Below are 60948 nucleotides of genomic sequence, written 5' to 3' on the forward strand. Positions count from 1 at the left end.
TACTCGCAAACACCGGACCCATTGCTGAAATAAGCGATGGGATGCCGCTCTTGGCTTAGTACCGCACCCACGCCCAAATCGCTGACTCGATTGTAAACGAAAGTTGAAAATTAGGCATCTGCAAAACCGGGGCGGTAGTCACTGCCTCTTTGAGTTGTTGGAATGCTTGCTCGGCCTGAACGCTCCATGCAAATTGGCCCTTCTTGGTTAGTGCCGTGAGGGGTGCTGCGATAAGGCCGTAGTTTTTAACAAACTTACGGTAGTAGCCCGTGAGTCCGAGAAACGCGTGCAACTCGCACACGGTTCTAGGTGTACCCCAACCTTGCACCGCTTGAATTTTTTCTTGTTTCATGCTCACCTTTCCGCAGCTGATCACATGTCCTAGATAGGAGATCTTGGACGTGCCAAAAACACATTTGGAGAGTTTGGTGTGTAGCTTATGCTGCTTCAAGGCTATTAGCAACGTTCGTAAATGGTGGAGATGTTCTCGCTCTCCCTTGCTGTAAATCAAAATGTCATACAAAAAAACCAATACGAACCTTCGTAAGAAGGGACGAAACACATCGTTTATCAGCGATTGAAAAGTAGAAGGCGCGTTCATCAGCCCGAAAGGCATGACCGTGAACTCGTAGTGCCCATCGTGCGTGTGGAAGGCAATCTTAGGAAAGTCATCCTTAACCACATGGATTTGATGATACCCAGAGCATAGATCTAATTTGGAGAAGACACACGCCTTATTCAGCTCATCCAGTAAGTCTTCTACAATGGGAATCGGGTATCTTTCCTTGATGGTGATGGCGTTCAATGCACGATAATCCACACAGAAACACCAACTTTCGTCTTTCTTTTTTACAAGCAAAGCAGGCGAAGCAAATGGGCTACAGCTAGGCTGAATTACACCAACTTTCAACTTCTCTTGCACAAGCTCTTTGAGGGTTTCTCATTGTATCCGGCTGTAGCGGTAGGGTCTAGATTTGACAGGTTTGGCTCCCGGTTGTAATTCAATAAAGTTGTATTGTAGAATGCTCCAGAGAATAACAAGCTCACATCTCCCGATATACAAAAAGATATTACAAGAACATGTGCAATTGAAACTACAAATGTTATTATGAAGGTGCTTAGAGGTACTTTTTCTTCTCTATTACTTGATGATTCTCGAGATATGTCGACTAAAGAACAAATGACTATTGTATTACGATTTGTTAATGAAAATGGTCAAGTAGTTGAACGATTTCTTACCCTTATACATGTTCTTGAGACAAGTGTCATATCATTAAAAGCAGCGGTAGAAGAAACATTTTGCAAGCATGGATTGAGCATACGGTGTTCATATCCTCTTTCTAGTGGTAGTGCCTTAGGCGTGCTAAAAACTGACCAAAACTCTTGTAGCATTTCCTGCAGTGTGCCCTTAAACACCTCAGAGCCGTATCGGACCTCATTTTCTTCCTTCTGTGCCTGCACGTGAGTGGTTAGTAGGAGAAAAGAAGTGGATGGTCCCTTCATCAGGCAGACAGCTGGTTCTTCCGAGCACGGTCGTCTAGGGCTCGCCTCCAATGTAATTCTTTCGTTCGTGGACCATGAAATCCCATACCACTTCTCCCAACTCGCATAGCCACTAGATGCCTAAGACTAGGTCGGCTGCTGCCATGGCTAACATGTATAACTATACAGGGAAGTGAAAACCTTGGATCTTTAACCTTTCCATTTGGCACTTACCCCTGCACCTCAGGGTACTCCCGTCTCCTACTACCACATCAAAGGAGGGTTGCACCTCCATATGGTAGCCCAAGGCTCGGGCAGATTTCTCACAAATGAAATTGTGAGTAGAGCCCATGTCGATCAGCACGCTGACCTGCCGGCCTCGTAACTTGCCTTCCACACGCATGAGGTGGGGAACCTCATTTCTAACCAACGCGTGCAACAAAATTTCGGGTACCGTCTGGGTTTCTGCCTCTTCAGGTTCCATAGGCATGGGCGGAATCACCTCAGCCTCGAGTGGCTCGTCGCTCTCCTCGACTAGATACATGTGAAGGTGTCTGCAGTTATGCCCTGGAACATACGGTTGATCGCAGTGAAAACATTGGTTCAGCCGTCTCTTCTCCTTGATTTGTTTGGGTGTTAATCGTCTCACCACTTGGCGCGGCTCGACTCCCTTCTGATTTTTCCCTGGGGCCGGTGGAAAAACGTTAGACTTCAACTTCTCTCACGGGCTGGTTCGTGTGTCCGGCCACGCCTTGGGGAAGGTCTCTCGTGGGCTGGTCCTCACGTCTTGCCACGTCCTGCTGAAAGTACCCCGAGCCGTTTGTTTTTCTCTTCCACCGTGCGGGCTAAATCGAAGCAGTCCCTCAACGTTTGTGGCTTCATGGCTTGAACTTCAATGTGTATTTCATCCTTTGAACCTGCTAGGAACGCGCCTATGAGGGCTGGAAGGGGCCATCCACGCACCATATTCATCAATGCCTCAAAATGTTCCTGGTACTCCAACACCATCCCCGATTGTTTAATGCTCAACAACTCTACATTGTAGTCGAGATACGCCGACGGCCCAAAGCACGCCGTGAGTTCTTTCACCAATGTCGTCTACTCTGGTCTCCCTTGCTGCGACACCAATGAATGGAACCAACGCACCGCCGCCCCTTCAAAATACACCGTCACGTGATGCACTTTTTCATCATCCTCGATTCCCTGGCAATCGAAATATTGTTCAGCTCGGAACACCCAACTAATCTGGTCGTCTCCCGAAAACCGCGGAAAATCCATCCTCGCTGGTCGCCAGACTGCGCCCCCATTCCTTGGCAAACCTTGTCCCCTGTGCTTGTCCGACTGGATCTGATCTGACTCAAGCGATTGCTGCCAGGAACCTTGTCGCAGGCTTTCTCGCAAGAGTGCTGACATCGCCTGCTGCTCCACCAACATGGCCTCCAATCTTGCGTCCACAGTGCTCAGGCGTTGATCCATCCCATGCATCCTCCCTTCCAGGCCACCGATCACCGTATCCACTTGATTTCAGTGTTGTTCCACCGCTGCCATGGCATCGCACGTGGTGACTCTCTCCGCCATGATCACTACAACTGCTCGTTGTAGCACTCACACACACAGCCGCAAGAAGCCCAGCTCCTCTTCACGTCAATAATAACTTCATTAGGGTTTGCTTACCTTATAAGAGGGTTTAAGTACATGACGTGCTGGGTTGGGTTGCACATTCTAACCAGACCCGACCCGGAACAAAAGAAATTATTAAAGCAAAAGAAACACCCACAACTGTTAACGACAATTAAAAGAAACTGAAATAAAGCTGAAATAACTTGTGCCTAACACTACTCAACTGTTACTTCATGTGTCTCCGTGAGTAGTTGGACTACTTTATGATATTATAACTAGTTTCCAGCAAATTCTATCATAGAGATAAAGAGAGAGCCAGCGGGAAGGTGACCAAATGTGCAAGGATTTCAAAACACATAAGCACATAGCATCTAACCATCCTGCCGTTCGAATTTACTCTATAAATACGAAGCTCCAACTGCAAGTCCTACTCATAGACACCACTTCTTGTATAGGATCATACATACAGAGCTCAGAGTTGTCTTTTGCACTGCCATGGCTTCTTCTGTTCATGGCTGCTCTGCCTTCTTAGCTCTCCTTCTGATCACTCTATCAGTTCTAAGCATGAGTAATGTATGTATGGGTGGGCGCTATCTGTGTTGGAAGCTGCTGATGAGACTGGGACTACACCAGAGGAGCTCAACCTACATGTCATCCCACTTTCCCAACAATACCAAACTTGCCCAAGCCTGAATTCCCAACTCTGCCTGAGCCTAAATTCCCGGAGATTGCCATGCTGCCGGAGCCCAAATTTCAAGAGATCCCAAAGCTAACTGAAGGTCATGATCTCCCTGAGATGAAGTTCCCAAAAGGCCCCAACCCATTTGATCATCATCTTCCAGAGCTACCCAAATTCCAAGAGATCCCCAAGCCAACTCTCCCTCATGAACTTCCGGATGTTCATGATCTGCCTAAGCCTACTCTTCCTGGGTTGCCTCATGAGTTCCCAGCTTTTGCCAGGCCAACTCTACCTGAATTTCCAGCAGTTCCTTACAAGCCCAGTTCACCATGATCATCACATCACATACGGAACGGACCATGCTTAGCTTGGTCCTTTGAAACCCACCATTAGAGACTCGCAGTTTGTGTTATATATGTGAGGTTGGCTAAAGTACTAGCTTATATATACTACTCTATCCGACCCCTTCTTTCACTAGGTTGTCCAGTTGTTTGTCGTTTGTAAGTAATATCTATGATAGGTAGCAGCTGCCTTGCTTGCTTTCAATATTATGAAATAATGCCCGATTTTTTAATTTATCCCAAGATTTAATAGGCTTTGTCTGAAATTGCTTAATATTCCTTGCCAGTAAGATGGATGTACTGATCGATAAGCGTATGGTACCCGCATCAGTTGAAACGTTTGCACAGTCTCTCACTTAGCCAGCTGACCTGATCGGCGTGCATGTTTTTCTTTAATTTGCTGCCCACTACCACAACAAACAAATTTGATTACTTGATAAATGACTTCCAGTTGCAGCAGTTCATGGATCTTTCGTCATTTGAGTATTATGAGTGCATGCACACCCAGTTAGTTAGGCCATAATTCAAACCGAACACGATAGATATGCATGATTCACCAGCATGAGAAAGGATTTTGCAATTGAACTCTCACTCTCTTTACGGTTATGAGTAGGATTGATTAAGAGAGAGAGAGAGCACCGATCCAACTTAAGACGTACGCAAAAGTTTATATATGAAGAGAGTGTAATAATTAACTATGTAGGTTTATATATAAACATATATATATATATATATATATATGTTTATATATATATATATATAAACATATATATATATTATATATATATATATATATAAACATATATATATATATATATATGTTTATATATATATATATAAACATATATATATATATATATATATGTATATATATATAAACATATATATGTATAGAGAGAGAGAGAGAGAAAGAGAGAAGGTGCCTGTTAACACCAACTTGTTAATGTTGACCCAAAGTTTAAAGTCACGACCACTCTCTTGCTCTTCTAGCTGCTGACTTGTCTTGTTAAACAATTTAGTTAGATTCAAATGTTCCATGTGTCAGGCATTTAATGGAAAATATCGTTTAAAGCTTTTAAACATCATTTTTTTTCTCAGATAAGACAACAAAGTTCCTTTTAGAAAATCTCAGCAAAATTTTAAAAAGTTTGAAAAAAAATTCTGGAAGCAAAATGCAAAAATAAAAAAACAATAATATAGGTGAAAAGGGTCAAAAAATGGAGTTCAGGACATCTGTTGCCATAAAAGGTACACTAATGAACTAATCAAATGGAAAATGTATCCAATGGTATGAATAATTCAAAATTCAAACACTATTATTCATTCTTCAACGCTTCATGAAATAAATAAAATATAATCTAAAGAATGGAAAATATTAACTTTTGAAGTTGTTGACAATTTAACATACTTAGCAAAAGTTTCTTACTCTTTTGAATACCCATCTCCATACAACAGGCATTCTGTCTTCCATATGATACCATTTAGTAATGTATCTTACTCATCCAAAATAGATTCAATAAGACAGGAAATGCACTTGAATAATCCAACTTTAATTTCATAATTAGACTTAATATCAGGATCACTAAAAAGAATGCTGGGTCTAAATATAACTCCACTGCATTGCGGAATTTGATATAATTGAGTATCCCATTTTTTGTCAATGATTCCCACATATGCCAAATGTTGCTTCAGTTTTCGAAATTATCTTATTTATTAGAAAATTGAAGAAAGCATTAAAAATGAGATTGAATAATAACTTCGTAGATAAAATGAAAGCCAAGATGTCTAACATTTAATTAGAATATGGAAGTTCTTCAACGTACCTTTATTTTCTTCTTCACATGGTCCATTGCCTCATATATCTAACCTATTGATGGTTTTTCATTGCCATCAACCATGCAAAGTATTTGTAATGTACTTGTATATGTAACATTATTCAAGATGTAGATTATGCAATGGAACTCTACTCCAATAATCAAAGTGCTATGGACTTGTGAAAAATCATGTCTTCCATACTCAAAGAAACATATAGAGGTGCAACATCACTTTATCAAAGAGAAGGTACTTAGAGGAGAGATAGAATTGCAGCCAATTATATCAGAAGACCAAGTTGCTGACATTTTTTTAATGTTTTTCTAAATTAGTTCAATAAACAAAAAGAGTTCAGGTTGTTGGAATGTCCAATAATTAGACAATTTATCCATTGGAGAATTCGACAACTATTAGTACGTTATATTTTGCAGCAAACAGAAAAATATGAAAAATAAAATACAAAAGAATACAAAAATACAGAGGATGCTAAGGAGAAATACAATACAATAACCTACCTATACCTAGTAGAATAAAAAAAAATAATCCTTAACTGATATAGTAAGTTTACTAAAAGTTTGTTAAGAAGATATATGAATATAGGTTCTACGAGTCCTTTGGAGAAGAAGTTCACTAGTTGAAACTCTAAGAGGTCGTTTGATTGCTGTCCATTGGGACAGGACAGACAGGACGTCCTGTCCATCAGACTATTGTCCTGTTCTTATGGACAATGATGTTCATTGTCCACCGTTTGATGATCTTAAGAACATAACATTATGTTCCTCTTGTCCAGCGTTTGTTTTGCACATGTCTGTTCTGTCTGTCCTGTCTGGCGTTTGTTTTTGTTTTGTCCGATCATCCGTTCTGTCTGTTTTAACTTTTACCTATATGAATAAGAATTATAAGCCCTTTTAAATTGACGTGCAATAATGAGATAAGATGCAAGCTATGCACGAACTTAAGATATCGAAAACAAGGAACGATGAATAACCTCCACAATTTCAGAGTACATCAATAGCTTGTGCTTTCTATCAGTTTAGAAGTACAACAATAGATAAGAAAATTTTAAGTACTCCAACTTGGTCGAATCATACCATCTCATAAATTGAGAAGTTGAGATATGCCCTCATCATGAAGAGGGAAAAAAAAAAAAAAACAAAATCAAAGCAGACATATCCAAAAAAGAAGACTTTTTATTCATTCTATATGAACATATCTTAATCTTCCTTTTTACATGATTCTTGTACATGTCTTCAAATTGCCATTACAAAATTAAAACTGAAGAGAGAGAGAGGGGGAGAGAGAGCTCGATGGAGAGCTATGCCAGGAGTCAACAGTTGCCGACTAAGAGTCTAGTCTGGCCATGGAGGCTGCGATGAAGAGGGTGATGCAGGGGGAATGACATCAAGGTCATTGCATGGCAGTAAAGATGAGGACGATGGTGATGGCGATAACGGGGAGGAGGGCAGCTTCCTTTTGCACGATTGAGCTTGAATCCCCTCTCCTACTTGCTCCACCACCTTCTTCCCAACAAGATAATCCTTCAACCTCTTCAAATCAGAGGGCTTCACCGGCTTCACTATGAACTCCTCTGCCCCTTCCTCCAAGCACCTACTTACACATTCACCATATGCTTAGAAGCAGACTCAATAAATACAAACTAGAAACTGATAATCGAAAAAGAAATATTGAGGGGCTGGTGTCATCATGTATTCTTTCAAAAAGTCAAAAGTTGTATCTGCACACCAAATTACCAAATGCATGCCTACACTTGCATGCACTAAGGACATTTGGTGTATGAAACATAAAACTGCATATAGGTATCCTGAACGTAACTTTTATATAGCAAGGACTTGGTATGCTCCAGGTTTTGGAGAGCTGCTTTTTACCAAAAGTGGTTATACATATCCTCAAGAGGATCCTAGGTTCACATATTTCAATCGTTTTATGAACTTTCCAAAAGGAAATTGAAATAATGTTGTACATGAAAAGGCAACCACACATAAAAGGTATGGCGGTATGGTTATGCATATCAAGAATCACAATAGAAGGATCTCAAGGATGTATAGTTAAAAGGATGTATAGTTAATGGTAGTCATTCAAACCAAATGATCTATCTTTGCATAAACCACACTTGAGCCTCAAGCACCATGATTCCATGAATTAGTACTTAATGCATCATCAAACATTTTGTAAGCATGATCAAATCAAGAAGAAGACATAACGTACTGAAAATTTTGAACCACCCATGAATCTGCTTCCCTTTCTTTTCATTCATGACCTTTTATATTTATAATTACTAAGTCGGAAAATGTAAAGAAAAAGTTCAGGCAGAAAAATCTACCACGGCGAAGTGGCTCTATGCAGAGAGAGAATGAGAGAGAAGGAGAGAAAGGGGGATGAAGATTACCATGATTATGGCTTTGATGTTATCTCTTGTGAGCTTTGTAGAGAGGGCAGCTTCATCTGGCGCATCCCCTGTTCCTGCAGAGGTAACATCTCCGAGAAAGGCTAGAAGCTCGTCCACCTTGTCGGGGTGTTGGTCAGCTTTTCTCCCCATCCTCGCCATGTGGTCATCAATGATCCGGTCGACCAAATTAGATAATGTAGATCGAACTCCCCAACAGATTATACAGGAAAGAAATTCAATGAGATCCAGAGAACAACAAAACAAAATGAAGAGGAAAAGATTGTGATGTTGCTAAATAGAACAAATCTCCAAAAGAAAATAATAGGCAAAAACAAAACTGACCAAAAGGGATCGCTTTTATTTTCCAGATGGAAAAAAAATCAGGAAGAAGTTCCAAGACTAAGAACATCAACTAAAGACTCCTTTTCGTTCTCCACCAACACATACTAAAAGGGGAAACCAAATACTACAAGCGAAAGACAAACTGGAAATAGAAACAGCCATTTCTTTCATCGGTTTTAGGGGCAATAGTCACTCACTCATTTGAAGAATGAAAAGAAAACATCGGTGGAAAAAGGAACTGATTCAAGATCGCACCGAATCACAGATTTAAAAACGAAAACCCTAGATTGAATCGTTAGAAAACAATCTAACGAACAGAGACATATAATCAGAAATGAATATCATAACTTCCTTTTAATCAATACCTCGGCTGCGAGATACTCGAGCATGGAAAAGAGGTAGAGAGGCGCACCCGCACCAACTCGCTCAACATACTTTCCGGCTTTGAGAAATCGGGCGATCTACCCACCGGAAATTGCAGACTGGCCTTCTGCGACCGAAATACCGACTTAGATGACTTCAGTTTCCCATGCCCGCCCTTGGTTCCTATAGAACTCATCCTCCTTTTCCTTGTGGAAGACGATAACATAAGATGCAGGAAAGCTGAAGACGATGGAGAAGGAGAGCAAACTAGATTGATCGGCGACAGATTTCGCAGCTTAAATATACAGTGATCTTTCGACGAGGGCGAGGGTGAGGGCAGCTCGGGGGCAAAGACGGAGAAGAAGGAGAGAAAGAGAAAGGGTGACCAGCTCGTCAAAGAGACGGAGGAGGAGGAGAGAAAGCGAGGGCCGATCGGGGGCAGGAGGCTGTTCTGTTCCACGCTGTTCCGAGGGTTAGCTCGGAACAGCATGGAACAAAGAATAATTTATAGTCCCTGTCCAACTGTCCGTCGTGTCCATCCTGTTCTGTGGACGGCGTTTGATGTAAAACTCAATGGAACAGAACACGCGTGTCCTGTTCCGCGTGTCCTGTGACCATCAAACGCCCTCTAATGTAACAAGGGGTAACTCAATAGATTTCCTCAAACATTCTTCCCTCCTTAAGTGGCATTTCGTTTTGATATGTTTTGTCTTCTCATAACATGTATTTTTTATAGTAATATGTATAAGACTTTTGTTGTTATAGCACAGGTTTGTTGCTCCATTGAAACCAATCTTTCTATCTTTAAGTAGACTTCTTAATGAGAAAATTTCCTTGGTGGTTGATGTCATTGCTCTATAGTCTGCTTTCTATGGATGACAATGAAATCTTCTATGGTTTCTTGCATCTTTATGAAATCAAATATATACCTAGAAAGACTTAAGAACCAATACTACAGTACCGATTGTTGGGATCACCTCCCCAATCTGCATTAGTGTAATCAATCAATTCTAAAGAAAATGATGATAACCAAAATGCTCTTTTGTTGATACTGTTCTTGATATATCAAATGATTCTTATTAATTCTCTCATCTGGATTGATGTAGGCGTGTGCTGAAATTAACTTGCTACATATATGGCATGTGCAATATCGGGTTTAAAAATGGACAATTAAGAAATGGCTTCAACCAGCTGTAGATAGAATGTGAAATTCTAAAGTAGTTCTCTATCATTTATTCTCATTTTAACTTAGGGTGCTTTTGAAGCTGTGACAACTTTACCATTAGAACTTCGCCAATGAATTTTGTTGGTTGCAAACTTGATTTGAGCTAGCAAATAACATATTTGAGAATAATTTACTTCTATTTCAAGGAAGTGAGTGAGAAATCTCAAGTTAGACATTTCAAACTCTTTAGAAACTTCTTGCTTTTGCTTTCCATGTCCACTTAATTACATGCAACAATCATATCATTTACATAAAGAAGCAAAATCACGTTGACATCAATTAAAACCTTTACAATGAGAGCAGCATGAGAGTAACATGATTTGAACTCATGTTGAGTCATGGCCTTGCAAAACCTGTCATATTAGGCCTTCAGAGGTTCATACCATAAGGTGTTGTTTTCAAGTGCAACGCACACCCTTGTGGTATCTCAGGTCTTGGAGGACATATGTACAATACCTTCATTTAATTCACCATTCAGAAATGAGTTCTTCACATTTGTTTGGTAAATGGGTCATTTCTTAATAAAAGAAACTGCTATAAGAGTTCCAATATATTGATGTCATCTAAGCTCTGGGTGCAAAGTTCTCTTCATATTCTATTTCGTATCTTACAAATAACCCTTGAAAACTAGAATAATTTTGTGTCCTTCTAAAGTCCCATTACTTTTAGTTTTCAATTTGAAGACCCAATTACAACCTATAGTTTTCTTTCCTTTAGATGAAGAAGTGATTTTCCATGTTACATATTTTTCTAAATCTTTTGATTCAATATTTATGGCTTCAATCAATTGAGGACTTTGGACTGCTTCATCATAAATGGTTGACTCAAAAAAGGAATAAATGGCTGCTAATATATTCCTATATTTAGGAGTAAAGACTTGTAGGAAACAAATATTTGAGGCTTAGCGTTTATGTTGGGTCCTTCTATTCATGACTCTAAACTGGGAATATCTTTGGTTGTCCTCTTATTATAAGTAACTAGGTCTATAAAGAGCCCATTTCTTGGCAGGTTGGTGAATCATCTTCAATTATTTCATCAACATCTTCTTCTTTATCATTTCACAACAAAATATCTTTCACAATGAATAATCAAAATTATGTTTCGCATCCTCTTCACAAACACTTTCTCATTGTCAACATATGACAATTCATGAAATATATAATTTATCAATATTGTAGTCATAACATCTAGATGCCTTTTGAGTTTCTAATGCCCAAGAAAAACATGTTGCATAGGTTTTGAAAACAAATTTATCATTCATATTATTTAAAACACAATATTTAGATCCAAAAACACGTAGCATGTCATAATTAGGTTCCGTATTGTAGAGTTTCTGAAAAGGTGTTATTTTATTTAAATGTTTTTATCACATCCTATTAATAAGATAAATTAACATTAAAAACAACATTATCTCAAAACTTTTAGGAATTTCTTTTGAAATTAACAAAGTCGTTGTAGTTTCTACAACATGTCATTTTTTTCTTTCAAAAATTTCTTTCCGTTTTTGAGTTCTAGAATAGAATTTTTGGTGAAGAATACACATTTACTTCTAGATAACTTTGAAATATATTGAAAGATTCACCAATAGAATTTGTAAGTAAAGTTATTATATTTGTTTTAAATTGGTTCTCAACTATTTGATGAAAATTTTTAAAGCGTAAGAAGGTTTTATATTTATATATAAGAGCGTTTCTCAAAATGCATTCATTACAAGAAAATTTTTTATTATAATTTTTTTTTAGTGATAGAGTACATAAAATTTTGTTCAAATTTGAATAACCAAGTCTTTGATGCCATAAAATTTATCTTATTCCATTGTTGAACTACAAAATAGTCTTGATAAATCCAAAAAATTCAGTTTATCCCCAATAAAGTTGCTGGGAATTGTCATACTACATACCGATGGGTGAATCCCTTTCTCTCACTTTAGAAAACAAAAACTCTTTTTTTTTTCCAATGCACTTAGAAAACTGAAATCAATTTTAATATGCAAACATACACACAATTTTCAAAGTCATTAATCAAACTAGGAACAACTGACCATTGGGTCACATGTCAACTAGTTGACTTGGTAGTTTGCTTAAGCTCTTACCCAAATAAAGAAAAAAAAATGAGTCAAAGTATTGTTGAATGATACAAAAGATTTGAAAGAATGGAATAGAAATGACTTTGATAGACTGGAGGAGAGACAAAAAACTTACTTGATGAGCTCGAGCTGAGACAAAGAAGAGTGGAAATGGAGGATGATGCGGCTATGTTATATGAACAAAAAGTCAGAATTGTTAAAAGAAGTTCACATGGAGAAGGTTATTTGGAGTGATAAAACTAAACCTACACTGTTGAGAGAGTGAGACCATAACACAACATATTTCCAAACAGTGGCAAAGGGAAGAGAAACTTGGAATGGGATTACATCTATAGTATTAGGGAGAGAGAGTATAACAGGTAAAAAGAGATTCTTGAAGCATCTATTTACCACTTTGAGTAAACAATGACTCTAGGAGAGACCTTCACAAGTAACTTGTGAGGGTAAATAAGTGTCATATGAGGAAAATGCTAATCTCTCAAGGATGCTACTAGATCAAAAGTCAAAAAAAAAAAAAATCATCCACATGGATAATAGTAATGCTGCTAACTCAGATGGCTTCTCCAACTTCTTTTACCAAAAGCTTTGGGGTATCGTAGGAGAGGATGTGGTGAAAGCGATTACATCCATTTATAGAACTAGAAAAACAGTTAATTAGATTAACCACACAAACTTGATGCTTATTTCCAAGTTTAAAGGTGCTAATAGAATTGAAGACTTCAGGCTCATCACTCTCTATGACACTTTATACAAAATTGTCCTTGAGATTATAGAAGCTAGAATGGAAGGAACATGGCAGCACATTGTTATCATCAATCAAGGAGTATTTGGTAAAAATAGGTATATTCATGATCAAACAACACTGACTAATGAGGTAGTCAACTATTTGATTATAAAAACCAAATGATTGTGTTTGAAGATTAACATATCTAAAGCTTATGATCACCTCTTGTAAAATTTCCTTGTCAATAACATGTTTTGGCTAGCATTCCACCCTAGTTGGGTGTATTTGATAATGAAATTGTGAGTACAAGTTCCTATTCGATCATGATTAATAGTATAGTAGGTAGAAAATTCCATATTAGAAAAGTCCTTCACCAAGCGAATCCTATCTCCCTTTATCTCTTTATTATATCTATGGAAGTCTAGTGAGGGACTTCAAAAAAATATCAATATGAACAGAAATTTTTCCTCTTATTGGTTATTATTAATAGAAAATTCTATAGAAGAAACTTCATAGTAGAAAATGCATGCACCAAGCGAATCATCTCTCCTTATCATTTTATTATAGTTATGAAGTTTTATTGGAAGACTTCAAATAGTATGTGAGTATAAAAAGAATTGTAACACCCCAATGTTTAGTCTCGTATCTAAGATTCTGAAAAAACTTGGTGGACTTATAAAGGGGGTTGTTAAGTGATTGGTTGTCTTGGTTCCCTTTTTTTTTGGCTGCTAAGTGGTAGTTAGAATATGCCTGATTGGGGGTCCGGGTTGTTATAGATGCAAGTCTAAACTTTTCAAAGTAGGTCATTACAATCCACCCACGTTAAAGTGCATGTGTCCTTGTGGATGGAACCCTATGTCTAAGTGTTGAATTATCCATACCATCATAACAACCCAATCTATTTCCACATTGGGCTTGGGCCACCTGATCTGGCAGATCTCAACCAGCTCACTAGTAGTTCTATTTCATAGCTTTTCTGGGGGTTGAAACCAAAGATGGTAGTAGGGGGGGTCGTGATCCACCAGATCGGGGGCCTGAGCCTAATGTGGGAGTATGCTTGGGTTGTTACAAGGATTATTCCTCATCCTTTGAGCTACTCTTTACCTGAAGTTTCTTGTATTATATTTACTAATGATGTGTTGAGCAAAGCCAACAAAAAAAAAAAGCCTTAACAAGTAGTAGTTGTTGGACAAGGAGGCAATAACGAGGCTGAAGATTAATAAAGATAACTTTACCTCGTTTCCTAGTAGGGTAGACGCTGGAAAGTTAGATATCTAACTAATATCATTAAGTGGAACCTAGAAATTTTCTCCACCACCTGTCTTGGTCACCCACTCATAGAAGATTGGTTGAGGGAAGAATACCACACAAGTTTGCTACTGAAAATGGAGAAGAAGTTCCCATTTTGAAACTTGAAAAGCTAATTTTCTTTTTTATGCTAGGAGGCTTTGCCTCATTAAGCATAATCTCATTACTCAAACATTTTATTCGATGCAAGCTTTCAGAATCCCACGTAAGTTGACCAAGCAGCTGGATCAATGAATGACAAACTTCTTACGTGACAATTCTCCTGGAGATAAAAAATTGCACTTATATCTTGGAAAAGATGATGAAAAATAAATCTAAAGATGAAAAAATTGTTAGACTAAAGAGGACAAAAGAAATGAATAGAGTGCTTCTAGCAAGAGATGTTAATAATGATGGCTTTAATTTAGCTAGTCGAGGAAAAGATATCTCAGCAAGAGTACGTAGTAGGCTGTCAAGCATATGGTATCATAGCAAAGGCTCATGTGCATGGCGAAGCTTTGCATGAGGCTGGGGTTGCCAATAAGATGCAGTGACAAATTGGAAATGGATTGAGAGCAAAAATTTGGGTTGACAGATGGAAAAGCTCAAGACGCATACACCAAATTAGTGTTTAAGATTACTCTTCCATGGCAGGGACTGTTGATGCCTCCAATGCTGAGACACTTCAAGGGTATGACTGTAATCTAGAAGTAGCGAAAAATGCTCTCAAACTGATGGAGGATGAGTATTTATTAAGCTGATAAATTAGTTCGGATAGTGAATGAGAAAAAATATCTCAGCTGTAAAGAAATTTGGAGAACTACTACAAGAGGGCTGAGAGTTGGAGTAAAATCTGGATGACAGTTGCCTAGCCAGAGCTTGCTGAGCCTTGTATGTTGCTTGCAAAACTAAACTGTAAGTAAACTTCCTTTATAGGATCGGCTTATCAAGTTAAACTTTGTCTTTGCTAACATTTGTTATCTGTGCAAGAAGAAGGCCAAAAGTATAGACGACACTCCATTTTTGCTGTGATCTATCCAAAAGTGGTTTGGCTTAGATTAACAATAAGAGGAAATGAGTTCCTTGGCAAGGAGTAATACGAGAATTTAACCTGTGGGGAAGCCTTGCTGTAAATCCAAAATGGTTTAGAAGATGCTGGGCCCCTAGTTTTCATACCATCATATGGAAATTGGAGTATTGGAAATCATCTAGCGCATGATGGGCTAGATAATGTCACTAGCAGATCCTGGTAGGAGAAGATATGCAACTCATTTGTTAGTGTCTTTAAACCCTATTTGGTTTTTGGCTATCACTGTATTTTTCTAGTGTATTCCTATGAGATGTTTTGCTCTTCACTCTTGGGCAGCAGTTTTGCAATTTAATTTGATGCTTTACTATCTCTAACTTTCTTTTGTACACTGTATATAATTTCAATGGAGGCTGAAGCCTGTCTCCCAAGCTTCAATAGAGGCTGAAGCCTGTCTCCCAAGCTTCAAAATTTGAACAAGAAAGATCCACAACTATTACGAAGAGCCCAAGAGGAAATTCGGCACATATCCAAGAGAAGCCCAAAATTTCTAGTTTGTGAATCCGTGCATCCATTTGTAAAAAATCACTCCCAAGCACCAAGAGATGAATCCAGAAAGGGATTCACTCCTAAAATTCGGCACATATCCAAGAGAAGCCCAAAATTTCTAGCTTGTGAATCCGTGCATCCATTTGTAAAAAATCCCTCCCAAGCACCAAGAGATGAATCCAGAATGGGATTCACTCCTACCAACCTCCATACTTGCCCATGATCACCAGATAACATTACGAAGCAGGTTCATACTCTAGCAATGAGGTCTGCTATCTCATAAACTGTTTATGTTTTCTTTTTCTTTTTTTTAAATGTCAGGGAACCCTTGAAGGCGTGGACCAATGTTGTATCGATTGGCCCGAATTAGCCCAATCGAATCAAACTAATTAGCAGCAAATTAACCCATTGGATTCATTGGTTGATAACGAGGTGTCAAGTGTTACCCATTGTTTAAATGTGTCATTCTTTGAAATATTTTAAGGCCTTATAATTTGTGAAACGCTTGTTAATTAAATTTAATTTTTTTCCAAAGAATAAAGACGGTAATATCAATTAATATTACCTATTCACTCTTTATTAATTTCTAACTATATTTTTAATTTAATTATTTTCAAAAAATAAATGTCATATTATTATTTTTGTTTATTCACAATCGAAACAACCGAAATGTTAAATCAAATCAACAGGCTGCAAGATCCAATTCGTTTTTCAAATTTCTATGACACTGCCATGGACGGTCAGTACTTGTGGCCATGAGGGAAGAACCTGTTAGATTTTCCATTGTATTTCTTAAAATAAAAAAGGAAAATTATGGTTTAACTCTAAGCAAAGACCTTACCAAGATATATAGCAGTAAAAGAAAGCTCCAGAGTAGTAAATTCTGAACAAGCTAGGTCAGATTAGGTATTGTAGTTTAACATTCAGCACAACCCACCTTACCTTCAGCCCTCCGTCAGCCGTGTAATAAGTTGCTAAGATACTATTTCAAAAGATGCACATACATGGTGGGGCGGCGACAGGCATAGCCATTGTATGGGCAATTGTCCATGGAGATCTACGAAAAATATTTATTTTTAAATAGATACCTTATAGTAATTTTCTCATTTACATATTAATGTCATGCCAATTAGTGGGACGCTCTAGCCCCAATTAATGTATGTATAAGATCTGACTAAGTAGTATATAGATATAACATTCATGGCTGACAAAGCATGGTTTCAATAGAAGCAACCGATACTGTAATGCATAGGGCACCTACGTAAACACGTAAACAGTACAGTGTCTATTACAAGAGTGAGCAGGACACCTTCTCGCACGCAGTCCTTCGGTGGGTTCGGAGGCAGTATAGTCCTTTGGAGCTGTTTGGGAATAATAACACTTAAAAAGTGAACAAATTCATGGATCATTTTCTAAAGTATCCAATGAATCTAACCAATTTTTGAGTTTGATGAGTATTATAAGGAGCTGTTTAGAAATAATAAAAGGATGTTACTTTTCCATGTACCGGTGTCCAAAGCTTGGGGCGAGTTAATTGTTGTCAGCTCAATGATACAAAAGAAAGCAGTTCAATATAAGAAGCCAAAAGTTGTAATAGTTGGTGATTGATAATCTTTTTTGTAATTGTATGTGTGACTATATATACGTATTTACATGTATGCAGGTGTGCATTTGTGAAGAAAGAGAGAGAAAGAGATGCAAAGGTTTTAAATTGGGCAAGAGTTATCTTAATTGGTAGATTGAGTGATCTTAATTTGTAGATATATGTTTTTATCTAGTTAGCCGATATTTTAGAGCTTATTTAGAAATAAAAATAAAAGAACAAATAATATTCTTGTCAGCATTTGTGGTAGAAATTTTTTTCAGAAAATGGAAACTAATATTTCTAAGAATATTTGATATATAATAAAAGTCTTTCATCATTTCATGTCTCTTGTCCCACGAAAGTTTAGCATAGCTGGTTGAGTAAGTGAACACATGATGGTTTGTCACCAGTTTCATTACCATGGACGTTTGGCGTTTAGGGGCAAGTTGGCTTTCTCTCTCCCCACTCTCTTTTTCTTTCTGTGACATTATAAAACAAATAAGAAAATGCGCAAATGTTTATCTATGGATTAGCATTCAAATAGATATATACCAACACGAATGCCCACCCAATTCATGGAGATAAGTGTACATATAAATTAATGCGCTTACTTTGGAAAGTGTTCGTGCTTCCTTTTTTTCTCCTCCTTTATTCTAAGTCCAAGGTAGGTGTATTGTGGCATCCATCTTAAGTCACTAATTAATCTTAGACGTGGGAACCCTTGAAGGCGAGGACCAATGTCGTCTCAATTGGGCCAATCGAATCAAATAAATTAGCAACAAACCCATTAGATTAATTGGCTAATGCCGACGTGTCATGTGTTACCCATTGTTTAACTGTGTCATTCTTTGAAATGTTTTATGTTTTCTGAATTTATTTATTTTTTAAATAAACATGGTAATATTAATTAATATCACCTATTCACAATTTGTTAAATTTCTAACTATTGTTTGAATGTAATTTTTTTTAAATAAATGTCATATTTTTTTTTATCTATTCACAATCGATCAGCTAAAATGTTGAATCAAATCAACAGTCTGCAAGATTCAATTTATTTTTCAAATTTTTATGGCACAGGCCTGGACGGCCACTTATGGCATTGAGGCAAGAACCAGCTAGATTTTCTATAGCTTTTGTTAAAAAAAAAAGAAATTTCTGGTTGAACTCCAACCAAAGGCCTTACCAAGATATATAGCAGTAAAAGAAAACTCTACAGTGAAACCGGTTATGCGCAGACCATTATGCACAAAAAATTGTGCACAGAGATGTGTAATGACCAAAGTACCCATGAACAAAAAAGAAAGCTTTTTAAAGGACAAAAAGAGTTACAAAAAAGGTTTGAAATACTCTAACCCCACTTCCTTTTTCCCGGTATGTATATCTTGCACCACCTGGTACAGGCAACTCCATCTCGCACCAGAATACTAAATTTGGAACAAGCTTGATAGACTAGGGATTGCAGTTTATCACAGCATTATAACCCACCTCAGCTTCGGCTCACCGTCACTGGTGTAAGAAGTAGCTAAGATATTATAATTGGCAATGAACAGCTCGCAGCTTGGTATTGATTTTTTCGCTCCTGCAGGGTTGGAGAGGCATGTATTTGGATAAGGCTTAATACGTGGAGCGTATGATCTAAAGCTGTCTGACGAGACAAGTGAGCAGCAGAGCAGAGCAGAGTGAGCGATCGTGACTACAGAGTTGGTATCGACATTGAAAAGCTGGTAGTGAGAATGCGCAATATTATTGCTTAATAAAAGCATCCTAATACAAGGCAACTGCTACCAATCATATAAATCACCTAATTACAAATGCCAAACTGACTTGACACAGAAGTATATATAAGCTAGCTACTGTATGTGGGCAACCTCGTATACGTACATAAAAGGGAAGAACACAGCGAGCCTCTAAAATGAAGGATAAATGTCCAAGCTAAGCATGGCCAGTTTGGAACACTGGTGGTAAAAGGGCTGCACTGCAGTAGTATTCTATATATACGTGACGTGATCATGGTGAAGTGGGCTTGTAAGGAACTGCGGGAAATTCAGGTAGAGTTGGCTTGGGAAAAGCTGGGAAATCATGGGGCAACTCAGGAAGGGTAGGCTCAGGCAGATGAACTTCCGGAAGTTCATGAGGGAGAGTCGGCTTGGGGATCTCCGAGAATTTTGGCAGCTCCGGAAGATGATCAAATGGGTTGGGGATTTCCGGGAACTTCATCTCAGGCAGATCATGACCTTCAGTTAGCTTGGGGATCTCTGGGAATTTGTGCTCCGGCAGCTTGGGGATCTCCGGGAATTTAGGCTCAGCCAGAGTTGGGAATTCAGGAAGCTTGGGCAAAGGTTGGTATTGTTGGGAAAGGGTGTTGATCATGTGGGTTCACCTCCTCTGGTGCCTTGGTGGTCTCTTCAGCTTCCAACAGATAGCGACCACCCAAACATACATGACTGCTTAGCATTGACAGAGCGAGAAGGAGATTTAAGATGGCACAAGGGCCACGACCAGAAGAACCCATAGGTGCTGAAGAATGAAGATGACTCTGAGCTGATCTGTATGTGAGATACTAAGCTGTGGTAACTGCGAGTAGGATTTGCAGTTGAAGCTCGGTATTTATAGAATAAACTTCGATGGGCAACATGTTGAGATGCTATGTGCTTTATTTGACGTTTTGAAAATGGTTGCAAGGTTGGCCATCCTTCCCACTGGCCATTGCTTTATCTGTACGATAGAGTTTGCTGTAGATGTCTAATATATAAGGCAGTCAAACCACTCACCAAGACACGTAAAATTATATACCTCAAACAGTTGAGCAGTGCTCAAATCACATTATGATCAAATGCGTCGACGGCCTCTCTGACATACACTGCTGAGGAACTCCATTCCGGTACGGATTATGCAATTGTATATTTTAGCACAACTGACCTAAATGTGTCTTTTTAAAAAAAATGCCAGAAAATAAAAAAAAGTGAAAAAATGCATATTATATGCGATTTTTTACGTTTTTTCATATTTATTATTATTATTATTATTATTATTTATAATTTTTAGGATTTATTAAATATTTTAAATTTTTTTAAAAATTAATTGAGATTTTTCCGTTTTATTTTCAAGATATACAACTTTATCGTATTATATTCGAAAAATTCATGGCTGTATAATACCTGTACACGTTTTTTGTGACAATGATTAGACTATATCAGTTCAACCAAAAGAAATGATTTCAATTTACTATTGATAATTAATTCCTGGACTTCTATTTTGAAATTTTCATCTGACTGGATGAAAATGGCAGTTGGACGACTAATACTCACAGTTACGTTCTTGGACGCACATATATGTATCAAAACTAATAAAACCAAGTACCTTGAGCTGGAAGATATAAAAAATGCACTCATTAGCTAAATACACGTTTTTTTTTTTATTTCATGTCACTAAAAAACATAGTAAAAAATGCACTCATTAGCTAAAAAGTGGTCAAGCAACTGCTTTGTCAATCGACGTTTTAGGATTGTATTTGGCGACAAAAAAAAGACCATCCGGCCACATATGACAAAGCATATGACAGCCACGGTTGATTATATATATACACACACTTGCCTTTTCTATATGGTGGTTGTCCCTGCAGTTTCCTTCAAATAAAAGACAACAAAATGCTAGAGAATATGAGTTAAAAATGGAGCTCAGTATGACACATTTTTCCTCTTTCATACAGGCAGCATATGTAACACTTTTTAATTTAACCCTTTTTATATCTTGCATTTACTTTCTGACCTGTTCAAGACTATTACAAAGTACAATCAGCATTTAGTACTCAAAACAAATTCCAAACTATTGTCCAAGTAACACAAAAATAGATTTCTCATATCCATTTTCTTCTTTTTTCCAGGGTGATATTAACAAGCTATGTTCACCTTTTTCTTGGTTAAATATCGAATGTTTGAAGCCTTATTTTCTTATCAATTTTAACCAGACATTTACTGTAAGTCGTTCAATTTTTTTTAATATTGCAACCTATTTCTTTATATGAAGTTGCATAAATTAAAATAACATACAAACATGAGACATAAATCATGATGTTGTTACATTTCTTATTTTAATTTAAATGATTTTCTATGAATACAATGAAAAGTATTTAGCTTCATTACCTATTCAAAAGTACTCTTTTTATAACTTGGGGTAACAAGTGTTCATTACCTAGCTGAAAGGACAATCATACACCAGTTTGTGTTGCAGGAAAACCAATAGTAAGTTTTTCTTTCAACTTAAGGTAACAAGTTTTGTTTTGGTGTCGTAAACGAGTTGACGTAAAACAGAAAGTTAGGACATAAACGAGTTAAGGGAGTCAAGCTCGAGCTCGACGCTGTATAATCGAGTCGAGCTCGAGCTTATGTTAGGGAGCTCAACTCGAGTTCAAGTCGAGCTCAAGTTCTTTGAGCAGAGTCGAGCTCGAGCTGGGCTAGCTTGTGCTCAATTCGGCTCGAGTGCAGCCTTATTGACCAATGACCATAATACTCCTGTCTTATTGGGTCTTGGACTATTTTAGTCTCTTAGTTTGACTGCGAGTTTCTTAAATCCATTTTCTGTTTGGTTCAAAACATGAGTGAGAATAAGACATTGACATTCTATATATATTATTAATTTCAATTCTGATGTAATGTCTTAGCAATACTAACACAGAACCACAATAAGATTCAAGAACTTGTAGGACTAAAATTGTAATTCATAAACTATTTCTGATTTTAAGAAGTTGTATGTTACTTTGTAAACCAGCTTTGCATCTTTAACTAGGTCAAACACATCAACCAAATTTAAAAACATGGTTTATATGAGCTTGTAACTAAGAATTTAACCAATGTTCTATATCTAGTGTACGTCTATCCATCTCATGTTATAGAACAACCATGTTTCTTCCATTTTTCATTGTATATTTTAACGAACTCTTTCGTTTGAACAGCTAATAGTGCCAGTGCCAACAAAGGAAAAGTGTCTACAAGTGAAGATGCACAGTAGGACGATTTCAAATGCAAGTGCCTATGACTGGTATACTTTAGGTAGGAGTGATCATAACTGATGTCTTCTCTAATTTTTTCTCTTTGGAAAAGAAGAAGCTTCAATACTTACTTGCCATACTTTTGAAAAGATGTTTTTAGAATTTTTGTCCCACCCAAAAGGTTAGGACAATGATTCCAAAATAAAATATATATATATATTTGTTGCTTCCTACTGCTAGCGATGAGAGAGAGAGAGATGACGGCTGATGAGGAGGAGCTGTCCAACTACTAGCGATGACTTTCATGGTGACGGCAGATGATGACTTCTCTGATGTTCAATATATATATATATATATAAGAAAAAAAAACAAGAAAACAACCTGATAATGTGTTGGGTTCTCTCCTACAAGGCTTTGGCAATGCCCCCAACATTAACGAGGCGTTCTCGGTTGTTGGAGCTGATCGCCGATTGAGAGAACCGGCAGAACACTTGTCTGCTGAGACAAAAGAGGGATGAAAGAGAGACACCGAATCATGAAAATAAAAGGAGAAGGTTCTCGAATGAGTTGATATACTTGTTTACAAAAATTTCATCTTTGAACCAAGGATTTACAACACTAGAAAGGTTTGAAATACATTTAAAAGAATTACTTTGATGGTCCACTTCTTTTCTATAAATTTCCAAGCAACCCTTAGTTTCCAATAGTCTGAATTTCCATATTTTTATGCTATCAAACAATGAATCTTTTCTCAGGAGACAAAATTCAGATTTTCCAAACACAACCAGCTGGTTTTGGAAATCTTGATTTCCTTCCAATTTCTCCATTTCCAGCATCAAAATTCTGGAATTGGCATTCCATGATTTTGATTGTGGGGCATCAAAATTTTGGAATTAGCATTAGAATTTTGATTTTTGGGCAACAAACAGGCCCCTAGTTATTCAAAGGAAAGGTGCAAGAGTTATGGTTAGGGAGTAATGGCAAAATTAATTGGTTTGCCTCTCGTAGACCACTATCATCATTAAACGGAAGGCAGCAATATTTGATCCATTCATTTCACCAAGGATAAACACAATATAAATGGGGATTATATGTATTCATTGATCCTAAGGGCATACAATATTTGTTTCTTGATTTATGTCTCATGTATGTGTGTTATCTTAATATATGCAACTTCATATAAAAAGGTGAAATAGGTTTCAACACCAAAAATCAATGACTTAGAAAATGTCAAGTTAAATTGATCAGGAAATAAGGCATCAAGTACCGAATATTTAACCAGGAAAGAAAGATGGGCATAACTTGTTAGTGTCACCACGGAAAAGAAGAAAAAAATGGATATGGTGAATCTATTTTGTGTTACTCGGAACACAGTTTGGAAATTATTTTGAATGCTCAAAGCTGATCATGCTCTGTAACAGTATCGAACAGGTCGGAAAGCAAATGCAATATATAAAATGGGTTATACATCAAATAGTGTTTGCACAAATAGTTGCATATCAGCTTGTATCAAAGAGGAAAAATGGGTCTACAACTAGGGCTCGGAAAGCAAATTTTTTGTTTTTTTACTTGAAGGAAGCTGCAGGGACAATCACCATATACAAAAAAGCAAGAGCTTTATTTTCCTCTCTCTCTCTCTCTCTCTCTCTCTCTCTATATATATATATATATATATATATATATATATATAAAATCAGCGACCTGCCATTTGTGGCCGGATGGTCCTTTTTCTGTATCGCTAAAAACAACTAGACAAGGTCTGTTAATGACGCAGGTGCTTGACTACAGTTTTTAGCGATGGACTGCACATTTCATGACTTTTTTAGTGACATAAAATTAATAAAAAACTAAAGATATGGTGAGTGAATGGATATATATATATATATACATATCATCAGCCAGCTGCCATTTGTGGCCGGTTGGTTCTTTTTCTGTATCGGTAAAAACAACTAGACAAGGTCTGTTAATGACGCAGGTGCTTGACTACAGTCTTTAGCGATGGACTGCACATTTCATAACTTTTTTAGTGACATTAAATTAACAAAAAACAATAGATATGGTGAGTGAATGGTGGCTTTGGTTATCCAAAGTTTACACATGCATCTAACCAAAGCTGTCCATATGATACAGATGGATGGTTGAGAGAAAAATATAGAAATTAATACTAGATGATGAAAATGTCGATCACATTTTTTTCTTTTGTTTTTTTCAACCGTAAATCATGCTGGATCAGGTGGTCCTAGTTAGATGGCATGATGACTTTAAAAAGTTAGAGTCACCATTCAATCTCTCTCTCTCTCTCTCTCTCTCTCTCACACACATATATATATATATCTGTTTGTGTGCATTAGCTGTGCGTGTGTGCCTTTGCTGCAGCTTATTTTTAGGACAATGGTTATGAAATACAATTTCGGATTAAGAGAGCATGATCTTTTATATGCTTAACCCCATGAATTTACTTATTTATATTAGTTTTTGACAAATACATGTACGTCCAAGTACATATCGAGAGAGTATAAGTCATCCAAGTTCCGACACACAACACACACACACGCAGATATATATATATATATATATATATATATATATATATATATGCTTTTTATAATTACGATAATGGCTATGAAATATAAATTTACATTAAGACAGACTGATATTTTATATATCTACAATACTAATTGGCTATGAATAGCTTCATATTAGTGTAACAGGTCGTCACATTAGTGTAACTGGTCTTAAAGAACTTAACAACCTCATGAATTTACTTGTTTATGGAAGTTTTGTACGCACGTGTACATCCAAGTACGTAACAAATTGTCTTCACACTGATCAAATCCAGATTTGATTACACTCCAAATCTGAACATGAATCTGCATATCAAACAAATGTAGAACAGCTACTGGATCATACTGTCATTATCAGACTGGATTAACAAGAAGGGATTCAGGCCAATGACTGTTATCATTTAAAACACACCTATCCTAATAAGCTCGGCTTAAACTTACTCAAGCCAAGTTAATTAGCTTTGTTGGATTTTGTTGAGACGAGCTATAAAAACCGAGCTAATCAAGACTCCAACTGAGTGCAAGCTGGCCTGGCCTGGCTTGGACTCATTTAATGGCTGACCTATATGTAATTGAATGGTAAATATATATTAGAGGGTTAATTAGAAATAAATTGGATCCAATGCATGGATTTTGCCTTTTATCAACTACCTAATCAAATTCAGATAATATAATTCTGTCCATATTTAATTGATCTGAAACCAATCGAAGCTGGAGTTTGCCAAGTCCAAATCAGTTTAATGTGCTTGACTCTTAGCTGATTTATTGAACGGTAATTTTTAATTTAAACTTGAATATGACTTGCCTATAACTTAGAATTGAGTCATGGTTTTCAAGAACAGTTTTTTCTTTTAATTATTATTATCAGTATTTTTTGTAATAGAAATCCTTTTATGCCCAAATTTAAACCTTAATCAGCATATGGAACCCGCATTGGACTATGGGATCCTATTTTCTTTAATTATCAAACGCAATTAAGCAAACTTAAGCTCAGGTTGGTATTGTTTTGGCACCAATAAAATCATACCTAAACCTTTTTATGCATGGTTAATTAAAAAAGTTGATGAATTTATTTTCAGCCACTAAATGAACAACAAAAGGTTGTCAGCTTACTCCTTAGAAGAGGACTAATAGGAACATACAATTTTTGGAAGGTTTAAAAATATATTTAAAATGCTAAAACCTTGCATAAATTGATTCACATGTGCTTTCACAACAATGCAATAAAATTTCATTTCTTTTTTCCTAAATAAGTCTGGCCTTCATCATTATTTTCACTAGTCTGGGATTTGCACTTTGCTTGGATGGATGAAAAGGAAAGAACTTTAATGGATAGAAATGAAAAGAAAAGGAAAGGAGGGGAAATGATGAGGAGGGAAAAGAAATGAAATGGCGGGAACCAATTTATTATACAACTTGTTTGGGTAGAGAGATAAGGAAAGAAAATGAAATTTCAAAATAGTGGACCAGGATTTATTAATTGTAAATCGATATCATGTGTTTTGGTTAAATTGATACAGTCTAATTCAGATTTGGTCAGTTGTCCCGAATATACAAATCCTTACAGAGATGGAGTTCCTGAGCAGTGTCTGTGACAGGCCATCGACGCATTTGATTATAATGTGATTTGAGTACTACTCAACTGTTTGAGGTATATAATTCTACGTGTCTTGGTGAGTGGTTGGACTACCTAATGATATTAGACATCTACAGCAAACTCTATCGTACAGATAAAGCAATGACCAGTGGGAAGGATGGCCAACCCTGCAACCAGTTTCAAAACCTCAAATCAAGTACATAGCATCTGAACATGCTGCCCGTCGAAGTTTTGTTCTATAAATACCGAGCTCCAACTGCACATCCTACTCGCAGTCACTACAGCTTAGTATCTCACATACAGATCAGCTCAGAGTCATTTTCATTCTTCAGCATCTATGGCTTCTTCTGATCATGGCCGCAGTGCCATCTTAGCTCTCTTTCTCTCTCTTTCAATGCTAAGCAGTCATGTATGTTTGGGTGGTCGCTATCTGTTGGAAGCTGATGAGACCACCAAGGCACCAGAGGAGGTGAACCCACATGATCAACACCCTTTCCCAACAATACCAACCTTGCCCAAGCTTCCTGAATTCCCAACTCTGCCTGAGCCTAAATTCCCGGAGATCCCCAAGCTGCCGGAGCACAAATTCCCAGAGATCCCCAAGCTGACTGAAGGTCATGATCTGCCTGAGATGAAGTTCCCGGAAATCCCCAACCCATTTGATCATCTTCCTGAGCTGCCAAAATTACCGGAGATCCCCAAGCCAACTCTCCCTCATGAACTTCCGGAAGTTCATCTGCCTGAGCCTACGCTTCCTGAGTTTCCCCATGAGTTCCCAGCTTTTCCCAAGCTAACTGAAGGTCATGATCTGCCTGAGATGAAGTTCCCGGAAATCCCCAACCCATTTGATCATCTTCCGGAGCTGCCAAAATTCCCGGAGATCCCCAAGCCAACTCTCCCTCATGAACTTCCGGAAGTTCATCTTCCTGAGTTGCCCCATGATTTCCCAGCTTTTCCCAAGGCAACTCTACCTGAATTTCCCGCAGTTCCTTACAAGCCCACTTCACCATGATCACGTCACTTATATATAGAATACTACTGCAGTGCAGCCCTTTTACCAGCACCTACCAGCTGCAGTTGCAGTGTTCCAAACTGGCCATGCTTAGCTTGGACATTTATCCTTCATTTTAGAGGCTCGCTGTGTTCTTCCCTTTTCTGTACGTGTGCGAGGTTCCCACATACGGGAGCTAACACATTTTAGTGCTGTGTCAAGTCATTTGGCGTTTGTAATTAAGTGATTTACATGATTGGTAGCAGTTGCCTTGTATTCGGATGCTTTTATTAAGATATAATATTGTGCCTTCTCACAACCAGCTTTTCAATGCCGTTTCCAACTTTGCTGTCACGATCGCTCTCTCAGCTTTCCTTTGCTTTTCTCTAAAATACGTTCTTCTCCAATCCTGCAGGAGAGACCAAATGAACCTCTGAAGTCAGGCTCCCCTGCTAATCAATTGATTACGTCATACTTGCAATGGCGGAATTCGAAATTTCTGGTCAAGGGCACTAGTAATAAATTTTAAAATTTTTTGAAGGGCATCAATATGTAATGAGAAAAATTACTCCAACATATCAATATAAACATAAATATTTTTTGCAGGAATGTGTGGGCAATTGCCTACACAGTGCCTACTTCTGTCTTCGACCCTGCATATATGTGCATCTTTTGAACTATGTCACCAGGGTGCGGCAACCCTGGTGACGCACCCGCAACAAACGCGACGCTGGAGTGGATTCGAGTGCGACCTAGATTCGCACCCAACCGCACCCTATTGTTTTCATAATAGGGCGTAAGTTTCGTGAGGTCCACAGCGGCCTTGCCGTCCGCCTCCCAGAGGTCCTTGATAGACCAGACAATGGGGAACAGCACGCACACCAGCAGATGACATCAACGAGTATGAAAACCTGCTTCCATGTGATCCAGTCCTGTGTGAATGGCCCGGTCTCATTGAGGACGACGTCTGCTATGTTGGCAACAACTTGGAGAGGGATCACGATCATTAGGACCTTCTTCTTCCTGTCCTGAAGGTAGGGTTTGAGGAAGGACCAGCCAGTGTCGACGAGGACGATGAGGGTGAAGAGGGTGCCTTTCTCAGCAGATCGGCAAACTGGCAGTCAGATTTGACGAAGCCTAGAAATTCCTTCACTCTCGGTCGGAATCTTGATGCCAACACGACCGATGTTGATTGTCGACCGAAAAACAGCGTCGGTTCGGTCACAGATGGGAAGGAACAGAGACGGAGAGGGAAAGGGCACCGACGAGAGGCAGATTTTGGGAGGAGTGGTTTAGACCCTTTTTCCCCTCACCACCGGACCGTAATTTTTTGAGATGTATCGCACTAGCACTCGCGTTGGCACCCGCACCGGGCGAAACGGTGACATAGCTTTTGAAAGCTTGTTCCTACAATCCCCAGCCTACTAGCTTGTTCCAAATTTACTACTCTGGAGCTATCTTTTGCTGTGTCTTTGGTTAGAGTTCAACCAGATTTTTTTTTTCTTTAAGAAATACAATAGAAAAATCTAACAGGTTCTTTCCTCAAGGCCACAAGTGACCGTCCACGCAAGTGTCATAAAAATTTGAAAAACAAATTGAATCTCGTAACATTTCAGCTGATTCGACTGTGAATAGATAAAAATAATAATATGACCTTTATTTTTTGAAGAAAATAAATTAAAAAAAAGTTACAACGTAATAAATAGTGGGTAGGTAATATTAATTAATATTACCCTGCTTATTCTTTTCAAAAAAATTAAATTTAAAAAAACACTTCAAAATTTATAAAACCTTAAAACATTTCAAAGAATGATGCACTTAAACAACACCGGACACCTTGTTATCAGCCAATATATCAAATGTGTTTGTTGCTAATTAATTTGATTTGATTGGGCTAATTCAGGCCAATTGAGACAATAGTGGCCCACGCCTTCAAGGGTTCCCACGTCTAAGATTTCGTGCCTTAAGCTGGATACGATGATACAGCTACCTTGGACTTAAAATAAAGAAGGACAAAGAAAGCAAGCAAGGAAACACTTTAAAAGTAAGCACATTAATTTATATGAGCGCTTAATTTAAATCTACGCAAGTCAGTCCATGGCTACACATTTGTGCCTTTTCTTTTCTACTTTCTTTAATCGTTGATCTTCGTTCACCCTAACTTCCACAGATCTGCTTATATGAGGTCAGAGAGAGAAGCACACAACTTGCTCCTAAAGGTCTAACACCCACATTAATCAAACTGGTGACAAATCTATCGTCTTCCCACCTATCCAACCAGCTATACTAAGCCTCACAGGGCAAGAAAGGTGTGAGGATTACGAAAAGCACTCATATTATAACCATCAACATAGTCATAGGAACAACCATACACCTTGCTAGGGACAAATATTCTGGTCCACATACATCTAAGTTTCTAATTTGGTCATTGAAATTCAAGTTGCTTCGATATCTCATTAATTCATGATTTAGATAAACATCTTTATAGACCAAACTAGAAATACCTAACTTTTTGCCATTTTTTGGTTGCTGTCTTACTAAGCCAATGATAAGTTGCCAAATCTCATACTACTGGAAGGCGTTGGTTGTGTTGATTGCTTGCTGGGGTAAAGGTTTTTAAAGTTGGAAGGGCCTTTGTTTCATAGCTTTTCGTTGTTGTGCAGGCCTAACATTTATGTTAGAGTTTACACTGTAAAGAACGCGACCTTAAGTTTGGAAAATAGGTTTGATGATGTGTATTCTTTTCCAAAAATAAAAAGTTAGAGTTGGCATCATTTATGATCACTTGTACGGCCTACCAGTCATATGCTATTTGCACTTGACATCAAGTCTCATGTTACGTCTTCATGTGTAGTGCTGCACATGAGCCAAGTCGAGCCCAAGCTTAGCTCGACTCTTGAATTGGTTGGCTCGAGCTCAAGTCGAGCTTGACAACATCAGCTCGATCTATCGATTGACCGAGGCAAATCTCCAGCTCGAGCAGCCATTTATCATGCCATTGACAAATGTTTTTTTTCAAGAGAACCTTACAAAAACTTGAAAAACAAAATACAAAACCATGGCTTTAGGAATCAATAGAAATTCCTACAGACATGGTGCCCTAATTACTTTCTACAAAACTGTAAAAATGATTTGTGAAATGAGAATGAAGGAATCACCAAAAAACAAGCTCCTAACGAGAACTTGAACTTGAGAGACTGAATCAATTGCCTAACCACCCTAAGAGCCTCATAAAAATCAAATTTAACTAGCAAAAGAAGAGGGAAAAAGCAACTCAAACAGAAAATAGGAAAGGGGTTGCAAAGAAAAAACTAACAAAGACTGAAAGAGACCAAATTAGGTTGAATCCCTCTGATCCACAACAAAACACAATGCATAGCAATTACATCCACGACAAAAACCCAATACACAATAGTTACAAGTAAAAGAAACCAAAACACTCAAAGGGAAACTTGCCTCGACGGAACCATGTGTAGTTTAAAGTCAATGTTGAAGGCATTGCTCTTGGTGACTAGCGTGTCACACGCCTCCAAGACAGTGACCTTTGTGGAAGAGATCTAGCATCAGAGTTCATGAACTGGCCACAACAATAGCAGCTTCATGGTGCTTAGTCAAACAATGACAAAGGAGCAAGCAGTGGAGAAGAGAAAGCACCACATGAAAAAGGACCGGCAATGGATATAGATGATGCTCGCGAATAGAGGAAACCCAGTAGAGAGGATGATGAAGAAGGACAACTGAGAGGAGAAAGAGGAAAGGAAAAGGGAGGTGGGGAGAGGAACTAGGGAAGAGAGGTGCCAGAGTGAAAGTGCAAGAGGAGAGAGAATGCATAAAGAGTCAACGGGTTAAAGTTTTTTAAACCCTAATGAAAAAACAAATAATTGAGTCGAGTCGAGTTGAGTTGAGTCAAGAGAATTCAAACTCGACTCATTTATAAGCTCGAGCTTAGTTGAGTTGGGTTTAGTCGTGCAAATTCGAGTCAAGCCCGAGTTGCCTCAATTCATTGTGCAGCCCTATTCACTTTCAAACACTTCTTCCCCGTTGGCACTAAAAGTTGCTCGAATGGAAGAGTTTGTTAAACATATAAAGAACATTGGAAGAAATATGGTTGTTCTATGTCAGAAGGATGGATAGATATTTGATGTAGGACATTGACTAACTTCTTAGTTCACTGCCTTATAGGAGCCATGTTTTTAAAATTTGTTGATGTATTTGACCAAATAAAAACACAAACTTGTTTTACAAGCTCTACAAATAAGTTATTAAAGGAGTAGGTGAGAGTATGTATTTCAAATAATGGTGGACAATGCATCAAATTATGTGAACGAGGGCAAAATGTTGATGGATGACATAGTACAATGGTTGTTTTGCACCCCTTGTTCTGCACATTATTTGGATTTAATGTTTGAAGACATTGGAGAGATTCCAGAATTTGAGCATGTTTTTTTGAAAGCAAAACAATGAAATGTATTCATATATGGACATAATCAGATTTTGAATATGATGAGGTTGTGAAAGATTCTCCAGATGTCAAGGAGAGATCACCAGGTGGATGAATCAGCCTAACATGGCAAGAAGAGATCGACGGGTGGAGGATCAGCACAATTAAGGAAAGGAATTTTAAAATTTAAATCCTACCGTAATTCCTTGAATATTGCCGTCATTATGTTGTTACCATAGTTTGTAATTGTCCTCACCCATTGTAACATCTTGTAAAACATATTATATAAGCTAAGGAAAACTCGTGCTTATTCTTATGCAAGAGGTTAGCTCATCTTCTTGAGATATTATTTTTCTTCTCAATCTTCATTGTTTCATGGTATTAGAGCCTACAACTATTAAGCATATGGTGTCGTCTTCATCAATGCAGTGGAACACAATTGCCACTCTCGTCTATGTGAAGTTAAACAGAGAATTATTTGTTGTGAAGAAATCAACTTGAATCTGTTATGATATTGCAAGACCTGCTGAAGTTTTTTGATGGATCAGCTGAAGCTCCGACATAAACCATTCTAAGAGATGGCAAAGATGAACCCAATTCTGAGTTCGCTATATGGAGAAAATCAGATCAACTGGTTTTGAGTTGGATTAAAGCCAACGTTTCTGAAGTTGTTCTCAATCAAATAATTAGGACTCATTCAGCGCAAGAAGCCTGGTCTGCATTGGAAAAATCCTATGGGTCTCAGTTTCCATTATGAGTCATACTATTAAAAAAGGACATGATGTTCATTAAGAAAGGTAACTCAGATATGGTCTCTTACTTGGAAAAAGTTAAACTTTTAGTTGATTCTCTTGATGCCGTTGGTTATCATATGCCAAATGATGATTTAGTTCAAATTGTGCTCAATGGACTTCCATCAAATTGTGAGAGTCTGGTCACCTCTCTAGTCGCGTCCGCAGCAAAGATGCACAACTTTGCCGAGCTCTACGACCTTCTATTATACTAAGAAACACGTCTTTAACTTATGAAGCATGATGTTATTGAATCGCCTATAGAAAAACAAAATACTATAACAACCTTCAATACCATCTGAGGTCGTGGACGTGGGCACGATCGAGAATTTTATCAAGGAAGAGGTGGTCGTGGTAGGAATCAGAATCAATCCAATAACCATCAACAAACATCTGGAAATCAGCAAACCATCAGCCACTTAAGAAATCCAATGGGTGTCAATATTGTGGTCGTAAGAGCCACACAACTAAGACATGCTGGGATATTAATCCCTATGTTTTTTCAACCATGAAATTGCAGGAATCAGGAGATGAATATTGGTATCCAGATACAAGGGCAACCAATAATATTGCTGCTAGTGACGAACATTTGGAAAAAAAGCAAACTTACTTGGGTTCAAAATTCGTAATGGTTGGAAATGGTACGTTCCTACCTATTTCTTACATAGGAGACTTACCGGTTAATATTCAAGGGACTTCTTATATTTGGAAAAATAGTTTACATGTCCCAAAGATTGCACATAATTTGATTTCTGTGGGTCGGTTTACATCTAACAGTAATTGTATATTTGAATTTACTCCATCTGATTTTATGATCAAGGATCACATGGTAGGCTCAATGCTTCTTCGATGACCAAAAACTAGTGATGGACTTTACCCGGTTCAAGGAAGGACTAGAACTGATGGTGACATGAAGGTGTGTGTAGTTCGACAAATAAAGAAAGTTTGAGGGTCATATGAGGAATGGCATTGGCAACCTCGGCATGCTAATAGGAACATTGTCGCACTCAACCCTTTGACCCTCAAATAATTTTTTTTCATTTCTTTGTTAAAACATAAAATATTGAGGTGCAACGACACAACGATTAAAAAGGAAAGGAGATACGCAAATCAAAGACAATGGGGCTAACTATCCATTACATAATCAATTCCGTTCATACAAAATTATTTCACATTTCTCAATATCACATATGACCAAAAATGCCCCCAAAACCACAACATTGATGTCTAACAAAAACAAGACATCAATAAGACCAAAACATGACGTGCCGGTACTACAATAGACCCAAAACCTCTCCACTAGGATGTGAGTAGAGCATCTGATCAACCAGGTGCCCTAAGTTCACCAAAATCTGAAAAATGAAACAACAGAAGGCTTAAATTTCGCAGTATGGAAAAACACTTCAGATAAACCTTAACCCTCTAAGGTAAGGGTTCGAATTTGGGATATAACAAATATGATAACAAAACACTATCATGCCATGATAAAAGTATGCAGTCACATGACTTGTCTTGAAAACCCCTCACATATGCCACGACATATAAAGGCTACTCAATGGCCACAATTAACACATTTAATAATCACATTCACTTCATGCATATTCACTTCATTCACATTCTTTTCATTTACATTAGCTTTAGTGAACTGAAAGTTCCTGTGGGTGCAAACATAGGCACGTGTACACCACGGGTGACCTACAGTTGGGAGACAACCCCCGTGGTGGCCCGAAATGATATGGATCCGTTCACGCTACATCAGTAGAGCATTCGTCCATAGATGTGTGAATTCCAATAAGAATTATTCAGCCTTCCCTAAGACGCCTAGGTTGAGAAGGCGGGAGCCTAACGCTCCAAGGACATCACGCAACGATATCCTAGGGCCTTGTATTGTCTGCGCTTCGAGCAGGCGAGACCAATGGTGAGGGTGGGACATCTCCCAAACACATTGCCATAACCCATTAGCCTCACATCTATTAATGTTTCTTACTTATCATTATGATAGCATATTCACAAAATGGCCGGCTAGCACATGAGGTTGGTGCACTTCACAAGTGCACCCATGTCTCCAAACGCATCCACATGAAAGCAACACATATAATCAATATTCTTACTTGCCGTCATAACTTTACGGGTACATCTATTCTTCAATTTCATTTATTTGCATCATGCCCACGACAATGCATACAAAACATTCACATTAATCAAACACATCAATCACATCTTTCAAAACTTAGCCAAACCACAGATAGTAGTTTCGATCCGTTATTGGCTCGTAGCTGTCCTATGCAATTATTATTCTAGGATCCTTTTTGATGCACAATCGGGGACGAGGAGATACTCGACTCAATACCCCACCTCATCTGTCATAAACAGTTATCATAGCTAGCATGCACATGCAATTGTGTAGCAATTTTAAAAACGAAACCAATGACATCATCATTCAATCACATGCATACATTCACTCAATCTCAACACAATCATAGGATCCAATGATTCTGAACGACACACATTCTAAAGTTGATACCAGCCGAGGATTTGCCTGAAATGTTGTCACACCTATCACGTGTCACCAAAATTACCCAAAATGCCTCGAGCTTCAAATCGTGTCGCTCAAGGTTTACTTGATGTGCCTAGTGTACCTGTGAGCATAATCAAGCGATAAGTTCTCTACTCACTTTGCTTCACAATGTACACAGGTATGAAATAGAATCATTGAGGCATAGGTCATCGCCTCAAGAGGGTGCCGACGAGTAGTCTCAGCCCATAAAGTCCTCCCATAGGTTTCTTCCCAACTCTTTAAGATTGTGACCAAACGACTTAAGCTTTGAGCTTTCGATTGAACCAATCACTGATACGTTTCTCATTCGCTTTCTTAGTTGAGGCATCTTCCCAACATATATATTGTTCCCCAACAAGCAACACGATACACACATCAACAATAGCAAACGCCATAAGTTTGCTAAAATGGTCCTAAATCTTCTCAACCACATCAAATCTCTACCATGTTTCCTAATCGTTTCGAATATTAACCCGTCATGCTAGAAATATAATTATACGCATAGATCCTCGTCCTTCTCAAAATATTCCTAGACTTTTCCCAAAATAGCAACGTTGCTAATATGCATTCTAAATCATCAAATCTTAAGTCTAGCATGTTCAATTAATAATTACACATGCCCTAACAAAAAATATTAAACAATTTATGCTTGATTAGGCTTGCTCACGCCACTTTTAGAGTCCAAACTGCTGTAGTGCTCCTAGCAGCCACCTCAAGTGTTCGACTAAGTGTCAATGCCAAAGATTGCTAACTGTCTTCGCAAACAACATGGCCTAATCGCTGGTAAGAGGGGAAAGACGGACTTCCCTAAATGAAATCCAACCAAACAACAATAAATATGATGAGAATTAGGGAAAAGAAGATCAAAAGAAAGGTCTGTCATGACAATAGAGCATCCGGTAGTGAGGGAGCTGGTTCGGCTGAGGCAGACACATGTTGTGAGTGAGAGGAGACCCAAACAAGAGAGGGAGAGTGCACGGTTGAGGGAGACGAGAAAAACAGTGAGAATGAGAGAGAGAAAGTGCAGGAGAGTTGCGAAGACTCAGGTCAGAGAGGAAAATGAACAGACATGGGGAGAGGGAGAGGAGGAGACAAAAGAGACAATGAGAGCTCGAGCAGAGAGAACATGAGCAAAGGGAGTGGGACAACACGAGAGCTCGGGACAGATGGAGAGCAAGGGTGAGGGGGACTGAAGGCGAGAGCACGAGAGGGCGAGAGAGATGGCTGCAACTGAGAGAGGCGGGCAGTAGAGAGACGAGAGTGTAGCGAAGGATGGCGAGTGAGGAGCGCAAGAGGAAGAAGGTCAGAGGTGCGATGAAGGGCGAGGAAGAAGAAGAAGAAGAAAAAAGAGACAGAGGGAGGTCAAGAGTGTTCACCAGAGCACCACCATCGCCACCACCGTTCACATATGTCGCCTCCCTTCACCTCCGTGGCTGCTGCCCTTCTTCCGCCTCCTGCTTCTCTGTGTTGCACGAATCAGCAAGAGACAAAGGGAGAGAGAGCCGGCAGTAGGGCTACACTTCATGCGACGGAGATCGGGTTCAGGTCTGGATCCTGATCCGACCCGATCTGTAGAGGTGTCGAGCCTTACTTCCTACCCCCTTTAAATAATATTTCATCCTCGAAAGGGCCAATGAACCTCGGGCTCAATTTTCCTTTAATACCAAATCGAAAAACACCGTTAGTAGGTGATATCTTCAAAAACACATGATCACCAACCTAAAAAACCAACTCTATGCGTCGAATGTCGGCATAACTCTTTTGTCTACCCTGAACCATCAATAAACTTTTCCTTATCAATTGTACTTTGTCGAAATCCAACAAGTTGGCGATCTGCATGGGCTCCCATAAAGGCCTCAAAAGGTGTCATCTGATACTTGAGTGATAATTGTTATTATATGTGAAGTCTGCCAATTTAACATGTTTATCTCATTCTCCCTTCCAGTCTAAAACACAAGCACGTAACATGTCCTCTAAGGTCTGAATGGTCCTCTCAGATTGCCCATCAGTTTGGGAGTAGAACACTGTGCTCAGCTTAAGCTTGGTACCTAATGTCTTTTGCAATTGCCCCCAAAACGTGAAGGTAAAATATGGATCTCGATCTGTGATAATAGACTTTGGCACTTCATTAATCTCACTATCTCACCAATATATAACTCTGTGAGACTTTCCAATGACTGATTGATTCTGATTGGTAGAAAATGAGCAAACTTCGTAAGTCGATCAACAATCACTCATATGGCATCATGTTATCTCCTGGTGTGTGGCAAACCAACCATGAAATCCATCGTAATGTCCTCTTATTTCCACACTAGAATATGTATTCTCTGCAACAGGCCTCCTAGCCTTTGATGCTCTGCATTGACCCGCTAGCAAACTAAGCATTTTGCCACATATTCTGCAATTTCACGCTTCATTCCAGGCCATTAATAATTTTGTTTCATATCCTGAAACATCTTTGTATTGTCAAGGTGTGTCAAAAATTTAGATTTGGGAGCTTTATCAAGCAACTGACGATTCTCCCCTTCATCTCTAAGGACCCACAATCTTTGTCAAAACCATAGTGAACCGTCTTAATCTTGATACTAAGAAGAAACTGCCTTCTTACTTTCTTCCATATTTTTATCAAAATCAGGATCTTCCTTTTGCTTCAAGATAAGCTCCTCCAACAAAGGATATCGTATCAAGGCAGTCATTGTTGCTCTGTTCTCCTCACATAAGTGAGGTTGTCATGCTATCACATCTTGCAACAATACCCAAGAGTGAGCATATCATTGCCTTAGCATGTCTTCAAAGCATTAGCCACCATATTTCGTTTTTCGTAGACGATATGATATTTTGAAATCATAATCTTTTAGGGCCCATTTGATGGGCTAAAAATTTGCTGTAGCCTAGAAAAAAATTTTAAATTTTAAAATTTTTTCGGTTTATCAAACGCAAATTTTTTTTTGAGACCGTTGAGGTTGGAATCGGGAAGATTTTTTAGTAAAAATGTTTCCACCGCGAGAGCTGAAAACATGTTTCTGGAATTATTTTTTTGCCCGTTAGGGCTCTTCACGTCAGGCTCCCCTCGTCTTCCTCTTCTCATCTTTGCCCTTGGCAGCTGCCTCGTCTTCCTCTTCTCATCTTCGTCTTCCACCGCTGCCTCACGCTGTTGCTGCCTCATCTTCCTCTTCTCATCTTCATCCTTTGCCACTGCCTCTTCTCATCTTCCTCATAAGGATTCTGGAGTAGCGGAGGGGGTTTCTCTTCGTCTCCCCCTTTTCTTTTGTGGTTTTAAGAGTCGAGGTTGGTCATTCCTGACCATGGGTGTTTGTTGTTCTTTTGTTTGTTAATGAGGTTCATCCATTGATGGCCATACGGTTCATGATGCTTTTTGTTTCTACTTTCTCACTCCTTGAATCATAAAGTTGTGTGTTGGTATTACTGGTTTCATTAGTCATGGATTGCATATGAAGGAACTTTTCTATACATTCATAGCCCTATTTGCACATTGTATGGCCAGGTGTAGTAGGCGTTTACGTGGGCAAATTTTTGGCCTTCAATTAGATGATTTTCTTATCTATTTAACCATAATTCTCTTGGCTTCCTTTGCATGTGTAGTTAGGTTGCTGCAAGTGGTGGATCCATCAGGAACATCGGTTTGCAATCCTTGAATTTGATCGTATGCATAAATCTATGGGAGTCATTGTGAAATCAAAATCAGGAAAAACACTTTGTTGGTGAAGGTAACTAAAATGTGTCTTGACTTGTCATTTCTATTCAAATGTTCTTTGTCAGTGCTTGAATGACCTTGGAATTCTTCTGCAAATCTGTAATTTGATTGAATTATTCTCTTATAACTTGAAGTAGCATATTTGTCAGTTGTTGGAGGGTGGTTTAATTTCTAGCACATGTTTTAGTTAATAAGAAATATATGCCAGCAACAAGGAAAGAAGGTGGGGGTTTGTATTCTTAATGAAGAAAAAAGAAAGTGTTTGTATTACTATATTTGTTACTAAAGACATTGTAAACAAAGAATTTCCCAGCAGAGAGATGTATGGTTTGGATTAAGGAGTACCATGTTAGGTACTTGCTTGAAACTTAATAGTTGATCTAATTTGGTTTGACATGATGGCCATACTATGTCATTTATGAGAATTCTTATATCTTCAATTATTTCAATTGCGTGTGCTTGCCATGCTTCATTGGATTATAAAGTTTACATAGTGCAAGCCTTCTATGTGGTTGTTCGATTTATGCTTTGATATCATTTGTTGCTACAGCTATTACCTTCTAGATTAACAATTGAGGCTTGCATCCACATAATCTGTCTTCGGTTAGTATCTGCATTTGGATTCCTTGATGATATAAGAGCTTAGCTGTCTGTCCTTATGGAAGACTTAAGCTATTTTGTCATTTTCATTTTTAAATTGATGCTAATTTTCAAAAGGTTTGCTTTCTTCAAATATATACCATCGTTGTCATTATTTTCTTATGCTTCAATAGATTATTTTCATTAAGACTTCATAACACTAGCTGCCTAGTCTATGGCTTGCTATATTTTTCCCTGCCTCTTCCCCCTCTAAATATATTTTTCCTATTGTAAGTGCATTTTGCAAATACATTCAGATTAAAGACTTCATGTTTTTTCTTGTATTCAACATTGTCCTTCTTCATAAGAACATCTGAAGAGTCTCACATTAGGAGAATATGGACCAAAACTGAGGCTAATACTTCAATTACACTAATAACATATTAACATGGTGTATTTCGGTCTGATGCTTAGTGACCCTCATCCAAGCTCTTTTGAAAAATCAGTGCCTAATAAATGTAAATACATCTCCCATATTCTTGATATTATTTCAAGCTCTTTAGTATACGAATCCCTTACAATGTTGCTTTAGGGTCTTTTAGAATTTCAACACTATAGACATGTTTTAACGTTTATGCCCAAACTATTTTCTTGCAGTAGACTTGAATGTGGTGTAGATGTTTTAATGCTTCAGGTGTTTGTAAAAATTTCCTGTCTTAGTTCGTTATTGTTTTATATCAGTTTTTTCTCCATGAAAATATCTATTTTATGGGCTTGTATCAAAGGGGACAGTTGTGGAACAATGGGTCTTGAAATACCTCTGGGCTCTCTGTAGGTTGCCCAGCAGAGAAAATGATTGGACCATCTATAGTTCATCATGAAATATTGATAAAAGTTATTTTTGGGACAAGAGAATTAGTCCATGTGGAGGTATTGTAGCTGAAACTCAATAATAAATTCTTTTTTTTTTTGCCTTTGTCTCAGTTGTAATGTTCTTGCTTGAATCATTTTCATGCTTGGCTGTTTAAATATCTCCCCTTTTGGAGTCCATCCTTATGGTACATCAAATCTTTTCTTATGTTATATTGTTTCCTTTTTAATACAATGACCAGATTGGATGTTTTTCTACATGTGCTCCATGGAGTATTATGCAACAGATTTTCCAAATGATCCACCAATTGATGATATTCCCAATGATTGTCAAGTCTGGAAGGTATACTATTGGCTTATTTGATCTTTCTTTCCTTTTTATTGTTTTGTGCAAAAGCTCCGTTATTTGTATTGCAACTATTATACATTGATGTTTGTTGGCAACGAGTTCTATTGTGTGGAACCTGAGTTTAAGATTTGGTGCTGATATGGTTTATGATTGCTATCATCGTTTATGTGGTGCTCATTTGTTTAAATTTTAATTTGGAAATTTATCATGCAGGAAAATGCAGGTAATGTTGGGCCCCATTCAAGCTCGCCTTTTACTTGAAGAGGCTTGTAAGAAATATGATGAAGCTACTTGTCTTTCCCTAGTTTGCATGATGTAAGCTTCAGTAAGCATACCAGAAATCTCAAGCCTTTTTTTTCCGGTTGAGGTCTTGCCATTCTGGAAATATTTTTCCTTTTCATCAAACTATGAAATAATGTTATGAAAATTTATTTCTCAGTCATCACACACACATCAAAATGAGAATCAGAATGATTTTCTCATTTCTTTATTTCAGGAAACTTATTTCCAGAAATATTTTTCCAATTCCAGGTTTCCAATCCATCAAACGGCCCCTTAAGTATTCAATCCATCTTCTTTGCCTCAGATTGAGATCCTTTTGGGAGAATATGTACTTCAATGACTTGTGGTCTGTAAACACTTCAAATATTACCCCATAGAGATAGTGTCTTCAAATCTTTAGTGCGAACACTACCGCTCTCAATTCCAAATCATTAGTGGGGTAGTGCTTCTCATGTGTCTTCAATTGTCTTGAAGCATAAGCCACTACAAGACCATGTTGCATCAATACACAATCATAACTGATTCCCGATGCATCGGTGTACACCACAAATCCAGAATGACCTGATGGAAGCATAAAAATAGGAGCGGTGGTAAGCTTATCCTTTAAAGTTTTGAAGCTCTTATCGCACTCCTCATTCCAAACAAACTTCTCTCCTTTTCTTAATAGCTTAGTCATGCACGTAGATATTTTCAAAAAGACTTGTATAAACATATGATAATATCCTACCAATCTCAAAAAGCTTCTAACCTCAGTTACGTTGTGTGGTGTCCTCTAGTCCTATACTGCTGACACCTTAGCCAGATCTATGGAAACTCCATCTTTTGATATCGCATGACCAAGGAAGTTTACTTCTGTAGCTAAAATTCACATTTTGAGTACTTAGCATATAACTTTTGCTTATGGAAAATACCCAACATTCTCCTTAAGTGATCTTTGTGCTCCACCTCACTATCTAAATACACCAAAATATCATCCACAAAAACAATAAAAAACTGATCCAAGTAGTCTTCAAAAATCTGATTCATGAGATCCATAAATGTTGTGGGAGCATCGGTCATTCCGAATGGCATGACCTTGAATTCGTAGTGCCCATATCGAGTATGAAAGGCCGTCTTAGCAACATCTTCCTCCTGTATCAAAAGTTGATGATAACCTATCCCCATATTAATTTTGGTGAATACTTTTACATTCTTGATATGATCAAGCAAGTATTCATTTATAGGAAGTAGATACTTATTCTTGATGGTGACTTGATTAAACATGTGGTAATCTATGCACAAACGCATCGTTCCATCCTTCTTCTTAACAAACAATACATGTGTTCTCCAAGGTGACACATTAAGTCGAATGAAGCCCTTATCTAAGAGTTCATGTAATTGCTTCTTCAGTTCTTTTAACTCGGATGGTGCCATACAGTATGGTGCCTTAGAAATAGGAGTTGTCTCAGGTAATAACTCTATCTTGAACTCAACCTCTCGTGTTAGAGCGAAACTCGGTAGCTCTTTAGGGAACACATTGGGGTACTCACTCACAATGGCAACATCCTTTAACTTCACTGGCTTAGTCTCACTGGTCAACACGTTGACCAAGAATGCAACACTTCCCTTTTCTAATAACCATTTAGCCTTTAGTGCAGAAACCATTATCTTATTAGTTTGACTGACTTTTTGAGCTTGAAATTCCACTAGTTGCATCTCATGAGTCAACAATTGTATCTGCTTCTTTCTGTAATCTATATTAGCATAATGAGTATATAGTCAATCCATGCCAAGAATAACATCGAACCCACTGGGACTTATGATCACCAATTGTGCAGTAAATGATGTTGATAGATCTCCACGTCTACATTAGGTAGGTACTGGCTACACAAGTCTTGTGCATGCATAGGGCTGACCACTTTTAAGATATACGACATCGTCTTAGCCGACACTTCTAATGAAGTAGCAAACCAACTAGATATGAAAGAATGAATCGCCCCTGCATCAAACAACACACTAGCAATGTGTGAACCAATAAGTAATGTACCATCAATAAGATCGTGTGCCTGAAGCTCCTCCACGATAGTTGCATAGACATGTCCAGCCATTTTTTGACCACTAGAAGGACCGGCCTCTGGCTTCTTCAACTCTTTTACTTGCATTGATGGGTAATCTTTGATGAAGTGTCTCATTCTTCCACAATGTAAACATGCTTCAGTTTCTTGATAGCACGGCTTCCCAAGGTGCACACGTGAGCAAGTAGGACACCTCGGTAGAGTCGGAGTAGTCACTGCCCCTTGTGTGGAGTCATTGTGGTTAGGCTTGTTCTGCCTGAATGCTCTATCAACATGCTTCTCATAAGGTTTTGCCCTGCCTGCAAAGTTGTGGTGTCTGGCCTGCATCCGTCCATTATGTGTGTGCTGGCTTGTCATCTTGTGATGGTCCTTCTGAGTCCTAGCCCAATTTTCTTCCATGCGTCTAGCCATAGTGACTGTCTTGTCCAAATCGAAATTGTGAGGTTTGCTGGATATCACCTTGCTTTGTAGCCCGTTGCGCAAACCATGTACAAACTTGTCTGCTCTGGCTTCATCTATTTTATAGAGGTTTGGGCAATACACCTCTAAGTGTCAATATTTAGTTACATACTCTTCCAAGTTCATATGGTTTTATTGCAACTCAAGGAATTCCTGCATCTTTTTGTTTCTGGCATGTGCTGGGAAGTAAGTGTTAAAGAACGAATCCCAGAAGTGCTTCCATGAGATCGACTGTTGGCCTGCAAACCAAATCTCACGAGTCGAATGCCACCACTATTTGGCATCACCTTTCAACAAATACGAGTCATAGTTAACTTTATCTCCTTCTGGCATCTTGAGAAGCTCAAAGATGTGCTCAACCTCTTCAATCTATTCCTCTGCCGCATTTGGGTTGTTATCTCCAGTAAAGACAAGCGGCTGCATTGACATAAACTACTTGAATGACACCGAAGTCGCCTTCTCCTTAGGTGGTGCAGTGGTGTCTCATGTGGGGAATGCATGACTCCTCTGATTACTGACCATCAACTATATTAGCGAGGTCAGCGTTTGCAAGGTCATCAACAGTATAGTCTGCTGATCCACACGTGGGGTCTGCATTGGGTGGGTTTGAACACTCACACTAGTCTGGGCGAATGGTTGCCTTGATGTACTATCATCCAATAGTGTATGCGCATCTGAATGGGAAAAACTGGGCTCTCTATGTGTCTCTGTAGCTGGCCCCACTCGCTTCTTACCCCTACGTTGGTACTCCATCTGTATAAACAAGAACCGTCATTCTCACTACAAGGTTTATGCCAACTCTTTTGAGTCAAATCACAAAGGTGCAACATCACAATATCTCAAAACATCAATCACATCCTATACATATATAGCATTGTAACATCAAAACTACAATAAAAGTTCTATCAAGTAGCATGTACCTAGGCAACACGGCTTCATAAATAGGCTATAACTCACATCCATAGTGGGGTTTTCCGTAACTCTAATACCAAAGCTATCACACCCCAATCCTTTGACCCTCAAATAATTTTTTTCTTTTCTTTGTTAAAACATAAAACATGGAGGTGCGATGACACAACGATTAAAAAAGAAAGTATCTATGCAAATCAAAGACAATGCGGCAAACTTTCCATTACATAATAAATTCCATTCATACAAAATTATTTCACATTTCTTAATATCACATATGACAAAAAATGCCCCCAAAACTACAACATTGATACCTAACAAAAACAAGATATGACGCGCCGACACTACGATAGATCCAAAACCTCCCCACTAGGATGTGAGTAGAGCCATCTGATCAGCCAGGTGCCCTGGGTCCGCCAAACCTGAAAAATGAAACAACAAAAGGCTTAGCTTTCATGGTATGGCAAAACATACCAGATAAATCTCTAACCTTCTAGGGTAAGAGCTCAAATTTGAGATATAACAAATATGATAACAAAACACTATCATGTCTTGATAGGAGCATGGAGTCACATGACTTGTCTTGGAAGCCCCTCACATATACCACGACATATAAAGACCACTCAATGACCACAATTAACACATTTAATAATCACATTCACTTTATGCATATTCACTTAATTCACATACACTTCATTCATATTCTTTTCATTTACATTAGCTTTAGTGAATTGATAGTCCCCGTAGGTGCAAACACAGGCACGTGCACACCACAGGTGACCTACAGTTGGGAGACAACCCCCGTGGTGGCTCGAAACGATACGGATCTGTTTAATGGTAGAGCACTCATCCATGGATATGTGATTTCTAAGGAGAGTTACTCAACCTTCCCTAGGATGCCACGTTGAGAAGGCGGGAGCCCAACGCTCCAAACACATAACGCAACGATATCCTGGGGCCCTGCACCGCCTGTGCTCCGAGCAAGCGAGACCAATGGCGAGGGCGGGACATCTCCCAAACACATTGCTATAACCTACTGGCCTCACATCTATTAATGTTTGTTACTTATCATTATGATAGAACATTCACAAAATCACCGGCTAGCACATGAGGTTGGTGCACTTTACAAATGCACCCACGTCTCCAAACGCCTCCACATGAGTGCAACACATATAGTCAACATTCTTACTAGTCATCATAACTTTACGGGTACATCTATTCTTCAATTTCATTCATTTGCATCATCCCACAACAATGTATACAAAACATATTACAACATTCACATTAATCAAACACATCAATTACATCTTCCAAAACTTAGCCAAACCACAGATAGTAGTCTCCATCCGTGATTGGCTCGTAGTTGTCCTACGCAATTATTATTATAGGATGCTTTCTGATGCACAATCAGGGTCGAGGAGATACTCGACTCGATACCCCACCTCATCTGTCATAAACAGTTATCATAACTAGCATGCACATGCAATTGTGTAGCAATTTTAAAAACAAAACCAATGACATCATCATTCAATCACATGTATACATTCACTCAATCGCAACACAATCATAGGATCCAATGATTCTGAAGGACACATTCTAAAGTTGACATCAGGCGAGGATTTGCCTGGAATGTTGTCACGTCTATCATGTGTCGCCAAAATGCCTCGAGCTTCGAATCATGTCGCTCAAGGTCTTCCTTGAAGTGCCCAATGTACCTGAAAATATAATCAAGCGATAAGTTGCCTACTCGCATTGCTTTACAATCTACACAAGTATGAAATAGAATCATTGAAGTGTAGGTCATCACCTCAAGAGGGTGCCAACGGATAGTATCGGCCCATAAAGCCCTCCGATAAGTCTCTTCCCAACTCTTTAAGGTTGTGACCAAACGATTTAAGTTCTAAGCTTTCGATTGAACCAATCACTGATATGGTTCTCATTTGCTTTCTTAGTTGAGGCGTCTTCCCAACATATATACTCTTTCCCAACAATCAACACGATATGCATATCAACAATAGCATACGCCATGAGTTCCCTAAAACGGTCCTAAATCTTCTTAACTGCATCAAATCTCTACTATGTTTCCTAGTCGCTTCGAATATTAACCGATCATGCTATAAATATAATTATATGCGTAGATCCTCGTCGTTCTCAAAATAGTCTTAGACTTTTTCCAAAATATTAACGTCACTAACATGCATTCGAATTCATCAAATCTTAAGTCTAAGATGCTCAATTAATAATTATACATGCCCTAACAGAAAATATTAAATAATTTAAGACCTCGCTCACCCCACTCTTAGAGTCCAAACTATTGTAGTGCTCCCGACAGCCACCTCAAGTGTTCAACTAAGTGCCAACACCAAAGATTGCTCATTGCCATTGCCAACAACGTGGCCTAATTGCTGGTAAGAGGGGGAACGGACTTCCCTAACTGAAATCCAACCAAACAGCAATAAATATGATGAGAATCAGTGGAAGAGAGATCAAAAGAAAGGTTTGCCGTGAGAATAGGGCATCCGGTAGTGAGGAAGCTGGTTCGGCTGAGGGAGACACACATTGTGAGTGAAAGGAGACCCAAAATAAAGAGGGAGAGTGCTTGGTTGAGGGGGAGGGGAAAAACAGTGAGAGTGAGATTGGCGGTAGAGAGAGTGCGGGAGAGTTGCAAAGACTCAGGTCAGAAGGGAAAATAAATAGAAAATGAGGAGAGGGAAAGGAGGAGACAAAAGAGACAAGGAGAACTCGAGTAGAGAGAGCATGGGCAGAGGGTGTGGGACGATGAGGGAGAACAAGGGTGAGGGGGACTGAAGGCAAAAGGATGAGAGGGCGAGATCGAATGCTGCGACTGAGAGAGGCGGGCAGTAGAGAGACGAGAGTGTAGCGAAGGAGGGCAAGGAACATGGGAGGAAGAAGGTCAGAGGTGCAGTGAAGGGTGAGGAAGAAGAAGAAGAAGAAGAAGAAAGAAGAGATAGAGGGAGGTCAAGAGGGCCCACCTAAGCGTCACCACCCTTCACCTCTGTCGCCTCCCTTCACCTCTGTCACCTCCCTTCCGTTGCTGCTGCTCTTCTTTCACCCCCTGCTTCTCTATGTCGCATGAATCAGTGAGAGATGAAGGGAGAGAGAGTCGGCGTCGGGCTCCACTTCATGCGATGGAGATCGGGTCTGGGTCTGGACCCTGATCCGGCCCAATCTGCAAAGATGCCGAGGTTACAAACATAGTGTCTTTGCTTAATTCTCTCAATCATATTTCAATAAATAGTCCTATTCCGAAAATGGTTTGTGAATACTATCTTATCGAAAAGGCACATAATTTGCCTTTTCCATTGTCTTCTTTCCATGCTGCGAAGACTCTAGATCTCCTTCACATAGATGTTTGGGAGTTCAATTGAACAATAGAGGGGAATTTTGCAATAAAAATTTTGAGAATGAATTGGAAAGTCAAGGAATTATGCACCGTTTTTCATGCCCATATACACCCGAACAAATTGGAATTGTAGAAAGAAAGAATCGGCTGTCGTCGAAACTGGGTTAAGTATGCTTTATGATGTTCAACTTTGATTTTGGGTTCATGCTTTCTGAATGGCTGTCTATATAATTAATCAGCTGCCCACGCTAAAACTAGATCAAAAATCACCTTTTTAAATGATCATCAATCAAGTTCCCAACTATAGATTTCTTCGGGCTTTAGATCCAAGTGCTATCCATTGTTGACGTTGAGTAATGATACCAAGTTTTAACCAAAGACCACTCGTATTTTTATTGGATATGGGATTCAACACAAGGGATATATGTGTCTAGATCCGAAATCAAGGTGAGTATTAATTTCTCATCACGTCATTTTTTATGAGCATTCTAGAAACTCAACAACTCTCATGACATTTCCTTCCAAGAGGCTGATTTACAAAAATGGGTACATCAATTTCATTTCCCTACTATTAATGCATGTAATACAGCAGATCCAACTCTTGCAGGACCAGATACAATGAAAGACTCAAATCCAGGGATCATCATTATTCCAACACTCAATAATATAGAGTGGCAACCTCCATCAAGTGTTGTTCAGCCCGAGGCCATCCAGATTCAGTCAGAAAATGATCCAGCATCACAACTTCCTTCACTCGAACCACATAATACTGTTGATCCAGATCTTCAACTGTCAACTACAAGTGGACTCCAAAGACAAGACACCACCACAACTACTAGTCAACCATCAACTCACTAACATCAAATGATCACCCGCTCTATGACAGGTTCTCTCAAACCTAAGACATTTTCTGCTCCAATAAAGATGGATTCAGAACATGAACCAGTCACATTCAAGGAGGCCAGCCCCATCACTCACTGGATTAAAGCTATGCAATAAGAAATACATGGCTGCATAAGAATCAAACTTGGATTCTAGTGCCATGATGGCCAGAGAATAATATCATTGATACTAAATGGATATACAAAATTAAACAAAATGCTAATGGTTCCATTTCTAGGTACAAAGAACACCTAGTTGCTCGAGGATTCTTACAAGAAGCTGAGATGGATTATTTGGAGAATTTCAGTCCCACTGTTAGCCCATTACCATCTGAGTCATTTTCACCATTGTTGTGCAACACGCATAGCCTCTTCGTCAGCTCGATTTTGATAATGCATTTCCAAATGGCATTCTCAATGAAGATGTTTATATCACCCAACCAGAAGGGTTTGAGGATCCAAAGTTTCCATCTCATGTATGCAAACTAAATATGGTTCTTTATGGGCTAAAGTAGGCCCCTTGCGCATGGTATGAATGTCTTAGCACCTTTCTCAGCGCCATTGGATTTCAGGTATCTCAATCAGCTGCATCTCTTTTTATTTTTCGCAAAAGATGTGAAAAGATTTACATCTTAGTTTATGTTGATGATGTTATTATCACCGGATCATCCATTGAGCTCATAAATCAAAGTCTCGCCAAACTTCAAGCATCCTTTTTAGTCAAAGACTTGGGAGATTTATCATACTTTCTCGGCAAAGAGGTGACTGGGAAACCTAACTATTCTGTCCTTCAGCAACAATCATATCTCCAAAACATTTTACAAAAAGCTAAAATGACCAATGCTAAGCCGGTCCAAACTCCTATGCATGCTGGCCATGTTTCAGGATCTACCACTCCATTCTCTCATCCTACCCTCTGTCGGAGCATGGTGGGAACATTACAATATATCACTCTCACGTGTTCGGATGTAGCGTTTGCAGTAAATCGAGCATGTCAATACATGCATCAACCGTTGGACTGCCATTGGCGCCTTATAAAATGAATTATCAGATAAAGGCATGAGTAAGTTTGGATTATGTTTTCGAAGATTAGATCGTCATCACTTGACAACATTTGCTGACATGGATTGGGCTGGAAGTATTAAAGATAGAAAATCAACAGGTGGATGTGTGACATTCTTGGGTGATAATATTATATATTGGGCATCTAAAAAGCAATGAATAAATCTCTCGCATATGCCGCTGCTGAACTTTTGTAGCTAAAATCTCTATTAACAGAATTGAGAATCCCATGCACTGAAACCCCAACCTTGTGGTGCGACAATATAGGGGCATTATACTTAGTGGCAAACCATGTCTTTCATGCTTGCACAAAGCACATCGAAGTTGATTTCCACTTTGTGCAAAACCATGTGTCAAAAGGAAATATTTCAATTAAATTTATTAGATCATCCAAGCAAATAGCAGATGGACAGACAAAACTTCTTGGATCCATTAATTCAAAGAATTTAGAGACAAGCTGAGCATTGTTCCTACCATGCTCAGCTTGAGGGAGTGTGTGAAAGATTCTCCATATGTCAATGAGAGATCACCAGGTGGATGAATCAACCTAACATAGCAAGAAGAGATGGCCGGGTGGAGGATAAGCACAATTAAGGAAAGGAATTTTAAAATTTAAAATCCTACTGTAATTTCTTGAATATTGTCTTCATTATGTTGTTACCATATTATGTTGTTACCATAGTTTGTAATTGTCCTCGCCTGTTGTAATGTCTTGTAAAACATATTAAATGAGCTAAGGAAAACTCATGTTGATTCTTACGCAAGAGGTTAGCTCATATTCTTGAGTTATTATTTTTCTTCTCAATCTTCATTGTTTTAGAGGTCTCATATATAAAGAGACTTATATAACCCAACAATGACAAGATTTGCTACGAGATTTTTTTCTTTTTTTTTTTACTTTGGAAAATTTACATAGCTGCAAAAAGGGTTTAAGAGTCATACTTCAAATGAATGGTCATAAAGCAAGTTCGCTAACATTTTGTAAAATAAAAAGTATGAAAGAACCATTTTGGAAAACTCTTTTGAGTTGGGTATGCACAATGTTCTAAGAGTTATAATTATGTTAGTGCAAGTACTTCACACGCTTGACAACAATGACAAGCTACCAATGGGTTACATATACATGGCAATAGACCGTGCAAATGAGCAAACAAAGGTAAGCTCCGGAAATTTTATTTTTTTATTGATGAAGTTATTACCCTATATCATATTTTAATGTAACAATATTTTTTTTATCAATAAATAGGCCAATTTGAAAAATATATAGCCATGTATCAGCCTATATGGGACATCATTGGCAAATATGTGAGGCTCAATTACATTGACTTATGCATGAAGCAAGGCTATAGTTAAACCCAACACTCTTTTATGTTTACATCGATGTTGAATCTAACGATGAAATGAACTGTCCACGTGTACTTCCAATCTTGTTGAATCTCCTTTGGATCAAAGTAAGATACATGACCAAATGGTACCATATCAAAATATGGAAGACCCATTTGGTATGGCGACAACTATTCAATAGAGGAGTATAATTTTGCCAAGTATGTTAGTAACTTTAAGTTGTTATTGGCTTATTCCATTCTTTAAGTTATACTTTATTTGTTTGAAATTAATATTTTGGTTGTTCGTTTACTCATATAATTGGATACTTTTTGTATTTTATTAGTTGATTGGTGTACTGCTTATGGCATCATATATCTTGAACTCCAAAGATTTGGTATATAAGTGTTGGGCCTTAATTGGGCTGGAATTAATCACCAAATAATAATTCAAATAATGGACTTGAGTCTTCTTCTTCAGACCACTAGGCTTTTTTGTTAGAGTCTATGAATTGAAATGAACATTTGAAGCTAGATCTCAACTGTATTGATTTTCAGTTTCATGAATTTTCAATGCTATAAAACTTTAAATTTTGTTGTCATGGAATTATGGAACTTGACCGTTATGGATTATTGGATTAATTGTCTTCCATGCTTTCTACATATGTGTTAAATTAAACAAGACAATCTGATACACTATATAATATAAATTATGTATTAGTGTTGGCTATATACATATAGTCAAAATTAGTAAAATGGTCAACTAATAGGCACAACTTGTCGTCTAGGCTCTGCATAGAAATTTTGATAGCCTGCAAATTTCTTAAGGAAATGCAAACAATGAAGGCACATAAATCCGCATCAAACCTGCTGGAGGAGTCCTCCAAAAATTTTATTAATCAAACAGTGCCAAAAAAAATAATATTTATGTGGGAACTAACAAAAATTGCTGCAACCTGCACGAGAGAAAACATTGAACCTCAAACTAAGGGCAGCAAAGAAAGAGTTTGCACATCTGGATTTTTGTTTGTGATGCGGAATAGTTGAACTTTGTTAGCCACGATTTGGGGAGCAGACCTATTTCCCCCTGTACCTACAATAAGAGAGCTAACTCAGAATTTTCATTTCTTGTTGTTAGCACCGATGTTTATGATGGAGCAACCATTGAAGTCAAAGTGAAGAAGCATCCAAGCTAACATCTCTGTCTAAGGGAAAGGAGATATTGATCTGCGACAAAAATGATTTTTCACGTCAAAAACATCTTTGGCTCCATTTACCAAAACCGCAACCCAGCAAGCACCATTAGTTTCCATAGATGCAATTTGGATAATTCCATGGTTAATATGAGTGGTTAGCCATTTGCCCGGAAGAATGCCGAAACTGGTCCAAAACCGCATTTCCAAAAGTTCCTCAGGCTGGCTATCAAGGAGGGCAGCAAAGCTACTGACACAGTCCAACCATGTCTGCGAGCACATCGTGTCAACGGATCCACTATCTCTCCCATGAAAATGCTTGTTTCTCCACTTCCATATACTCCTGATTACAGTTTGAAAGCAAATACTCCAACAACAAGCTACCCATCCTCTCTTGAAGCTACAACTGTACCAGCACTTTAATTCCTCGATGATATTTCTTCCTCCCAAAATTTTCTTTCCAAATTTCTTAGAGACCAAATTCCATATTTTCCTAGCAAGACGGCATTCCAGCAATACATGCTCATTTGACTCCTCAGCAGCAGTACAAATAGGACATCGATTTGCTAAAGAAAGTTCCCTCTTCTTTTGTTTGTCTTGATTAAGGAGACGACTATTTATAGCAATATAAGTGAACCAACGGCCACGAGAATGAACATCTTTATTCCAAATGAATTCCCTCCAAGTTTCCTTAGGCCACTTCTCTCTAGTATCCTCCTAGGCATCTCTCACCTTAGCTTCAAGGGCAGGTCTCCCAGCATAATGAAGTACATCTAGACCACTTCCCAATTGAGGTTTGGGCATGTAAAGCCTAGAAAGAACTACGCTGAATTCAGGAACAAGGAAGAGATCAGATTCTAAAATTTGCTAGATTGTCATTTTTCTTGGTTTTTGGAGGAATTAAAGTTCTTCTTCTAGGAGGGCATCAGCCAGAACATGACCTCCCCATTTACCATACCAATAGCTTATCTCACCTCTGCCGATCTGCCACACAACATTTCCCTTAACAGGATATTAGGACATAATGCAGTTGTTGAAAAACCAAGACTGTTTCGCTTTGGGCTTAATAACCCATAAACTCCTTCGAGTAACATATTTCTTGTGGCAAAATTTGGCTCAATTTACTTCATGAGCACAAATGGAAAGGAATCATTTTACCTGGCACGCCTTAGACCATTCTTCGAAACGTGGTAATCCCATGCTTCCCTCCAAGGTTTGCAAACTTGGTACCAAGCAATAAGGAGCCTTGCACATAAGTCAGATGTGCAAGTCAAAATTTCTAAGTTTCTACAAGGAGACAAATCTATTCAAGACTATTTTGGAGAATTTTCTCTATGATGGGATGAGTTATCAATGTTTGAACAAAAGTGGAATATTCCTCAAGATATGCTACTTCGCCAAAACAAATTGAAGAAGACAAATTGTATTAATTTATCATGGGATTAAGGCCCAAAGTTGAGATAGTCAAGAGGTTACTTGTTCATAAGTTGAGTGAATCAATTATCAATAAAGATCTCGTTGAGCTGGTAATAGAAGAAAACAGACTTATGTATGGTAAAGGGAACACTGAAAGTATTTTTGCAGTATCCAAACCTGAAATGTTAAACTGTATTGGCCTCCTCGCATCCTCGCATTGGGAAAATTAATTAAGACACCAATAGAAAAGTAATTTGTTTCATTGCCATAAACTTGTACACATAAAGCTAAGGTGTCCAAAACTGAAAAAGTTTGTGAAAAGGGTTGTTATGGTTAAAAGTCTAGAGTAACCTAGTTCTATTTAAGGTCTGTCACTAACTCAACTTGCCAAAGCACTCCAGCCATTCTTGAAGGAAAATCTCCCAACAACTGGAGCTGTCACTTCTTTCTCACAAGGTATGATTTCTTGGTTGCTTTATTACAGCGTCTCATTCCATATGACCCCGAAATGGAACATGTTTGGCTGCAAACAAAGGCAATTTTTATTCTTACTTTGTTCCAACATCAACTTCATTGAAGGTTTCAAGCATTGGAAACTTTGAAAATTTTCAAAATGCAAAGGTTTTTAAAATGCCAAATTTTAATTGCATCCATAGATTGAATCTCAATCTTCTATAAGTTTCTCATATTGCTGGACTTTTGTGGATTTATCAAGACCTTTTTGTCATCCAACCATAAAAGAAGATATATTTTGTGGTATCAAAGGTTTAGTCATTCAAATTTGAAAAAAAAATTATGTACTCTATCACTAAAGAAATTTTTTAATAAAACATGATCTTGTAATGAATGCATTTTGAGAAAAATGAAGTCTCTTCCTTTTGGAAATAGTTAAAAATCAGTCAATGTCCTCTTGAACTGATTCATTCAGAGGTATGAGGGCCAACTTCGGCTTCATCTAAAGGCGGATTTGCTTGCTAGGTTATACTTGTGGATGATTACAAATACATGTTTGCAATTAGCTTCACATACATAAATATGAAACCTTCTTATGCTTTTAAACATTTCACCAAACAGTTAAGAACCAACCAGAAACAAATATAATGACTTTACATAAAGACTCCATTTTCAGTGGCGGAGCCACATGGGAGCTGATGTGGACAGTTGCCCACACCAGCCTCACAAGATATGTTTATTTTGACATTGTTGTTTTAATTTTTTTTTTTGTTTACATGTATAAGTTAAAAGGCTTGGAGTTACTCAATTAATGCCCCCCACACAAACATTCTAGTTCCACCAGTGCTATTGGTGAATATCTTTCAACATATTTCAAAAATTCTATAAAAAAAAAATGGTATTCTTCACCAAAAATTATGTCCAAGAGCTTGACAACAAAAAGATATTTTTGAAAGAAAACAATGGCACTTTATAGAAACTACATGGACTTTCTTAATCTCAAAAGAAGTTCCTAAAAGTTTTTTTGGCTAATATTGTTTTTTTAGCATTAATTTATTTTATTAATGAGATGTCATCCAAAGTTTTAAATAATATACCACCTTTTCAGAAACTCTACTTTATGGAACCTAATTACTGCGAACTAAGAGTTCTTCGATTAAATGTTATGTTTTAAATTATATAACCAGTAAATTATTTTCAAAAATTGTACAATGTATTTTTCTTTGATAATAAAAAACTCAAAGGGATATAGATGTTATTACTACAATAGTGATAAAATTATAAATTTCATAATAAGAAAAGTTTGTGAAGAGTTTTTGGATTAAGTTATTTCATAATGAGAAATAATTAACACATGACAACCACTTTGGTGGTATTACCACATGTCAATCGTACCTTTCACGACTTGTATGATCAACGTCATGAAACAAATATGCATGGAATGACCAAATATGTTGAATATAGTCAACTTGCGCACAGGATCATACTTTATTCATGCACAAAAAACTCAATTGTAGGCATTATATATTAAAAGAAATCGCATAGACACAGTAAATGCAACAAATTTTTTTTGCAATCAATGGATGACCAATTCTAATTCTCTACAATTAATCAGCTAGAAAACAACAAAAAACAAGTTTTTGAAATATAAACTGGTTGTATGAAGCCAATCTTAAATTTTCATGAATTGGTTATAAAAACTTTAAATGGTTTGGTACCTTATGAACGAATGCAACATTGTATGAAAACAATGCTTTATTTTATGAACTAATTCAAATACTGTCCAAACAGGTTTATGACTCCATAAAATGGCCCAGAATGGTTCAAAACCAGTAAACCGGCAAAGATATTAATAAAGCAGTAGAAAATTTTATGAACCGGTCTTAATCCATATGGTATCATCATAATTGACAAAAAATCAGTTCAAAAACTTATGAACTGACTTAAGCGTGTCATAAACCAATCTTAATGAATCAGTTCAAAAAAAAGTCATATATTGATCAAATCATTTTCTCAGTAGGATGAATTAGCCTGAAAACTTTATGGAATGGTCAAAAATAGACCAAATCCAATGCCCAGATGACCTGGTCTAAAACGTCCTGCACATGTTCCAAACCTTGTGTACCAAAAGATAATGAGCGAAAATAATTTAACAACCATATGAACCTGTCCTTAAAAGAAGCAGAATCAGTCAAATATCCATAAAGCAAGACCATGTTAACTGGTTCAGAATCCACTGGATTGGTTTTAAACCTGTATAAACTGGCTTCAATACTATGTGAACCAATTTGAAATCATCTAAATCGATTCCAAGACTTTACAAACCGACTTGAGACTGCCATGGGCCATTCCCAAAATTTCATGAGCTGGGCAATGAAACCAAGAAATGCTATAAAAGCTGAACAAATTAGTTCTAAAAAGACTGAGCCAGAATATGCGGCCTTGTAAAAGTGCACCTTTATGGATTTTGGATTCCATTAGACCCAAAAACTGTATGACTCAGATCTTACTTTAATTGGATCTATTCCTTAATGGATCATCAAATCTAAATGAGATACCTGAGCCAGAACAAGCTGGTTAGTATCCTGAATCCATTATCCAAATCCAGCAAAATAATTGAAATTTGGACTTAAGGCTGATCCATGATACCTTACTGGATTTGCCTTGGTAGTTGGATCCAAATAAACATTTAACTTTAGTTCTAAAATCCAAAATCCAAGCACCAGACATAATCGGATCCGATTTATTAACTTTATGGATTCACTTTGAGCAAGTCCGCATGGTTCTACCCAAAAATCTAAATGGGAAGACCAACTTTAATCCAGATAAAACAACATATAGCCTGGATCCATATCAATAATACTCAAAAATTGATCCACTCTACTTTATTGGATCCATTAACATATGAATATGAGCCAATACCAATCCAAATCATTTATACTTTGATGTAGTCCTAAAATGTCTTGAACCAGTTCCAATTCCTTATGAATTGTTCAAAGACTGTAAGATCCAATTTATGAATTAAAACAATCCAGTTGTGATGAACCAAGAACAATTCCAAAATGCAATGGATTGATTTCTCTGTATTGGTTCATCTGCATTGTATGGACTGTAAAGATTTTAGATCCAAACCTTAGGATTCAAACTCAATTAAACTGAATGGACCATAAACATATTCGAACATGTGTCCAAAAAATGGTGGATATCTGGATCAAAAAACAAACATGGATCGACATACAATAATCCAACATCCTTGATTTTTCACCAAATGGATATAAATGCGAAGGACAAAAAAATTGAATTCAGATCCAAATCCGATCCATTATCCCTTATTGGATCCAGATTGCTGAATGGGTGTAGGAGAACCTTTATCCAGATCTGATTTTGAGAACTGGTCCTTAAATGAATCTGAGGTAGATTCAGACCGCACATGGCCCAACCATTATCCATTTTACTTTGTTTGATCAACTTAGTTCAATCTCTAATCAACATCTGAACAATCCAAATTCAATCTTAATGCCGCATGTCAAGTCTCAATACTAGATCTAAATCTATGTTATGGATCAAGGATTCAATCTTTTAACTAAACGGATCCCAATTGTAAATCCATGATCTGTATCAAAAAATACCTGAAGACCGATCCATATTGCCTTTATTGGATCTTGTCACCACCATTTAGATCCTGATGTCGTTATCACAACCCATTATCAAAACTAACTTGATTTAGATCCTCTTCCAAAATCTTTATTCTAGACCCGTTTTAAACCAAATGGACCTGAGTCGCAAGAGAAAGAAATTCCGACTCATATTTGATCCTTAATTATGTATTTGGATCTGAAAAATAAACTTGATTAGATCGTGAACTGAAATCCAGTTTAGATGGAAGAGGGTATGAGTCTAAACATTTTGGATATAGACCCCAATTTGATCCATAACACTTTATTGGATCTAAGCTAGAGACTCAGGTTAGGTTCTGGATTGAAATTGCGAACCAAAATTGATTGGTTGCATTTCACTTTACTCCAAAATTCAAATTTTTGAATATAAAATCCAGATCGAAATGTCAACCAAAACAGATCTAGGTAAAAGAATATCTTGATTTTGACCCAAAATGATCCATAACTTCTTCTTCACATCTGAAAAAAAAAAAGGAACAATCACAGAAGTGCAGATACAAATGGTTACATATCTGCCTGTGGAGGAAAAATGGGTTAACACATAGTGCTCCAGCTTCAACTCATATTCCAAAGCTTTTCAAGTTTTTTACTTGAAGGAAACTGCAAGAACAATCACCATCTAGAAAAAAACAAGCTCTTTACTTGAGGAATTGAAATCAGCCCGACAACATATGTCGCCAGATGGTTTTCTCTTGTGTAGGTAAAAACAATCACAAAGGGACTATTGACGACGGCGGTTGTTTGACAACAGGGTTTTAGCAATAGAATGTACCTTTTACAATGGAGCAACTTGTTTTTATTAGTTTTGATATGTATACACGTACAAGTCCAAGTACATAACCAGGGAGTATTAGTCATCCAATTCCCATTTGAATCAAGCCTGAAGGAAATTTCAAAATACATGAGCATTGAATATTAGTTATTTCATATAATTTGTTTTGGTTGAATCGATATAATTAATCAAATTTTGATTTCGTCAGCTATCCTGGAATATACAATTGTATATTCCTTACCGGGAAGGAGTTCATGAGTTCATGAGCAGTATATGTCAGACGGCGTCGCCGCATTTGATCAGAATGTGATCGAGCACTACTCAACTGTTTGTTGTATATAAGTCTGCATGTCTTGGCTTGGTGAGTGGTTGGACTGCCTTATGATATTAGACATCCACAGCGAACTCTTTCGTGCAGATAAAGCAATGGCCAGTGGGAAGGATGGCCAACCTGCAACCATTTTCAAAACCTCAAATCAAGTACATAGCATCTGAACAGCCCGTCGAAGTTTGTTCTATAAATACCGAGCTCCAACTGCAAATCCTACTCCCAGTCACCACAGCTTAGTATCTCACCTACAGATCAGCTCAGAGTCATCTTCATTCTTTAGCACCTATGGCTTCTTCTGATCATGGCCGATTGCCATCTTAGCTCTCCTTCTCTCTCTGTCAATGCTAAGCAGTCACGTATGTTTGGGTGGTCGCTATCTGTTGGAAGCTGATGAGACCACCAAGGCACACCAGAGGAGGTGAACCCACATGATCAACACCCTTTCCCGACAATACCAACCTTGCCCAAGCTAACTGAAGGTCATGATCTGCCTGAGATGAAGTTCCCGGAAATCCCCAACCCATTTGATCATCTTCCGGAGCTGCCAAAATTCCCGGAGATCCCCAAGCCAACTCTCCCTCACGAACTTCCGGAAGTTCATCTGCCTGAACCCACTCTTCCTGAGTTTCCCCATGAGTTCCCAGCTTTTCCCAAGCTAACTGAAGGTCATGATCTGCCTGAGATGAAGTTCCCGGAAATCCCCAACCCATTTGATCATCTTCCGGAGCTGCCAAAATTCCCGGAGATCCCCAAGCCAACTCTCCCTCATGAACTTCCGGAAGTTCATCTGCCTGAGCCTACTCTTCCTGAGTTGCCCCATGAGTTATCAGCATTTCCCAAGCCAACTCTGCCTGAATTTCCGGCAGTTCCTTACAAGCCCACTTCACCATGATCACGTCACGTGTATATATATATATAGCCCTCTTACCAGAACGCTACCAGCTGCAGTTGCTGTGTTCCGAACTGGCCATGCTTAGCTTGGACATTTATCCTTCATTTTAGAGGCTTGCTGTGTTTTTCCCTTTTATGTACGTATGCGCGGTTCCCAGATACGAGAGCTTGCACATTTTACTGCTGTGTCAAGTCATTTGGCATTTGTAATTAAGTGATTTATATGATTGGTTGCAATTGCCTTGTATTCGGATGCTTTTATTAAGATACAATATTGTGCCTTCTCGCAACCAGCTTTTCAATGTCGTTCCCAACTTTGCTGTCACGATCGCTCTCTCTGCTTTGCTTTGCATTGCTTTGCTTTTCTCTTTGTGTCGTCAAACAGCTTAGATCATAATTAAGCTTTATTCAAATACGCGCTTCTCCGATCCTGCAGGAGCGACTAAATCAACCTCGAAGTTTTAGGTTCCCCTGCTAATCAATTGATTACGTCATATTTGCACCGACGGAACTAAAAATTTCTGATCAAGGGCACTAGTGATAAATTTTAAAATTTTTTGAGGGGCATCAATATGTAAATGAGAAAAATTAGTCTAACATATCAATATAAACATAAGTATTTTGTTGCAGGAATGTGTGTGGGCAATTGCCTACACAGTGCCTACTTCTGTCGTCGGCCCTGCATATATGTGGATCTTTTGAAAGCTTATTATAATATCTTAGCAACATGTAACTAGCCTGTTCCTACAATCCCTAGCCTAACTAGCTTGTTCCATTACTACTCTGGAGCTTTCTTTTACTGCGTCTTTGGTTAGAGTTCAACCAGATTTTTTTTTTTTTAAGAAATACAATAGAAAAATCTAACAGGTTCTTTCCTCAAGGCCACAAGTGACTGTCCATGCCAGTGTCACA

At 38.1% G+C, this 60948-nt stretch overlaps 2 protein-coding genes across 4 annotated transcripts; one reads left to right on the plus strand and one right to left on the minus strand.

Moving 5' to 3' along the window:
* Positions 1-19316: 19316 nt before the first annotated feature.
* LOC116267468 (protein PELPK1-like) lies at positions 19317-20080 on the minus strand. Its single transcript, XM_031649199.2, has one exon. The coding sequence runs from the start codon at positions 19897-19899 to the stop codon at positions 19537-19539; it is 363 nt and encodes a 120-aa protein (XP_031505059.1). The 5' UTR covers positions 19900-20080; the 3' UTR covers positions 19317-19536.
* A 6870-nt stretch (positions 20081-26950) lies between these two features.
* Positions 26951-60203, plus strand: LOC116267632 (protein PELPK2-like). Of its 3 annotated transcripts, none has more exons than XM_050075250.1 (2): positions 26951-27291; positions 59811-60203. In XM_050075250.1, exons 1-2 carry the CDS (start codon positions 27015-27017, stop codon positions 60035-60037), a joined length of 504 nt encoding a protein of 167 aa, XP_049931207.1. In that variant the 5' UTR covers positions 26951-27014; the 3' UTR covers positions 60038-60203. The 3 variants fall into 3 exon arrangements, with proteins under 3 accessions (XP_049931207.1, XP_049931208.1, XP_031505348.1); XM_050075251.1 differs by lacking the exon at positions 59811-60203 and adding an exon at positions 27478-27987; XM_031649488.2 differs by lacking the exon at positions 59811-60203 and having other exon boundaries at positions 26951-27987.
* The last annotated feature ends 745 nt before the right edge of the window (positions 60204-60948 follow it).

Source organism: Nymphaea colorata, chromosome 14 (genome assembly GCF_008831285.2).
Source record: "Nymphaea colorata isolate Beijing-Zhang1983 chromosome 14, ASM883128v2, whole genome shotgun sequence".
Taxonomy (NCBI): Eukaryota; Viridiplantae; Streptophyta; class Magnoliopsida; order Nymphaeales; family Nymphaeaceae; genus Nymphaea; species Nymphaea colorata.

Bases quoted from the DNA above. Each gene is read 5' to 3' on its own strand.
- LOC116267468 (XM_031649199.2), bottom strand. From the start codon at position 19,899: ATGATCAACACCCTTTCCCAACAATACCAACCTTTGCCCAAGCTTCCT.
- LOC116267632 (XM_031649488.2), top strand. From the start codon at position 27,015: ATGGCTTCTTCTGATCATGGCCGCAGTGCCATCTTAGCTCTCTTTCTC.